The sequence below is a fragment of the Danio rerio genome, chromosome 21 (genome assembly GCF_052040795.2).
Source record: "Danio rerio strain M-AB ecotype USA chromosome 21, GRCz13ab, whole genome shotgun sequence".
Lineage (NCBI taxonomy): Eukaryota > Metazoa > Chordata > Actinopteri > Cypriniformes > Danionidae > Danio > Danio rerio.
Genome location: NC_141041.1, coordinates 46,718,453 through 46,790,541, shown reverse-complemented (window position 1 = coordinate 46,790,541; position 72,089 = coordinate 46,718,453). Strand labels below are relative to the sequence as shown.

Here is a 72,089-nt window from a genome sequence, read left to right as displayed (position 1 = left end):
GATCACATGTGTTGCCCGCAGGCCTGTTCTAAAAAAACCTCACCATAGCGCCACTTACCAGTAAGCTTCATCTAATATAGAAGTAATCATTTAAAAATGTAAATATTTGCAGAGATATATAAAAATAAAGTGTTGCACATTGATACATTAAAAACAGGGTATTTCCTACCTGTGAAATCATTGTTGATAACTTTTGTGAGAATCATTAACATGATCAGTGTCTTCACATGAATGAATATCAGTAATTATTACCAAAAAAATAAAGTATAATTAAAAGTAAATTGAGCAAATTTGTTATTTGAGAAGTGTTTATCAAACTGGTAGCCCTCCGCATTAATTGGTACACAAGAAGTATCTCTCAGTTTCATAAAGGTTGGTGACCCCTGTGTTAGACCATATCAGAGTACCATATAAACAATATAGGGAGCCAGTGGTGTAAAGTAACACAAAACAATAACTTAAATTGCAGTAATTGAGAACTTTTTCTCAGGGATTGTAATTTATTAAGTAGTTTTAAAAATGTGAACTTTTACTTTCCCTTTGAGTACATTTTTAGTGCAGTATCGGTACTTTTACTCCATTACTTCCTTTCAACCGGCAGTCACTACTTAATTTTTTCCTGTCTATTGGGATTAGAAAAATCAGTCCTCTGATTCCAGTCCAATCAAATCACACATAGAAGGTAAATCGCATCATAATGAACTACCTCTTAACTACCTTATGAATGCAGCAAACTGTTTGGAAGCATTAAAAGTGTCCAGTGGTGGAAAAAGTGAGTACTAAAAAATTATACTAAAGTAAAAGTACCAATACTTGTCCAAAATGTAGTGCGAGTAGAGTAAAAGTATCTGTTGTAAATATCACTCAAAGTATAAGTAAAAAGTAGCCCTTTCAAAAGTACTCAAGAGTAGTGAGTTTTACGCTGTTAAAAGCTGATGCGTTTACATGTAATTTGTGCATGTGTGAGTAAACGTAACAGTCTGTAGTGCATCTAGATATTGCCCAGCAGACAAGCTATGTTTTCATCCACATATTTTATGCGACAGTTGATGGAAACGCCATGATGCGCATAAATTTTGAAAATGCGCATTAAAAACGTATGCGCCTAACTGGGTAGGGTAAACTTTTTATTCGATAAGAAAAGATGCGCATAAACTGCGATGGAAACACTTTTATCGCACAAACTCCAGCATGCGCATTGAAAAAGGTCATGTGATTTTGTTAAAAGAGATCATGTGATGTTTAAAATGTGCGTGAATGGATAAAACGTCAGGCTGAGCACATTATAAAACATCTGAAATGTTATTTTGGTCATTATAAAACGCCTTACCATTTCAGTATTAATGTTATTATATTATTAATGACCTCCAGAATCAAGAGCGCCTGTGCTCCACGTCTGACACCTTCAAACGCCACTGTGCGCTCACTGCTTGTCAGGATTGTCTTCTGAGGCGCATTAATTTAGAAAAGATTGATGCAGCTTCTCCTACTGCAGCAAATGCAGTTTTTACTGTTGATATTTGGGCGACAGTTAATCAGGTAGTGACGATTTTGTTCGCTTTTACTCGTTGGATGGAAACCAATCTTCATTCGCACAACTTTTATGCGATAATCCAGTTTTGTGCATGAAGTTTATTCGCATTTTTGGATAGAAACATAGAATAAGACGCCAATAAGACGTCATAAGATGTAAATATTAGGTTAGATTTAGGTTGTCAAGTGACCACAATTTTGTCTAGTCAGCATCTAAAGACAACGTTATGGTCACACTTTACAATAAGGTTCATTAGTTAATGTTAATTAATGCATTTACTAACATGAACAAACAATGAACAATACATTTACTACAGTATTTGTTCATGTAAGTTAACGTTAGTTAATGAAAATACAGTTGTTCATTGTTAGTTCATGTTAACTCGTTGCATTAACTAATGTTAACAAACATGGACTTGAATGTTAATAATGCATTAGTAAATGTTAAATTATGATTAATACATGCTGTACAAGTGTTGTTCATGATTAGTTCATGTTAGTAAATGCATTAACTAATGAACCTTATTGTAAAGTGTTTCCGTTATTTTAATGTCCAATAATGACATTTATATTTGCGTGATTTTAGGTTGTTCGAAAAAGTGACCAAAATCCAACGCTGAGCAAACATCTTAAACCAATGTCACATTGACGTCAAATACTGACATTTATTAATCAGGTATGGCAACCAAAATCCAACATCTGATCATAGTGACATCATAGTGGTAACGTCCCCACAACGTCAAGCTTAAACATCATTAGACGTTGATATTTGGTTGATTTTAGGTTGGATGTTGAACATTGACATAGGCCTGACATTGTGTTCTGACGTCAATCCGATTTTCGTTTCTACTATGTTGGGGTACAACTTCAATCTTACAAACACAATGCTGTGTGTGTAAACCATTACCTATTTAAAATATTTAACCTATTTAACAGTCATTATTTAAGGCAGTCACAATATGGTCAACCATTTGGTAGAGCATACAGATGGCCTAATCGGCATGACATTATGTGGAGAAGTTGTTTGACAGAACATATATGGGCCATTCTTCAACTATACGGACACGTTTAGCCTTGTGAAGTTGAGTAAATAAACGTGTTCAAAATGAACGTAACACAGCCTCATAAGTTTAAACAATTTGTCTAGTTTTAAGATCTGTAAGAGGACAAACTTAGATAAGAAGAGAAACATGTTTTTCCATCGTGAACTGAACAAATGTCAATGCCACCACATCTCCATATACAGCTTTTAATTTCAAAATTAAATTAATGATGGCAGTCAAACATTGTCTAAGATCATTTTTGTATCTAGTTTAACCACTCTTTCCACAATATATATATAATAATAATACATTTTTCAATGAAATATATTTGTTGTATGCTGAACCTGTCACACTCTAAAATTCTATTTTAGCCATATAATGTAGCCACAGCCATATCACCCTGCAGCCCAAGACCGGTTACTCACTGAAGCTAAGCAGGGCTGAGCCTGGTCAGTACCTGGATGGGAGACCACTAGGGAACACTAGGTTGCTGTTGGAAGTGGTGTTAGTGAGGCCAGCAGGGGGCGCTCAACCTGTGGTCTGTGTGAGTCCTAATGCCCCAGTAAAAGTGAAGGGGACACTATACTGTCAGTGGGAGCCGTCTTTCGGATGAGACGTTAAACTGAGGTCCTGACTCTCTGTGGTCATTAAAAATCCCATGGCACTTCTCGTGAAAGAGCAGGGGTGTAACCCCGGTGTCCTGGCCAAAGTCCCTCTATCGGCCCTTACGATCATGGCCTCCCAATCATCCCCTTCCACCGAATTGGCTCGATCACTGCATGTCTCTCCACTCCACCAATAGCTGATGTGTGGTGCACGCACTGGCGCCGTTGTCCTGTGGCAGCCGTCGCATCATCCAAGTGGATGCTGCACACTGGTGGTGGTGTGGAGAGACCCCCCTCATGATTGTAAAGCGCTTTGGGTGTATGGCCATACACAATAAATGCGCTATATAAATACACATTACATTACATTTACATTACATTTTAATTTGGTTAAGAGCATATTAGAAAATCAACTGAATTTGTATTTTAAATAGAGCATGAGCTTATATGATATGTAACATGAAACTAATCAGATGGCGCTCTGTGGCACGGCTGAAATGTGAACTGCTTCGTGAATCGTGGCTGGGAGGCGCCGGTGTGTATATAACCTGTTTAGAATTCTAAAATCCGTGACGTTGCGTGGTGCTGCGCGGCGCGTCGCCGAGAGGCGCTTCTGGTGTGCTTCCTGCTTCATAGAGTGAACCAAAGCGCATTGGTGCCATTATAATGTATTAAATATATATTTTTTAAAAATCGCAATATCTCGATTTGATTCTAAATTAAATCGTCTAAAAATGTAAATTCGAATTTATCAAAAAAATCGGAAAAATCACCCACCCCTACTTTTACTCTTCCTTGAGTACATTTTTAGTGCAATATCAGTACTTTTACTCCCACTACTTTCCTTCAACCTGCAGTCACTACTTTATTTTTCTTGTCTATTAGGATTAGAGAAATCAGTCCTGTGATTCCTGTCCAATCAAATCAAACACAGAAGGTAAATCGCCACATAATGAGCTACCTGAAGACATGGGCGATTTATAACTGCAGCAAACTGTTTGGAAGCATTAAAAGTGTCCAAGAACACGTCCAAAATTGCCTCACGCATTGACCCAGAGACTGTTTAGATGCATGTCACTGATGAGAAGATAATGGATGTTTACTATATGATGACCGAAATGACCTTAAACACCAAGCAGATGCAAGACGTCAACATGACGTTAGAATGATGTTGTACCCCAGTGTCGTGGAGACATTGCATTTTGTTTGGAAATGATAATCATGTTGACGTCAGAACTCAAGGTCAGGCCAACGTCCAACATAAAACCCACCAAATATCGTTAATGATGTTACAGCTTAATGTTGTGGACGTGACTACTATGATGTCTATCAGACGTTGGATTTTGGTTGCCAGACCTGATGAATAAATGCCCGTATTTGACATCAATATGACGTTGGTTTAAGATTTTGGCTCGATGTTGGATTTTGGTTACTTTCCAACACAACCTAAAGTCAACTAAATATCAACGTCATTTGATGTCGCTATTGGACATCGAAATAACGTTATCTTTAGACGCTGGCTAGACATTGAATTGTGGTCACCTGACATCACAACCTAAATCTAACCTAATATTAATGTCTTATGAAAGTGTGTGACTGCTGGGCAATAACTAAATGCACTACAGAATGTTACGTTTACACACATCCACAAATTACATGTAAATGCATCAGCATCAGTAACTCACTACTCTTGAGTACTTTAGAAAAGGCTACTTTTACTCATACTTTGAGTCAGTGGCGCAAAAAGGGGGTATGCAGTATATGCGGCGCATAAGGGCGCCACACATGGGGGGCGCCATTGTGCCAAAACTATTTTTGAAATTATCCATGTTAAAAGTTTCAAATAATATATATGTTAAAAATGTTTATTTAGCATTTTATACGCGTATAATATTGTATTTTATTAAATTAAAAAATCTTTTAACCTCCCACCCCCATTTTTTATACCATATACATGTTTTTATGAATTTATTATGTATCATATTGATTCATCAGGCCTTTTGGTAACTTCTTAGCTCAAAACTTTTTTAATTTTAGCTACAAATAAAGTTATAACATTTCAATTAAATAGAACATTTGTTTGTTTCTGTTTTTTTTTACACTAAACATTTGACAGTCTTTTTTATTTAAATTTTAGCAGTTTCAGTCAATTGTTCTTGCAAATACAGACCTTACACTTCTCACAGTCTGCATGTGAGAAGTAATTGCAATGTTCTTTTGCCCTTTAGGACTCCCATGTCTATCATTTTATTTTGACAAATGTAGTACAAAAAGTCCAAAAGCAAGGCTAGTCAAGGTGATATAATCATTTAGTGAGGGAAAATTAAACTGAGAAGAAATTTGGGGTGGTATGAGATGCATTTCTTTGCAACTTAACATGCTTAATGTAATTATACCTTTTACTACTTCATACTATTTCAGTTGTGTTCAGAACTGAGAAACTGTATTTTTTTAAGCATATTGATATCTTTATGAAAAAATATCTTTAATTTACTGATGGAAACTTTTTCCACATTTTATCACTTGCCTGTTAAAAATATAGTTGGATTGAAGGGGGGCGCGCAAAAGTTGAAGCCGCATATCCATCAGTAAATGTGCAGTTGCGCCCCTGCTTTGAGTAATATTTACAACAGATACTTTTACTCACACTACATTTTTAGGCAATGGTACTTTTACTTAAGTATGATTTTTTAGTACTCTTTCCACCACTGGTGATGAGAACTTTTTAAATATTTTTAAAATGTTGGTGGTGATGGAAATGACAATGGTGGAAATGACATTTCAACAGTTTATTGTAAAAAAAATTAAAAATAGCTTCAGCGATTAGCTTTGAATTGATGCTAGCCTTTCATGTATACAAAACACTCTCATTTCCCTTCATTTTGTTTGGTTTTTAAAAACATCTTGAAAGGTACAGCATGTTTGGAAATGACGTAGAATAAATGTATGTCCTGATCAAGCAATATTTACCTTGATTTTTCTCAAGTGTTGTTCATAAAAAATTTATTCCCTCCATCTTGAACATCAACATCAAATCAAATCACTTTTATTGTCACATCATCAGCAGCACGTGTGCTACGATGAGTGAAAAGCTTAGGTGCTGGCTCCAGACAGTGCAAAATACAGACAGTGCAAAATACAACAACATACTCCACAAAAAAACAGGACAATGTAAAATTGGCAATGTTGACAGCTTTATGTACAATGAATAGGTTTTAACATAGTTAGGCAGTATTGTTTTAAGTATGAATATGTATGTTTTAAATATGAAAATGGTGTCATGTTCTCAGATGGCACTATTCATTTTTATAGAAACCACCAAAACAATCTTTCACACTTTAAAGCGACATGACCGTGTTGTGGTGGAAATGACACTGATACTGTGCGACAGCTATAATTTGTATAAAAAATATATTAATAATTAATAGTTTCACATTAATAACTATAAAATATGTAAATGATTTCACTATAGTGCTTAATTAGGATACATTAATAGAAAAATAATATTTTAAAATGTTGTTAAAAGTTAAAAACTGGGTGTGCGACAAGGTGAGAACAGTGATTTTGACACCTAAAAGGAGGTTGAATAATATAAAAAATATATAATAGAAAGCTAGTACTTTTTTAAAAGTACGTTTTATTGTTAGTTTGACAAAGAAAAAATGAATTTGAACAAAATTATATATATTTGGATATATTATCAAATGACTTAAAAGTGGCCGTAGTTGAAGAATTACCCAAAAAGTTTGAAGAGGCTTTAATACCGACAGTTTAAACAAGCACAAAGCACACAAGTAGGCTACATGAACTGCGCAGAGTCTGTCAATACTAACCTGTGTTCTGCAGAGACAGTCTTTTCTTGTGGATGTTGAGGGATTTCTCCTGTGATGTGTCATGAGCGCTGGCGGATTCAGTCGTGTGTGTTTGCCGCACAGCTAGAAACAGTATAAACACTCCTAGAGTCAGTTGCGCACGCATGTCTCGCGACGGTGATGAACGCTGTTGAATGTAGCGCTGTCTCGGACTGCCAGACCACTGGAGCATAACCGCAGTTCAAACGAAGCACATGCGGTTGAGGGAGAAGCAGGCGCGGAGTGAGGATCGGAAGGGATTGATGCTGAACGTAATTCCTCCAACTCGTGTCAGTTTGGATGAAGGAGGTGAGCAGGTGCTGACCAATCACAGCCTGCGGCGAGACGGCAAGCAGCGCGCGTGCGTTCAAAACTCCAGACCGCGCGTACTGTATACATATGGGAAATATATATGGGGAAGAAATGTTTAGCAATATGCAAATTAGAGCTGCTTTAACGTTATATATGTGTTCATTTATATCGAATTGAGTGAATTGAATAAACTAAATTGTCCGTGTATGAGTGTGTATGTTTACTGTTTTGCAGCTGCAAGGGCATCCGTTGTGTAAAACAGACGCTGGATAAGTTGGCGGTTCATTCCCCTGCGGCGACCCCAGATTAATAAAGGGACTGAGCCGAAGGAAAATAAATGAATGAAAGAAAGATGTACATAATTGAAATTCCAATGGTTGAAAAAATAATTTCCTTCAGCTTAGTCTTTTTATTAATCAGGGGTCGCCACAGCGGAATGAACCGCCAACTTATCCAGCATATGTTTTACGCAGCAGTTGCCCTTCCAGCTGCAACCCATCACCGGGAACCACCCATACAGTCTTGCATTCACACATATACACTACGGGTAATTTAACTTATTCATTTCATCTATAGCACATGTCTTTTGGGCTGTGGGGGAAACCGGAGCACCCGGAGGAAACCCACGCCAGCACGGTGAGAACATGCAAACTCCACAAAGAAATTCAAACTGGCCCAGCCGGGGCTTGAACCAGCAATCTTTTTCTGTGGCGATCGTGCTAGCCACTGTGCCACCATGACACCCTTATTTAAAATAATTTACTATCTTTTTTAATTTACTATTATTTTTTTTCGATCATGAATAGATACTCTCCTTTTGTATGTTTTCTTTTTTTGTTTGGCTTTTTTCCATATTTGGATTTTTAAAATTCACTCATGTTGGGTTGTGTATTATAGGGTCAAATGTGCAACTGTGAATGAACCCAACCGTTGTGCAAAAAAAAATAAAAAAAGTAATTTATTTATAATAACTAACCAGTGGTTTGGTCCATATTTACCCCAACACTGTAATAAATGCTGGGTTCAGACAACATGACAATAGGCTTTTGTGTAAACCAAATTACTTGTCTTTAATAGTCTTGTCTTTGACACATCTAATAACCTAAATGCTACACAATTTTATAGCTTTTAAAGCCTTCTGTCTTCAGTTTATCATTAATTTCATCAAGGTTATAGGCCATATATTATTTTAGTATTTAGTTCATGAAAGCATACTCTTTAATTTGTATGTTTGCGTTTTGTTTGTTTTTATTTTTTTTAAATTTGGATTTTTAGGTCACTAAAAAAATGTTGGATTGTATTTTAGGGTTAAATATGGATAAACCCAACAGATGCGCTAAAAGAGTCATTAAATTTGAGTTATTAACCAAGGGTCGGGTTTGTCCATATTTATCCCAACACTGTAATAAATGCTGGGTTTCACACAATCGATTTGTGTTAAGACAACATAAAGGAATTAAGTTAACTTATTAGTTTTTGCAAATTTAAGCGTTTTGAGCATAAAAAAATTAAGTTGTCCCCCCAAAACAAACTGAATAATTGTGTTGTTTCAGCTGAGTTTAAATAAGTAGTTTGACCAAACGGCAACATCTGCAGATTTGTTTGAGTGAATGTTATTGAAACCTTAAAGCAGATGTCTTGACTAAATAGGCTTTTATGTATACTGAAAAAAGTGTTGCATGCAGAACTGTTGCAAACAATTTCTTTGTGTTGAATTTAAACAAACAAATTAAGTTTAATAATGTCCAGCTTAATTTGTTTGTTAAAATTCAACACACATAAATTGTTTACAACCACTTAACGTAAAAAAATTGAGTAAATCCAAGGAATCATCTTTGAATAATTTTTTTCAGTGACCAAATCTCTTTTTTAATGTATTTTTCCATATAAAAGAAATGTCTTGTGTTTGACCAATTTTATTGACCTAAATTCTACACAATTTTCTAGCTTTTAAATCTTTATTCAATTTAGCATTAATTTCATCAAGGTTATAGGCCATAGGTTATATGGTTTGACCATATTTACCCCAACACAAGTAAATGCTGGGTTCCACACAATCGATTTGAGTTGCGACAACATGAAGGAATTAAGTTAACTTCATTCGTTCATTTTCTTTTTGGCTCAGTCCCTTTATTAATCAGGGGTCGCCACAGTGAACCGCCATATAGTTAACTTAGTTTTTGCAAATTTAAGTGGATTGGTCAAAACAATTTGTCCCTCCCAAAAAACTCAAGAATTGTGTTGTTTCAGCTCAATGTAAATATGTAGTTTTAACAAAGAACAAATTTTTATTTAAATAAAAATTCATTTAACATCAGATGTTTGATATTTTAACATGAATTCCCATATTTTTCAGCATTAATGGTGCCATTACAGAAGTGCAAGTTACCTTTGCAAAGGGCACTGACACAACCCCTTACCGTGGCAGACCCTGGACGTGCTGCTGATAACAGTCTGGATGATCCTTTTCTTATTTGGTCCAAAGCACAAGATGCCCATTTCTCCCTAATAAATACCTCTTATACTGATTCATCAGTTCACGTTTCCACTGTGTGATGGTGCACCCCAGATGCCTCTGAGCCCATAGAAGTCAACAGCGCTTCTGGACACTGTTAACATAGGGCTTCCTTTTCGAACATAAGAGTTGTAACTGACATTTGTGGATGTATCTACGTATTGTGGTACTAGACAAAGATTTGCCAAAGTAGTCCTGAGCCCATGTGGTCATATTGCTCTCAGATGAATGAGGATTCTTGATGAAGTGCTGCCTAAGAGATCGGAGACGACGGTTATTCGGCTTAGGCTAGCTCCCTTGTCCTAATCCCTCCAGATTCCTTGAATCTTCTAATGATGTTATGCACCAGTGAAGGTGAAATATCCAAATGTGTTCCTGTCTTTCTTTGAGGAACATTGTTTTTAAATATTTTACTAATTTTCTCAAGTATTTGTTGTCAGATGACTTGTTTTAATTCATCAATAACATGAATTAATGTGTACAGATGTTCAACTCAAGTATTTAATGGAGTTTTTGCTTGTGGAACATAAGTGTTATACTATTATAAAACGAATAGCATTTCAGTCTTGGCTTACCCTGCTGAAAAATCCAGCTTAAACCAGCCTAGGCTAAAACCAGTTAAATCCAGCTAAAACCAACTTGACCAGCCTAGCCAGGCTGGGAGCCCAGCCAAAACCAGCTATGTCCAGCTTAAAACAGGTTGGTCAAGCTGGTTTTACCTGGATGTAGCTGGTCATTTTCCAGCCTGACCAGCTAAGAACAGGCTGGAAATGGCTGGAAACCAGCCTGGAAGTGGCCAAAACCCCTCTAAAACCAGCCTGGTCGACCAGCTAAAACCAGCCAACTAGGCTGGTTTAAGCTGGATTTTTTAGCTGGGTATGTTTGGTCAAAACAATGTTCTAGCTATGCTAAGAATCCATGATATAATAACAGCTATGACATAAACAGATATGACACCTGTTCATTATATTGCTGTCAGCACATCATCTCATAACAGATTTAACAATATTCAAACCATTCAAGATGTGTGATACTGTAAATCCAGGAATACCTAATAGTTCTTTCAATCAAACAAAATAGTCAAACAGTGTAGAAATAAAACAGGTTTATGTATCCCAAACCTTTTGTCTTGACTTACTCTGGAGGGTGTTATAACATCCCATATGTCCTGTAATTTGCACCCCGGTCTTGTGATCGTACAGCCTCAAGCTATCAGGTGGCAAGTACACATGTTAAATCTATTAAATGGACCTAGTGGGATTTTCACATCCACTCTCAATTAGTCTGATATATGCAGCGTTCCAAGATAACCTCCTGAGATCAGGACGATGATTAGATTTAGATTTACTTATATTTATAATACAATTCTAGAGCTTAAGAAGCCTATTTTTAATGGTTTATGTGTATTTATTGTAATTGTTTGGCTTATCATACTTAAAGGGATAGTTTACGCAGCGATATTACCCAGGTGTGACTATTCTCAGGTGCTGCTTAATGTCAGTGCACCTGCTACAGCCATGGTCTGGCCAGCCTGATCTCACGAGAAAATGTAAGTATTTTACGTTTTGCCAGTTTAGTGGCTAATTCGTACGAATTCGTACGAGTTCAGTCGTACGAAATGGTACGATTTTAAAAAGGAGGCGTGGCACCTAACCCCACCCCTAACCCCAACCATCATTGGGGGATGAGCAAATCGTATTAAATTGTATGAATTATATCATACGAGTTCATACGAATTAGTCATTAGCCATTTCCTTTATCACGGTACATGATATAATACTAGAATACGCAAGCTTTGAATAGGAATATTATTAAAACTCGTTTTGGATATTTTGAGTCATATGCTAATGGTCTAATGTGGTTCAATGACTTATGCTAAGCTAAAAGTGCTCCCGCCTGGAGATCGCTTGAATGGATTCAAAAATGGTAAACTGTTTAACTCTAGAGGAGTTGTAAAATGAGCCTATTTCCAAAACAAAGTGAAGTGTTTTGTTAAAGCAGGGGTGTCCAAACTCCAATGTACTGCTGAGTTTAGCTCTAATTTCTAGTATATCTAGTTGGAGCTTGATTAGCTGGTTCAGGTGTGTACTCTCCAGGACACCGGCCCTCCAAGATTGAGTTTGTTAAAGGCATTAAGACAAGTTGTGAGCTTCAATTTTAATTACTTGACTACATTTGCTTTTGTTAAAGGTGCAGTATGTAGGTTTGACACCATGTGGTCGAACTAGGTGTTGCAAAACACACGCAAGCACAGGTTGCTAGATTGACGAGATCAACAGAAGTGGGCCAGACTGTCAAGTCTTTTTTAAAAGTCCTAAGAAAAAAAAGTAACAACGGGAAAATACACCTGGAATCACAGTAATACTGCTTGAAAATCGTGTGTATAATCCATATACTTAGAATTTCTAGAACACTTTAACAATAAGTGATCACACACTGTTAAAAACAACCCAGGCTCATTCTGAAATCGTACCGCTACATACATTTCTGGAGAGCACCAAATATGTCCCAGGGAGTAAATTTTTTTGCCGGTTTAGTTTTGGCGAATCCACCAGAGGCAGCTGTGTACACTTTTGGAGATCTTAAATTTCTCTTGCTAGTGCCATTCACACCTGCTGTTCTTGCGCAAATCCACTAGAGGCCACTATTTTGCCAATGCAAAATCGGCGCGTTTAAGGTCTGTTTTCTTTAAAAAATCAGCGATCGCCACTGGCTAAATGATATCTGATATAAAGTGGGTCTCAGATTGTACAAAAAGCACTGCATTAAATTACATTTTCCCTGCCATGTCTTTATAATATGAGCATTTATTTTATACCAGTATATTCAATGGAGCTTCTGCGCTAGCCTGCTGATTTTGACGAGTGAATGGCTTTTTGTCTCGTTTTATGCTTGAGCAACTAAATAAATGCCAAAGTCTGTTTAACTGAATGTATTTAAATGACATTACAACATCGATGCTGTAAAAGGAACCGAATACAATTGAAAAACAAAAAAAACTCACAATAACAGGTCACTGGAAGTTTATCAGTATGGGAAACACACTAGCTCGGCATATACCCCATAGTGTTTTCAAAAGCACCGCCTGACCCGCACATCCACTTCCCTAAACCCAACCAGCATTTTTAAAACGCAATCCACAAAAAGAAAAGCCCTCGCCTGATTTTTTTTACCACATTTTTTATATTTTACCACATTCTCACCCTGTTATTTACTTGTTTATTTATTTTTTGTTTTACCTGCTTTCTGGAACCATTCTTCACCAGACTTGAACCCTATCGTCTTGGTCAACTCCTCTCTGTGTCTCAAGTCCACCGACGTAAATGGCGAGCTAACTGGACAAACTGGTAACAGCAGGAAAGCCGTTCATACGAAGGCGAACGGTCAGCTGCTAGCGCTAAAAGGAACAGCATCATACCACTTCGTAGCGTTCGTTTTAAAGACCAAATGCAGCCATAGGTACTTCTGTCTACATAATTCGCGATCTCCTAAAACGTATATAGGGCTACATTTTCAGAATGAGCCTAAGTTGGTTAAAAAAAATACTGGTTGCCTTAATTTTTAAGTTGAATAAAACTAATCTTATGAGTCCTTTGAACTTACATTATATTAAACTGAATTAAACCAACTTATTAACTTAGGTTGGGACATGATTAACTTAGCTAAACAAGTTACAATTAACTAAAAACACATGTTGTCATGACTAATTGATCATATACTTTATTTTTACAGTGCAGTAGTGAAGTCTGAGAGTCCGACTTCAGTTTTATACCCTGAATCCAACTTATTTATCCCATCAAAGGCAACGCCGAGGGAATCTCCACACTGTTTTTGCTTGAGGCGTATAACGGATGATCTGTTTACCAAGATCTATTTATTCATTCTGCGGAGGAACACGAGGTGAGAGGCAGTTGAATGCTTTGGGGCCTCTTGCCAAAGCAAACATATCCCCTTGGCATCCTTACATTAGTGTCAATGGCCTACATCCATAATATGTTAGTACAGCAGCTTTGGAAATGAGACTCCAGCTGAGGAGGAATGGCAAGCTTATTACGGGCTAATTTTGGCATAGAAATGTACTCCTTTCGGGCCCGAAAATATTCTGATTGTAACCGCATATGATTTACTTCCTGTCAGTCATTTTAATGGCTTTATTTAGCACTGTGGTGGACGATTGCATCATCATCGCAGGGTGACACGAACACAATGAATAGCCTATAATTATATAATAAATATACAAGCAAGATTGCATAAAAAAACGACAAGGGAATGGCATGGAGGAAAAAAAAAACGCTGCAGTTGGTTGACATGAAATCTATTTTACTCCTGCAATTATGATTCAGAGTGCAAGAGGAATCTTGGAGAACGAGGCAGGAGTCTATAGGGAATGAATGGGATTGTAGAAAGCGAGCATTTAATAACCGAGAGGTTGGCAAATGGTGGCAACATTATTTTGGTGTACTGTATATTAGAGAACTTTAACATTTAACAAATCCCATTAGGTGTTGATATGGGTTTCCTCCGGGTACGCCGGTTTCCCCCACAGTCCTAAAACATGTGCTATAGATTAATTGAATACAATTAAATTGGCCAAAGCGTGTGATTGTGTGTGTGTGTGAGAGAATGAGTGTGTATGGGTGTTTCCCAGTACTGGGTTGCAGCGGGAAGGACATCTGCACTGCAAAAAATGCTTTTCTTACTTTCTTACTAGACCAGCAAAACATATTGTATTGTTTTGAGAAATAATATGCCAATATTAAGTGAGTTTTTCCTTAAAACAAGCAAAATAATCTGCCAATGGGGTAAGCAAAATAATCTTATGTCGAAAGAAAAAAACAAGAGTAATTTGCGTACGCCATTGACAGATTATTTTGCTAGGGACCTAAATGTGTATATAGCAGTCAACATTTCTAGTGGAACAAAACCCTTAATCAAAATTGTTCAAAAACTATTGAACAGCATCCATTTTTGTCCTAGGACAATTTTGAAAAACTTTTTTGATCCTCTTCAAATGTTGCATAACTTTATATTTTAAACTTTGTGTTTATCATGCTTACCTATTATTTAAAAACAGCATCAAACATAAATTATTGTATGTAAGTGGCTGAAAAATGAAAACAGCCTCTGCTCAGTCGCTGTGTGTTTAGTTAAGGTAATATTACTGCATTCACAAATTACCGTTTATATGTGACAGGTTATGGGAAACAACTTTAAAGTTGTTCCTCCAATCAATTTGTGTGATGGACGTTCTCCATGCTGGAAAAACAAAAACAAAGCACATTTCATCGGTCGCACCATTACTGTAACATCATGTGATAAGTCAGTTCTGTTTTTGACTACAGATTATGACTCCGTTTTTTTGTTTTGTTTTGTTTCTTGCGGTCAGATCCCCACTTTGCACTCGTGTTTAAGCAATTATAAATGTGTAAATGTTTACTGTATTCTCTATGGGGTGTACTTTTGTGTTTATCAGCTGGGTACATGCTATTCTTCTGACATAAAGCTTCAAATACACAACCAAGACAAGGGTACTTTGGTCCAAGAACTCAATGACTCGCTTAAAGAGAGCCGAAGTGCTTTAAATGAATTTCTTTTCTCAGGATAACCTTGGATGTACAACATACACTGTAAAAAATATCTGTTAATTAATCGTTTGCATATCTTGCGATTCAATACATGTTTATTTACTGTTTATTTATGCCTGTGAATTGCATTATGAGATGTCGATCTCCACTCTACTGACTTTTGAGGCTGAAATTCAATTCTACAGTTTCACAAAGTGACTTTTATTGACATTTCAGTAGTTTAAAATAATATAATGTGTATAAGAAATAATATATAGAGAGAAATAAGTCTGTAAAATAACAGAAAATGTACTGGCAGTTTATTACCAGGTTTTTGTAGCGTAATATGCACTCACTTGCCACTTTATTAGGTACACCTTAATAGTACCAGGACCCCTTTTTGCTTTCAGAACTCTCTTAATCCTTCATGGCATAGATTCAACAAGGTACTGGAAATATTCCTCAGAGATTTTGCTCCATATTGACATGATAACTTCACACAGCAGATTTGTCGACTGCACATTTATGAATCTCCCATTCCACCACATCCCAAAGGTGCTCTATTGGATTGAGAACTGGTGACTGTGGAGGCCATTTGAGTACAGTGAACTCATTGTCATGTTTAAGAAACCAGTCTGAGATTATTTGCGCTTTATGACATGATGCGTTATCCTGCCATCAGAAGATGGGTACACTGTGGTCATAAAGAGATGGACTTGGTCAGCAACAATACTCAGGTAGGCTGTGGCATTGAAACGATGCTCAATTGGTACTAATGGGCCCAAAGTGTGCCAAGAAAATATCCCCCACACTATTACACCACCACCACCAGCATGAACCGTTGATACAAGGCAGGATGGATCCATGCTTTCATGCTGTTGACGCCAAATTCTGACCCAATCATCTGAATGTCGCAGCAGAAATCGAGACTCTTCAGACCAGGCAAAGTTTCTCCAATCTTCTGTTGTCCAATTTTGTTTTTTCTGCTCACTGGATATGTTCTCTTTTTCGGACCATTCTCTGTAAACCAGGGGTCTCAAACTCGCGGCCCACAGTGCAAAATTTTGTGGCCCGCGCCGACCGCTGTATACTGACAGAATCAGCGAAGCGGGGAGAGAGAGCGCTCCCCGCTCCGCTGATTCTATCCGTACACAGCGGTCACTGGCATTTCCCGCCCGCCGTGTAAACAAAGGGGCGGGGATGCCGGTGACGTCACCACGCACCCCACCCCTTTGTTAGACACTGTGATGGGCGGGAAGTGTTTAGGAGGGAACTCGCGCCGGCCAGAACCAAGGTAAGCTGTTCCCGCCCCTGCCTGCCACTTAGCTACCTATCTGCAGCCTGCCACCTACCAGGCTACAGCCTGCATCTTATATATATATTATGGGTAGATACAGACTGGTACAGACTGATGTGACTGGAGTGGGGTGGGGGTGTTTTATTTATACATATATACGCCTTTTTTTTAGGTGAGGGAATGGAAGTTTTGAGTGAGTCTATACAGGTCTAGACTTAATGATGATCATCTTCAAGCCATACTGAGGGTCTCAACTGCTTCCGCTCTAAAGCTAAATGTGGTTCAGATTTGTGAGAAGAAGCGCTGTCAAGTCTCTGGCAGCAAGAAGTAGGCAAAAGATGCCATGTTCAGAAGAACTGTTCATAATCTTCACTCAATGTTCTATTAATGTTCAGGACACTTCATGTTCAGAAGAAATAATTAAAACTGTTAATAATGACATTTGAAGACTTTTTTTTTGTGAAATCCCTTATGCGGCCCAGCCTCACCCAGACTTTGCCTCCTGCGGCCCCCAGGTAAATTGAGTTTGAGACCCCTGCTGTAAACCCTAGAGATTGTGCGTGAAAATCCCAGTAGATCAGCAGTTTCTGAAATTCTCAGACCAGCCTGGCTGGCACCAACAACCATGTCACGTTTAAAGTCACCTAAATCCCCATTCTTCCCCATTCTGATGCTCGGTTTGAACTGCAGCAGATCATCTTGACCATGGCTGTTTCTCAAAATGCGTTATTCAGCGGTCTTGCGTCCTCATGTTCTCGTGCAACGTCATCAACAGCTGCCTAAGTTCAGTTCCAATACTCAAGACTGCAAGTACGGAGGACGCGTGAAACTTCCCGGATGTGATCTTGATATCGAGGACGCAACAATGCAGACTTGAGCACTGAACTCGCTCTGGAAGTCCCAGAAGTCATTGCGACTGAAGGTGGGAAGCGCTGCATTTTATTTAGATTTATTATTAAAGTTCAGAGATATTACTTATTTACCTCAGGAGTTTCCCTAAATAAAACGGTGAAAGTAAACATTACCAAGGACATCTTAATAAAGGAATAAACACATTAAGGGTTGTTTGTTTGCTGAAATTCATATTCAAATTTGTTTTATTTATATTGTGCAGAATATATTTATAATGTTTTATGCAAAGTATTTATTTTGAAGAGGGGGGAAACAATAAATCGTTGTATGAGTGCTGTCATGTTTAAATAGTTTCCATTTAAAACGCGTGAAGGTCACATGACCATCAGGAAGGACGCAGCATCCCATTTCTCAAAGGACGCATTCTCTGCCCTCGTGGTCTCCTGAGTTCGTTCTTCCGAGGACACCTGGCAAGACCGCTCTCCACAAGAACGCAAGTCCGTTCTCTGCGTTCTTAGAATTGAGAAACAGCCCATGTCTACATGCCTAAATGCATTGAGTTGCTGCCATGTGATTGGCTAATTAGAAATTTGCGCAAACGATCAGTTGGACAGTTGTACCTAATAAAGTGGCCAGAGTGTGTACAACACCAACCCAAACAACATATCACTTTAAACAATTAAAAATGTTCATAAAAGTCACTTTTTCCAATTTGTTTTAAGATTAAAAGCTTTTGGAAGTAGGATCAAGGTCTCATAATGCTACTCAAAAGCATAAATAAATGTGGAAAATAAAAACATGACTCGCAAAATATGGAAATAAACAGCTATTTCACGGATATTTTATTTATGCAGTCATGATATTTTATTTATGCAGTCATGTTTTTTTTTTTTTTTGCATGCATTGCTGATTCTTTAATGCATTAGGACAGGAATGACTTCGGGAGACAACATTTATGCCATGATGTTGATTACCACAAAAATATTTTAACTTGTTCCACATTTTATCAGCAAAAGCCAAATGATGCATTACAGTGAGGCATTTAGAATAAAAGTGAACTGGGTCATCGAACATTTAAACCAGAACATTTAACTTACTTTCAAGATTAAAACGTGGGAATTAAGAGGTTTAATCTGAGTGTTCCGAGCACACGTCTTTGATTTATAGTATAGGATCTAAATATGCTGAGTGCATGTGAACTTTCCCTTTAATGTAAACACATTTATGTAAGATTGTACTTATGAGTAATGTAGTTATAATTCGACACTCTTGGGCTCATTAAATCCTGTGCAAATCTGGCAGTGCTAGGATTGGATCTGGAAGTTATTTTAGTGGATTCAGGCACGTTCATGCACTGACTGTTTAGATGAAAGCAATACCAGCTCAACAACTATTTACACTAAAAATTGGCTGAGAATATACAATTGTAGTGAAAGTGTTTCCCCTTTAAACGTAATAACTGGCTGGGCCATGCTTAGAAGCAACAACTCCAATCAAGCGTTTCAATAATTTGCAATAATTGCAAAAATTACACCACCACCACCACATTTTACTGTTGGTATACAGTTAAAGTCAGAATTATTCGCCCCCTGTTTATTTTTGTTTTCCAATTTCTGTTTAACAGAGAGATTTTTTTCAACTCTTTTCTAAACATAATAGTTTTAATAACTCTAATACCTGATTTATTTTATCTTCGCCATGATGACAGATATTTTTCAAGACACTTCTATACAGCTTAAAGTGACATTTAAAGGCTTAACTACCCAGGTAGCAAAGAATTCTGGCCCATGTTTGGCCTAAAGCTGGCACATCAGGCATTCGTCCAGCACAGGCATACAGCTTGTGGGCCAAACATGGCCCAGCTTTGGCAGAGTTGGCACCGTCTTTAATGCGGCACACAAGACTTGGGCCTGATGTCAAATGGGTCACACTTTACAATAAGGTTCATTAGTTAATGTTAAGTACAGCATTTACTAACATGAACAAACACTGAACAATACATTTACTGCAGTATATATTCATGTTAGTTAACGTTAGTTAATGAAAATACAGAAGTTCATTGTTAACTCATGGTGCATTAACTAATGTTAACAAGCATGGACTTTAATGTTAATAATGCATTAGTAAATGTTCAATTATGATTAATACATGCTGTACAAGTGTTGTTCATTAACATTAGTTAATGTTAGTAAATGCATTACTAATGAACCTTATTGTAAAGCGTTTCCATCAAATGTAGTATTTGGCCCAGATGTTAAAAAATGTGGGCCACGTCAGTTTGTCCTAACTTGACCCACTTTTAAAATAAATTTCAAGAGTACACACTTAGCTGATGATTGATTATAAAAGCTTATTTGGCATGCTGTCCTGGGAGAGAGCCCTGAGATCCTCGAGCCCAGGGTTCCCTCCCGTTGCAAGGCGGGAGGGGAGTTTGAGCTCAGGTAGATCTCGAGAACTCCCCTGCTGTAGTAACCAATGAACATTAAGTGATTGCTCTTGGAGATAACTACATACTAGGAGCATGTCTATGGTGCTGATTTGGATTAGTCAATTAACTTAATTTGCATGTTTTTGGACGGTGGGGGGAAACCGGGGAAAACCCACGTGAGCACGGGGAGAAAGTGCAAACTCCAAACAGAAATGTTTTCTGGTTTCGTAAAGCCTGGAACCAGAGACATTCTTGCTGTGAGGCAACAGTGCTACGCACCGGGCCACCGTGTCACCCATCTAGGAAGAAGGAGGAGTAGGGGTGGAAGGGGGACTCTTCAAAACGAAGATAGCAGTGGAATGAAACCCAGGGTCTTTATAGTACTTTAGGAGTCATCTGATTGGAGCATAGTGAATTGGATAATCCTCTCGAAATTAGTTTATACATAAACTTCACTTAAATTATTTTTGAGTTAAGAAAAAATTTTACCAATCAGGTTGCTTCAAGAAAAAGCATGGCCATAAAGTGAAATGCTTCAATGGTTTATCAAATTCTTTGCAGTTGTGACATACCAACATACCTGGCCCAGTTCAGGCCCAGTTATGGGTTATTAACTTGGCTGAGATTTGGTCCAGATATGGTCCATGTTTGGCCCTTGTATGGAAGCCAGACTTGGTCCAGTCTTGTACCGTAATTCACTGCAGCATGTGGGCCAAGCAAAAGCTGATTGTGTGGGCCAGATCTGGGCCAGAGAAATTTTGCTATGGGGGTAGTTCAATTACCCACAGAGGAAAATATCTCTGGTTGACTTATAGTTGATCATTTAGTATCAGAAGTGGATGAAAGGCAAAGGCCTCTTGATTATGTTTATTTTATCAAAATAAAATATGATCATCCCTTAATTTTTAATTATTTAATGAGGACAAAAGTCTTGCATGCCCCCATACTGAATGTAACCCCAAACCATAGTTTTTTCTTCACCAAACTTGACTGAGTTCTGTGAGAATCTTGGGTCCATGCGGGTTTCAAATGGTCTTCTGCAGTATTTGTGATGATTGGGATGCAGTTCAACAGATGATTCATCTGGAAAATCTACCTTCTGCCACTTTTCCAAATGATCAACTAGAATTGAAATCATTTTTTGTTGCTATTACAACTGGGATCTTTGGATTCATTTTCAATGCCTCCTCCATCTTACCCCTGACATGTTCAATAATGTTCATGTCTGGTGACTGGGCTGGCCAATATATATATATATATATATATATATATATATATATATATATATATATATATATATATATATATATATATATATATAAAAAACTTTAAAATAATGAAACGTTGAATTTTTACTCCAGTTTCTAGTCATGTCAGAGTAGATAGAGTTGTTTTCTCCACATCAACTGAGGATCAAACGAGGGATGAACATAATTTGTTTTAAGGAATATATTTCTGGCAGTGCTGCAATTTGTCAAGCAATGCATAATAGATGGCCACTTTCTGTCCAGATGTTTTTAGCTCTGTAAAAAAAAGTTCTGTTAAATAATTATTCGCAAAGAAAAAATTTCCAGCGGATTTACAGATTAAAACGGGAAGGTGAATACTTACTGAATTTCCTGTCTAGGAATACAGTTGAAGTCAGAATAAATAGCCTCCCTGAATTATTAGCACACCATTTTATTTTTTTCCCCAATTTCTGTTTAATGGAGGGAAGATTGTTTCAGCACATTTCTAAGCATAATAGTTTTAAAAACCTATATCTAATAATTGATTTATTTTATATTGTCATGATGACAGTAAATAATATTTTACCTGACATTTTTTAAGACACTTCTATACAGCTTAAAGTGACATTTAAGGGCTTAACTAAGTTAACTAGGCAGGTTAGGATAATTAGACAAGTTATTCTATAATGATGGTTTGTTCTGTAGACTATCGAAAAAAAAAAATTAGCTTAAAGGGGCTAATAATTTTGTCCCAAAAATGTTTAAAAAAAATCAATAACTGCTTTTATTCTAGCCGAAATAAAACAAATAAGACTTTCTCCAGATGAAAAAATATTATCAGACATACTGTGAAAATTTCCTTGCTCTGTTAAACATCATGTGGGAATTATTAATTAAAAAATAAATAAATAATCAAAAGGGGGCTAATAATTCTGACTTCAACTGTATAGCTGCCTCAATTCCAGTAGGAGAATCAAAAGGAGGTTACAAATCTTCATCCATTCTCCTATGTTATGTGATTTATTTTTGGGTGGGAAGTCGTGTTTATGTGCTTGGTTTGTGCTGTCGAGTGTCTGATCTCTTGCCCACACACCATTTTGGGGAGATTTACACAACTTGTTGGGAGTTAACCTCGGTCAACCCCACTGTTGATCACAAAATGACCCCTGTCCCACAAACACATTCTTACAAATATCTGTACCCATGAACTCTTGTACTCTACTATGTTATGACCAGAGCAGCTGGGGCAAACATGCAGCACGTAGATCATGAACACGGGGCTCTGAAGACCAAACTACTGTAAAAAATGCAGGGTTTTCGATTTGTGTTGGGCCAACATGAAGAAATTAAGTTAACTTATTGGTTTTTACAAATGTCAGTGGATTGAACATTAAACAATTAAGTTGTCACCAAACCTGTAGATTCAGCTCATTTTAAATAAGCATAAAACAGCAAGCATAATTTTTTTTTGTGAACTACTGTATTTCAGCATGGAGGAGAATACACTGAGTGGTTGTTTTTTACCGTAAATTTGAATGATTTTTAGTAAACAGATGCTTTAGTGTTAGTACTTCAAAACATTCATTTTCTTTTCGGCTTTATTAATCTGGGGTCGCCACAGCAGAATAAACTGCCAACTTAACAGCATATCGCAGCGGATGTCCTTCCAGCTGTAACCCATCTTTGGGAAACATCCACACACACTTATTCACACTCATACACTACGGCCAATTTAGCCTACTCAATTCATCTGTACCGCATGTCTTTGGACTGTGGGGGAAACCGGAGCACCCGGAGAAATCTCCACACAAATGCAGGGAGAACATGCAAACTCCACACAGAAACGGCAACTGACTCAGCCGAGGCTCGAACCAGCGACCTTCTTGCTGTTAAGCGACAGCACTACCTACTGTGCCACTGTGTCGCCACTTCAAAACACTGGTGTGTAATACTTTAAATGAATCAAATACAGTAGTTTAGCGTAAAATTTTTAAAATTCTTTTACACTTTCTATCGTATTTTTAACGGTAAAGTTCTGGCAACCACAGCTGCCCTTTTGTACCGTATATTTTTGTGATTTCTTTTACAGTTGCTTTAGTGTTAGTGCTTCAAAACACTAAATAAATGAAATACAGTATTTTAACATAAAATTTTGAAAATTCTTTAATGCTGTGTTCACACCAGACGTAGGAGAAGTGTCAAATGCGAGTGACTTACATGTTAAGTCAATGCAAAGATGCAAATAGAGATCCTGTGGCGCGAATAGTGCAAACAGCGCGAATGGCACGGCGCGAATGACGCAATATGCATGAATGGCGCATTGCGAATTAAGCGTTTTGCACATTTGACATGCATTTCGCGCACAAATTCAAATCTTTGAACATCAGTGGACATTCATGCCGCGTTAACCAATCAGGAGCTTGATCTGTAGGGGCATGCTTATGAAGTAGTGTAACGGAGGCCAGCTAGTAAGTACTGTGCAGGTAAACCTCACTCCTCTGACCTCTAAAGGTGCTCTAGCGACAGACGCTAGAGGCTATAGTCTTTAGCCACCTTGGTAGAGCAACCAGCTTCCATGCGGAAGATTGCTGGTTCGATACCAGCTCGGAGCGGGTTATTAGCGTAAAACCGGCAGGGTTGTTGGTGTCCCGGGGGAAATCCTTCTGTCTTAAACTGTTTCATCAAGCTGGGCTTAACGCAATCGAATCAAGGCTGTTTTTCAGCCTTAATAAAGCACATAAACACAGCTATTTTCTCGATAAAATCCATGTTAGCCATTTAGCAACAAAGCTAGAGTAAACGGGCAGATAGATGCGAGTAAACTCAAATGTTCACGCATCTATTGACGTGCAAATAGCGTGATTTATCTGCGCGTTCCGCGTCTGCTGTGAACACAGCATTACACTTATACACATTACACTATATATATATATGCATTTTACAGTTGCTTTTGTGTTAGTACTTCAAAACACTGGTGTATAATTCTTTACATGAATGAAAAACAGTAGTTTAGCGTAAAAAGTAAAAACTATTTTACTTTTATACTTTCTTCTGTATTTTTAACGGTAAAGTTGTGGCATTGACAGCTGCCATTTTTACTGTAATTTTTTGTGTTTTTTTTTACAGTTGCTTTAGTGTTAGTAATTCAAAACACTAAATGAATGAAATACAGTATTTTAGCAAAAAATTTTGAAAATTCTTTTACACTTCCTATCAAATTTTTACTACAACTACAACTGCAATTTTTTTACTGTAAATTTTACAGATGTTTTTTTTTTTTTTTTTTTTACAGTTTCTTTAGTCTTAGTATTTAAAAACACTGGTGTATAATACTTTAAATGAAAAAAATACAGTAGTTTAGCGTAAAGTTTAGAAAATTCTACTTAATACTTTCTATCCTTATTTTTAACAATAAATTTCTGGCAACCAACAGCTGCAGTTTTTTACAGTAAATTTCTGGCTTTTTTTTTTTTTTTTACAGTTGCTTTATTGTTAGTGCTTCAAAACACTAAATAAATGAAATACAGTATTTTAGCTAAAATTATGAAAATTCTTTTATCAAAACTTTTACAGTAAAGTTCTGGCAACTACAACTGCTGTTTTTTTTTACTGTAAATTTTACAGATTTATTTACCAAACCCTTCATAACATTTACCAAATCTTTGATAAAACTTCTTATTTTTTTATTTTATGTTTTACATTTTTAGTCACTACACTTCTAAAATCATTTCACATAAATTTACATTCATTTATTTTCTTTTTTTCTTTTTTTCTGGGAGGAAATAGAGACCAAAAAAATCTGTAGATTCTATCTGGCCCTTGTCATGAGCAAGTACTTGGAAAACAAATACTGCGTGGTGTTCATCTTTAAATGACATTGCCAACATATTAGAGCATGCATAAACATAGTATCCATAATATAGAGTATTTATTAGAAAAGGGAATGTTTTCAAAAAAGTAATGTAAACATACTCCAATACTGAATGTGATATGGCTTAGCTGGATGTGACTATCACCATTTTATAACAATTCTCTGTAAAAGAAAAGAAAAAAAAACATACTGTGATCAATTGCAGTCATAGATGACACAAAGTTATGCTCTGGTTGCGCTGTACAAATGCCATTTCGCTGTCGTGGTTACAGCTTGTATATTGTACAAACATTATGGTAAGGTCTGCTGACTGATGTGTTGAACAACATAAACATAATGGAGTATGTTCCAGGAAGAAGCAGGTCAAGGCCGTGAGTGGGCATTTGTGTGTTTAGTATATGTTTTTTCAGTGTACACACACATATTTGACATGTTTGTACAGAACGTTCATTAGCACATGGCTCTCTCAACTCTTCTTGTCTCTCACATTAAAGAAGACTCTAAGGTGAAACATAATGATAATGTGTATGTGTATTATTGCTTTGTAGTGTACTAGTGTAATAGTTTCAACAGTGTAGTAAATAAAAAGATCTGTAAGAAAAACTCGTAAAATTTTAATGAAAAGATACAAAATGTAATAGTAATTATAATTAACAACACAATATGTAATTATATTAATTAATAAACAAAATAATAATATTATAATATTTACAATGATTAACTAAAATATTCTATAGATTTTTGTACCCCTAACCCCTCGGCCCTAACAAGGGCTTCAAAATTTACACCTAAGAATTGGGACAGCACTACAGCACCTGCACACGTCATCATATGTCATCACGATCTCTTGCTTCATACGACGATGGCGACTGCTGTACTGATTTCAGTTGTGTTATTTTTTGGTATTTATCTTCAGGAGATCACTGAAGGCATATATTATGTTATCGTAAAGATCTAATGTGGCAATAAGATCGTAACTGTACTGTGCATTTACACAGTGGCTGTAACGCGAGGAGTGACACAGACAACTGAAGTAGGGGTCCACGTGCAGGTTTATTTGGAATCAGGCAAGCAATGGTCAACACAGGTGCAAACAGATGTATAGAGGCAGTCCAGAATCGTAGTCGTATAACAGGCGAGAGGTCTTAAGGCAGGCGGCAGACTAAGACAAAACACGGCTAAGGTCAAAACACTGGAAAACAAGACTAAAGAAACGCATAGAATTGTCACCTATATATAAACAAGACTCAGCCCTGTGAATCAGTGTGTGTGCTGCTTAAATAGTGTGTGTAATCAGTCTTTGACAATCCTCAGGTGGTGGAGTGTAATCAGTTTAAGGCCGTACTCACACTAGGTACAGTTGCCTCGAACCGGGACAAAGCACGCTTGTCCCCCCTCCTGTCTCCCCCGACGGCCCGCACTCACACCACAATCGGGCCTGGGCACGCTTACGTCATCGCTGCTGCGCTGTTCAATGAGAAGCGCTCTCTCACTCAGCAGCACAGTGGAGATTTCTCTAGTTATATTGTGTCAGTCGTTTGATATGCAGTGACATGCGGTCAAATATTTCGCCAAACAGTCCAGTCCTTAGGGATGCGGTGACACGCAGTCAGATATTTCACCGAACAGATCCGCCACTTTTGGCGCTCACAAACAATCATAAAGCCCTCGTGCTGCAGGAATGAGGAGGTCTGCTGAAGCCGCGCAGCTGTCATGCAGTGAGGAGTTTGCGTATTTAATAAACTACGGCAGTTTGCGTTCACTGAATATTAAGAATGATTAATAAATCCATATGAAACAGCCCCTTAAAAGTCACGTCTTGCTTTCAGTTTCGGGCTTTGGCGCATTTTGCACACACTACAAGCGTACAAGCCAAGTGAACCGCGCTTAGGCCCACCACTTCCAACCAGGCCATGGCCGGCCAAGTGAACCGTGCTTGAACCCGATTCAGCGCACTCACACTTCTCAAACGATCCAAGAAACGGGCCTGGGCGCGGTACGGATGCCATAGTGTGAGTAGGCCCTAAATGAGGAAGCAGGTGTGTGTGTGCGTGTGGCATGACTGAATATGTTGTCCATTTACAAGCAGATTTGTAGTTCCATGAGAGTGAATGTTTTTCAGCGGCCTCTGGTGGTTAGAGGTTGCTGGTGATCGTGACAGTGGCCATATTCATCTATGTAAACACACGAAAACACTAACATCACAGCAGACACTGTAAAAGCTCATTCCCAGCCACAATACTTCTCTGACAATCTATTTGAGTGTCATCGAGTGTCAGAATGTTGTGGGACTGCTGTACAGGAGTTATGATTATGGATTATAGATTGCAAAAGTTTGCGTTTTTTTCTTAAGCATGAGGGTGAAACACGAACACGGTTATGAATATAATAAAATAGATGTTTGTTTGTCATAAAAATTCGTAATGATGACAAAATACACTAAGTTATGGATCTCCTTACTTCTGGGTTCAGCAATACTGCCGTTGTGGCTGGTGTATTCTGGGATATTTTCTTACCCCTTGGTTTCAAGTGTGGTCCTGAAAAATCTTCATTTGAAGGGCTATCTACCCCTTCCCCTTAGCCCTACGCCTACAAGCTTAAGAGAATTGGGACAGCCCTTCCCGTTGACGTGAATGCGCAAAACGAGGGGTAGGGGTAAGGGCTAAGGAGTAGAATTGGGATTTGGCCTTTGTGATGCTGGAAGACTAATTGAGCTCAACTTGTTTGGAAGTCATTAGTCACTTTCAAACCCAGCAGCTTTCTGCTGGTGAATTCACATTAACAGCTTCAACATGTAAAACCTCATTTCATGGAAAACTCCCAAGTCCCAACAGTGGCAAGGCTACATAGGGCTCACACTGAAATGGGCCCTCTAGGATCACAATGTTTTCAAATGATGGTCAGATCTCACATGTCCCTCAGTTGTTTTGCTTTACATCTAAGTGTGTCACGATCCTCCAAATCCTCGATTCGATGACATTTTCGATTCTAAAGGCATGATTTGATTCGATTTTCGATTATGAATAATTAATTAATGACCAATTAATTATTTGTAGCCTACCGTTTAAACTACCTGACCTGCATGGTCCTTGTTTTACCCATAAACAAATCATACAGTAAATGAATAAAGGCAAGTTACACACATAATTACCACCTGTCAATCACTTTTTCTGCGGGACTCGTGAATAGGTAGTGATATGTGTCGTTATAATGGCGTCGGTAAAAAAAGACGCACAACCAACAGGAACCAGCCAACAGTATGTGAGGTGTGCGCTAAAATGACTAAGTACAAGTGAGTGAAAGATTGAAGCAGTCCTCTGACTGCCTGGACCTGCTGTCTCGAGCGCATGGCTGTGTGTGCGTCTGTGTCTGTGTGGTCACGTGATGTGCATTTTCAGAGGTAGAGAGGAAGGAGGGCTGCTCAGAAATGCTACACGCCACTGTGGATGTCAAATCGTTGTCGTTCTAAAATGCCATTTAAAAACAAAGACAGTGTAAACAGGGCCTGAGTGTGTACTTTTCGCGAGCGGATTTGCAACGGGGGCGGGCGGAGGATCGCGATGCCGGTGTTGTCTATCGGACGAACCGTACATTATACGTAAATAGCAGAGCTTGCAAAACTGTGTTTTTTTTGTCGACAACACGAACGTTGTCAACATAACTCACTGGAAATCCAAAATGCTTACACACCGGCGACTTCATTGAAAGAGGAGAGGGTTTAAGCTCTGTCGACGGGTCTCCTGCTTCTGCAGTTTAACAAGCACTTCAACAAGCCTGTTTTTTTCCCGCTTGGCAAGCCAAGCTGACGTGACATGGGGGCGTGGCAGCATCGACGATTCTATTTTTTGATTCGATAATCGAAATTGAGCATAAATTTCGATCGATTTTGAAATCGTGACACCCCTATTTACATCTTATCTTTTCATCTATTTAGTGGGAATCAAACCAGCCTGATCTCACGAGAAAACATATTTTACATTTTGGCAGTTTACTGGCTAATTCGAGTTCAGTCGTAAGAAATTGTATGATTTTAAAAAGGAGGTGTGGCACCTAACCCCACCCCTAAACCCTACCGCCATTGGGGGATGAGCAAATCGTACTAAAATGTACAAATTAGATCATACGAATTTGTACGAATTAGCCACTAAATGAAAAAGTTACGAATTGCCGTGAGATTGTGTTTCTGGTGCAATGCAATCTGAGTTATAATAATGGACACTTTTTTAGTCTGATTACAAGAACATTACTGTTACCTGTATGATATGGATGGAATGTTCTATCAAGAATGTCTCGATAGACCCATCAAAAAGTAATTACAATACTATTAGAAAAATAACCCATTCTAGAAAACTATTTGGCATTTCACTCCAATGCTGCTCTGCTCCTACAAATAGCTGTAGTGGAAATTACCTTGCCTGTCCAGCGGGACATTTCGCTTGGGCTTCCTCAACATCTGGGAGGAAAAAAAAGTTTGTACAGAGCCGATGTAGTTTGCCACTGTAATGAATCTCCTCCGCCGTGGGGTGAGAAAATGCGAAGAGCAATTAAACTCAACAGATGCAGCAGGACGTTTTTTTGGAGGAATGGGGATTTCATTGTTGTGACTTGAGCTTTGGAAGGCCAACTCAAGAGCAAACAGCAGCTGTGTTTCGGGAGAAGCTGGGGGTGGATGGGCGGTTGGGTTTTCGCTCTCCCGTCCCCGCTCAGTAATTACTCTGGTGATTTATAATGTCCAGAAGACAAATGCAATGTCAGCTGAGACGTCCCCCCAACCGATGCCCTAAACATACAATTTCACACTACATTACCGACCCTCTCCAAGGGCAGCGGGATTTAATTGCCGCATATCCGAGGCCAAAAGTGCTGTGTCACTTGTTTCCTCACACAGTTCGAGTTTTCAACATTGGACAACTTCTTTCGACACTTTGAGAACTGATGGGGGAAGAAACCGGAGACCGCAATTCATCCGCACAGAAATCTACACACAATTCTTGGAATAGCACGAGAACTGTTACCAAAGCTGGACCTTCAAAATTCATTTTATATTTGTCAATCTGCATTTTTAAGACCGTAAAATCAGGAGTCATGCAAAAAAAAAAACTGTCAAACATCATAAAAAATATTTGGTTTTTCAGACATCCCAAGTCTCCCAGAAGTTCCAGGAGTCTCCCGCAAATGCATAAAGACTCCCGGATGCCCGCAAACGAATGATATCGCACGTCTCCCATCCGGTCCTTTAATACGTGCACACCCCTCTCCACTGCATCCCTCCCAGCTCTTCAGGTATGTCGCACGCAACTCACCCTCACCACTCTTGAGGTATGTTACGCACAGCTCACTCCCACCGCTCTTCAGGTCCATCGCATGCATGCGCCCCCACCGTTTTTCAGATACGCCGGGTGCACACGTCGCCACCGCTCTTCAGATACGTCGCGCGCACACGCCCCCACTGCTCTTCAGATACGTTGCGCACACACACCCCCACTGCTCTTCAGATACGTCTCGCGCACACGCCCCCACTGCTCTTCAGATACGTCGCGCGCACACACCCCCACTGCTCTTCAGATACGTCTTGCGTACACACCCCCACTGCTCTTCAGATACGTCGCGCGCACACGCCCCCACTGCTCTTCAGATACGTTGCGCACACACACCCCCACTGCTCTTCAGATACGTCTCGCGCACACACCCCCACTGCTCTTCAGATACGTCTTGCGTACACACCCCCACTGCTCTTCAGATACGCCGGGTGCACACGTCGCCACCGCTCTTCAGATACGTCGCGCGCACACGCCCCCACTGCTCTTCAGATACGCCGGGTGCACACGTCGCCACCGCTCTTCAGATACGTCGCGCGCACACACCCCCACTGATCTTCAGATACGTCTTGCGTACACACCCCCACTGCTCTTCAGATACGCCGGGTGCACACGTCGCCACCGCTCTTCAGATACGTCGCGCGCACACGCCCCCACTGCTCTTCAGATACGCTGGGTGCACACGTCGCCACCGCTCTTCAGATACGTCGTGCGCACACGCCCCCACTGCTCTTCAGATACGCCGGGTGCACACGTCGCCACCGCTCTTCAGATACGTCGTGCGCACACGCCCCCACTGCTCTTCAGATACGCCGGGTGCACACGTCGCCACCGCTCTTCAGATACGTCGTGCGCACACGCCCCCACTGCTCTTCAGATACGCCGGGTGCACACGTCGCCACCGCTCTTCAGATACGTCGTGCGCACACGCCCCCACTGCTCTTCAGATACAGCGCGCCCACACTGCTCTTCAGATACGTCATGCACCATCAGCCCCCCCCCGGCTCTTTAGGCACCCACTCTCCTGCGACCTCCCGCAAATCATCTCTGTCTACCACAACATTCTGACACTCGAATACTCTCTCAGAAAATCTAGTGAGTGAGAGTGAGTTTTTTTTACAGTGTCTGCCGTAACGTTAAAGTTGTTTTGTGTGTTTACATTGATGAATATGGCTACTGTGTAAAGGTACAGTCTAGTTACGATCTTACTGCCTAATTACAACGTTATGATAACATGATATTTTTGCCTTCAGTGATTTTGCATGAAGATAAACACCGAAAAAGAATGCAACTGGAATCACTACAGCAGTCTCAATTGTTGACCTCAAAGAGAAGATCTCGCGATCACATATGATGACGTGTGCAGGGTGTACTATTTTTTAGGGGTAGCTTCCCCTTCATACTTAAGGCTGATTTATACTTCTGTGTCAAACGGCGGCTTATGCTACGGCGCGGACGCATAGCCCTTCGCCGTGGCTGACGTGCACCTCTCAAAAACTACACGTCGCAACGACGCGTAGCACAAGCTCTGTGATTGGTCGGCTTGGTAGCGCTGACGAGTCTGGGCGGGACCGAGAGCCACGTGAATGGTGCGAGTCTGATGGAGCGATTGTTTACAAGTGTGGAGTCCCGTGAAGGAGCTCGGGATGGAAAGTTTTGTTTTGTGTTTACCTCATAGTTAAAGTTGTTGCACGTCCGCCAGTTCCTGCCTCAAAATAAGAGAGTTTGAGCCACTTTTACATCCAGGAAGTGTTCAGGAAAAGCAAAAAAGCAGCGAAGAAACTCGACACAGAGGAACATTTACACCTCACTGCCACTAGCGTTTCGGAAGTGTTAATGCAGACCAACAGAGACAGCGCGCAGAAGTTTAAATGCACAGCTACGCGCGTTGCATGCGCCGTGGGTTACGCCGGTCACTTGACGCAGAAGTATAAACCAGGCTTTAGTTTCAAGAGCCAAGGGGTAGGGGTACAGAAATAGAATTGGAATTGGGCCTTATTTACACCACTGTATGTGCCACATTGACACATTTTACATGTACAGTGTTTGAACATTTAGGTGTGCACATTAAGCTAAAAAATGAGTGCAGAACCACAGAAACAAATCCAATGAATGTGCACTGCTGGAAAGTGCAAAGTATATGATTAAATTATTGTTTCATACCGATTATTTTTCCAAAAAATAGAACATTGATTACTTGTACAGCCCTAGGATATGCTTTCAAAAATGCAGCTGCGTTTCCTACAGAAACAGAATAAATGAATTACTTTTCATTTGGATATGAGCAACCCCTTAAATTAGGGGTCATTGCATTTTTTCCTGGAAGGCTGGTGCTTCTCCAGAGTTTAGCTGTTACTTGCCTTAACACACCTGCCTGGAAGTTTCAAATACACTGCTGTTTCTCAATATGCGTTCTTCAGCGGTCTTGCGTCCTCGTGCAATGTCATCAACAGCTGCCTAAGTTCAGTTCCAATACTCAAGACCGCAAGTACGGAGGACGCGTGAAACTTCCCGGATGTGATCTTGATATCGAGGACGCAACGATGCAGACTTGAGCACCGAACTCGCTCTGGAAGTCCCAGAAGTCATTGCGACTGGACGTGGGAAACGCTGCATTTTATTTAGATTTATTATTAAAGTTCAGAGATTTAACTTATTTACCTCAGGAGTTTCCCTAAATGAAACGGTGAATATAAACATTACCACGGACATCTTAATAAAGGAATAAACACATTAAGGGTGTTTGTTTGCTGAAATTCATATAAAAAACTGTTTTATTTATATTGTGCAGAGTATATTTATAATGTTTTTATGCATAGTATATATTTTGAAAAGGGGAAAAACAATAAATCTTTGTATGAGTGCTGTAATGTTTAAATAATTTACCATTTAAAACACGTGAAGGTCATGTGACCATCAGGAAGAACGCAGCATTTCAATTCTCGAAGGACGCGTTCTCTGCCCTCGCGGTCTCCTGAGTTCGTTCTTCCGAGGACACCCGGCAAGACCGCTCTCCACAAGAACACAAGTCCGTTCTCTGCGTTCTTGGAATTGAGAAACAGCCCTATTAAGACCTTGATTAGCCTGTTCAGGTGTGTCCGATTGGGCTTTGATCTAAAATATTTAGGATCCTTAAGAGTGCGGGGACTTGTGAACATTTTCAAACAGAGTAAAACCACACCACCCACTGGCCTCACGCTTCATGAAAATGTGAAGGTTAACTCATGGGTTGGAAAGGCTGGTGAGCTCGCAGACAGTCCGGCAAACTCCCAATTTGGCTTTCAAATGAGAGTAGGATCAGGTTTCATCAGATGGGGAGGAACTACAGCGAAGCATCTTAATAGGCATGAGTGAACGCTGGGTTCAGGACACAGTCTGCAGAAACACTGCCAAGACTCGCGCTGGAAATATGAGCTTGCACCTGGACTGTTAGGGCAAAAATTTCGCTGTCAATCACAGCAAGTGAAGATCTGGAATCTAGATTTGAGATTTCTAACATAAGTGCCCAACCTATTGTTAACTAAATTTGTAAAACTTTTTGAAAACATTATTTTAAGTTATCCTAAATGTTAGCAAATGTGCTAACTATGTACAATGGCTTAGGATTACATGAAGTGTTCTGTTTACAGTAAAATCTCAAAATTAAAACATACACTACCTGACAAAAGTCTTGTCGTCGATCCCAGTTGTTAAAGCAACAAATAATAACTTGACTTCTAGTTGATCATTTGGAAAAGTGGCAGAAGGTAGATTTTCCAGATGAATCATCTGTTGAACTGCATCCCAACCATCACACATACTGCAGAAGACCTACTGGAACCTGCATGGACCCAAGATTCTCATAGAAATCAGTCAAGTTTGGGGAAGGAAAAATCATGGTTTGGGGTTACATTCAGTATGAGAGATCTGCAGAGTGGATAGCAACATCAACAGCCTGAGGTATCAAGACATTTGTGCTGCCCATTACATTACAAACCACAGGTGAGGGCAAATTCTTCAGCAGGATAGCGCTCCTGCTCATACTTCTGCCTCCACATCAAAGTTCCAGCCCAGTCTCCAGATATGAAAATTATTGAGCATGTCTGGGGTAAGATGGAGGAAGCATTAAAGATGAATCAAAATAGTCTTGATGAACTCTGGGAGTCCTGCAAGAACGCTTTCTTTGCCATCTTAGATGACTTTATTAAGTTATTTGAGTCATTGCAGAGATGTATGGATGCAGTCCGCTAAGCTCATGGGAGTCATACACAATATTCATTCTACACAATATTCTATACTGTACATTATTTCTGTTAAGTGACAAGACTTTTATCTAAGTCAGACTTTAGTGTCCTAATGAAATAATTAAAAATCAAGGCATGATCATCTTTTTGGTCAAATAAGCGTAATCTAGAGGCTTTTGCCTTTCATATAAGCCACTTCTGATACTAAATGATCAACAAGAAGTCAAGTTATTTGCTGATCCTAAAACTTGGATAGGCAACAAGACTTTTCTCAAGTCGTGTGGGCTTGAGCAGACCCACTTTATTTACCTCTTTTATTGCTGTCAAACCATTAGCAATAAACATAACTCTAGATGTGCTCCCTTTACACTAGATTTAATGAATACGTATCGTGTCTAAATCTGAACTTCAGCGGACATTCGCGCCATGTTAACCAATCAGGAGTTTGCTCTTATATGGGCTTGATTATGATGTAGCCCCTGTTGTTGATGTCCCAGAGGAAATCCTGTTGCCGACACCGGACAACAGCTCATCAAACCGGCCTTGTCTCAGTTTGAAGCACCGCTTTAATCCTCGATCATCCAGGTATAGTTTCTGGATGAATAGTTGATGAACTAGTTGATGAAACAGGTATATTAACGGCTGCCCAAGGATATTTGGTGGTGACACATGAATAATACTATTATTACCATCCTTTTACACTTTTTTGTATCTGTCCAAGAAAGCCAACCATTCGCGATCGATTAACCAGTGTAAAATCTTCTCTTGCTCTGCACGTTTCCTACTGCTGGTTCTGTGTGTGTGCAATCTGTCACTCACACAGACAATCATGCTTTTCTGCCAAAATGCGTCCGGCCGTAGTTTTTAAATCACCCAAAATGTCCGGGATTCAGGTTTTACTTTTGCTTTCTAAAGTTGCCGCTTTTGCAATACCTTTTCACAGCTGACTGCAAAATCATTTAATAAATGACTCCGATAAACTTTACTATATACTCGGAGAGAACAAAATGACATCTAAAAATGGCTGCAAAATATTTGTTAGAAATAGCTAATGAACTAATTTTTCTTATTTATATCATCTACACTTTTTATTCTAGTAATTATATAATTTTTTGCAATATTGTCTATTTTTTATTAATTTTTTTCAGATATTCATTTCCTATTTGGTGTATATTTTATTAATTTAATGATGTAATTATATTACATACTTTATATCTAAAATGCTTTGACGATACTGTAAACGTCAAGCCAATAAAGCAACTTTACAGAGAGAGAGAGAGATAGAGAGCACCCTTTAACTGTCAGTGGGTGCACATAACTCCTAAATAGCATAAAAGAGAAATAGTGGATTTCTTTTATTTCGACACTCTTTTTAATAACTTTAGCAAGGGCTGGGTGATTAACCGAAAAGTAATCGAAATCAGCATTCAGATCCAATTTTTTCAAGTATTTTTTTTCTATTAATGGCCCTACATGTAGTCATGTGACCTCGCTCTGTTAAGGCTGAATTACACTTGTTATATTATAGTTTAAATTTATTATATTATTATGATTTTTATACTTTTGAACGAGTACAGTCCGGCGCAGCCTTCACCTCTAAAAAAAAATAAATAATTAACTCACATGTAACAATGACGCATAGTGGAAGCTTTGTGATTGGTTGGTTTGGTATCAGTGTAGACGGTGGGCAGCGCAGGGAGCCGCCTTTTAAGCAATGCATGTTTTAAATTCAGTTGTACAGTGTTGACGTTCAATAAATAATCATAGATAGTAGATAGTGTGGTTATTTCAGATATTTTGAAATCAAGTAATGTAAGCATATTTACTGTACAAAACCTGTCAGTGAACTATGAGGGTAAAACCATAAATAAATAAATAAATAAAATAATCGCTTATTAGGGCGAGGCAGTGGCGCAGTAGGTAGTGCTGTCGCCTCACAGCAAGAAGGTCGCTGGTTCGAACCTCGACTCAGTTGGTGTTTCTGTGTGGAGTTTGCATGTTCTCCCTGCGTTCACGTGGGTTTCCTCCAGGTGCTCCGGTTTCCCCCACAGTCCAAAGACATGCAGCACAGGTGAATTGGGTAGACTAAATTGTCCGTAGTGTATGAGTGTGTGTGTGAATGTGTGTGGATGTTTCCCAGAGATGGGTTGCGGCTGGAAGGGCATCCGCTGCGTAAAAAACTTGCTGGATAAGTTGGCGGTTCATTCCGCTGTGGCGACCCTGGATTAGTAAAGGGACTAAGCCGACAAGAAAACGAATGAATGACTAATCGCTTATTAATCGAAATCCAGTCAAAATGTTCAATTAATCGAGATTTTGATTTTAGGCCAAATCGCCCAGCCCTACTTTTAGCCTATTGAAAAGAAGAGGTGTATAACTGTCATAATAATTAAAATATAGTTAAAAATCACATTATTTTTTGTTTGTCGCACTTAATGGACCATGTATGTGCCGTGGGTAAAAGGTGTGTTTTAATCCAGCTCCCACCACAAGTAGATTTCAAACCTGTGGTAAGCGCTGAAATCCATGTTAGCCATTTAGTAATGAAGCTAGAGTCATCGAGCAGACAGAAGCCCTGCCCATGACGTGATTCCGCATCTGTAGTGAAGCGAAAGAAGTGAGTAAACTCAAATTGTTCAAGTGCCTATTTACAGGGAATTGATTCGCATGTTCCGTATCTGGTGTGAACACAGCATTCGTGCCGCACGATATTTCGCAAAATTATTGTTATCATAAAAATAGTATATGCCAGGGGTTTTCAAACTCGGTCCTAGAGGTCCGGTGTCTCAAGATTTTAGCTCCAACTTCCCTCAACACACCTGCAAGGATGTTTCTAGAAAGCCTAGTAAAGCTGTGGTCACACTAGAGTTTGAGGTTGCGAAGTTCTGTCGTATGGCGCTGCGAAAGGGCGGGATTAAACAAGATAATTAGACATTCTAAAAAGTGAGCGGTCCGTGTTTTAAATTTCTGTCCAGAGAGGTCATGTTTTGATCCTCGATTGGTCTCACGCAGTCAAGTGATGCTATTTCACATGTCAGAGTTCACCAAGCTTGAACTTTGCAACGCAGCGAACTGCGAAACTTGACGCACGAACTTGGGTTTTCGGTCTGACGCATTTGCGTGCGTATGAATGGAAGCCTATGGGGGGAAAAGTGCAGCATGACTGCAGCTTTATAGCTTGATTAGTAGGGGTGTCAAAATTAATTGTTTCTTCAGTGCACGGCGATGCAGACGCGGACAATTTGGTATCGGTTCAGTAATAATCAAAACCGGTTATTATGCGACGTCATTTATCTCATATGCGCTCTGTCGCGAGGGAGGTGAACGGGGGTATTTACAACACTCCAGGAGCAAACTCAGGGCCAGCCCGTGGCATAGCCAGTATAGGCAAATGCTAAGGGTGCTGTACATCCAGGGGGGCGCCAGAAATGAGCGCGGTTCAGTTGGTTTTGTTTTCGATATTCCTGACACACATTTAGTTATAGACGGCATTAACTCAAAAAACTCTTACCCTAAAAAGATCTAAAGTCTGTTTCCTACAAAAAGACAAAGCTGATTATACTTCACAGCTGTCTTTTTTCTTTTTTCGCTCGACATTACGACCATTAAGCCTTCGCAATATGCGTTTAGCCGGGAGAGCTCGCGCTAAGCGGAGCGCTTAGTAAGGGACCGTCAGAAAAGTGCTTTTTTTTTTTGTTTAGTTTTTTTTGCTCCGCTCAGCGAGAGCTCTGAGTGTGTGTGTGTTTGTTTGTTTGGTCCTGTTTGGTTGTGGTGCTTGGTCTGTGTGTTTATACAGACAGCATGTCATAGCCTCCCCTTAAAATATAACACTGTGTATGGAAAGCATTGTCAATGCACTGTGATGCACCAAGATATCGAATTGAACCGAATTGATGGCATGATAATCGTAACCGAACCAAACCGTGAGACCAGTATAGGTTCACACCTCCATTGATTAGCTAGGCCAGGTGCGTCTGATTGGGGTTGAAGCTAAAATCTGCAGGACACTGGACCTTCAGAACCAAGACTGAAAACACTTGGTATACACAATATACAGCTGAAGTCAGAATTCCTGAATTATTAGCCCCTGGTATTTGCTATTCTGCTATCAATATTCAACAATAATACGGATCCGCCGTCTACCACAAGAAGCTTTATCGCACAAAGTAGTGCATGTCAGAAGACACGTGACTGAAGCTCTTTAGTGGTCCAAGTGAACATTTGATGGTACAGCACATTCTCAGCGCAGAGGTGCTGAAAGACTAAAACAAGCTGGAGCACTCGACCTTTGTCTCAAGCCGGGACACGACACCTCTCCAGAGACTCTTCTATTACCAAAAATCTCTTCTCTGGAAGTTCATGCCACGAGGTCGCTGGAGATTCGACAGCTTTTAGCCACCAAATGGTTTCAATCATGTAACACTTTGCGTCTGCATGGTACAGAACATGGTGAACTCTTGAGGTTACTCGCTCTAGTTAATGTCCAGATGGAATCCTAAAAACGTTGGTGAAGATCTCCTGTCAAAAAAGAAATGCCATCGCTAAAAGGAGAGCGGGAGTATGCAGCTCGTTTCCCACAACAAACTTTTAGCCTCTTCCAATAATTCAGAGGTTTTGCAAAACCCGAAATGATGCAAGCAACTTGGCTTTTCTTAAAAAGTTACATTTATTGTAGAGACGAAGCTGCGAGTCCCAGTAGAATCACGTTTCACAAATCCAGCTGTGTAAAAAGGATCATTTCAGTCTGGCTCGATCCCCATGTGTCGTCTTGTTATTTCGAGATGCATTTATTTTCATTTGGGAAAACGTGGTTTCAGTTGTTCTTTAGCACTGGAGAGATAATTTCATTAAACTAAACCAGACCTCAAGAGCACGGGCCAGACAACTTGCTTTTATGTAACATGCTAAACACACACATATTGTCCGAAACAATCCTGCACAAAACCCTTAAATTAGTGCAAACTCCCAAAATCGCAGTGCCTCGCAATTGTTCGTCCAATGTAGCTGGTCATGGAAGGACAGCTTTTGGTGATCTCAATGTGAAATGGCAAAAATCCTTGGACCTGCAAAAAAAAAAATTGCGAGTATTACACATACAGGAAAATCACAACCAACTACAACAATTTCTTTATTAAAGGGGCTATATGTGCCTATGTGTGCTCAAAGCTATGTAGACGGCAGCATACAAGATATTAAGAACCAATCCCAATTCTACCCCTTAGCTCTTCCCCCTCGTTTTGTGCGTTCAAGTCAAGGGGTAGAGGTGTCACAATTCTCTTTAGCTTGGGGAGAGAGAGAGATGTGCATGCGAAGGCTGATTGTGTGTGCGCACGCATGACGGTAGTCACTATGCGCAAGTTAAAGGGTCACGAAACACCAAAACACTTTTTTTGAGCTGTTGACACTCACATGTGTCCCACGCTGCTATAAACACTATTAGGACACATATAATACAACAACAAAGCAACAAACATTGCATGAAAAATGATACACGCTTAGAGCAGTTCCTTGAATCAAATATTTTGTTTGTCGCGAGGGGCATGAATCAAATTCCTGAATGAAAGCAAAACTCATGTTTAACTATTGGTCCTGAACAATCTTTTCATTCAATCATCTTTCTTACGTTTACAATCACTCTCATTAATTGGTGGTTATTGTTTTGCGCGCAGTGAGCAGCGAAGATAAATAAAGGCATAGTGGCCTACCTAAAACATATCTGTATTTTCAAAATAGCAAAGAGGCAATCAAGCTTATTTTCATTTCTTCAAAACCACGAGTAAGGCCTAATCCCAATTCTACCCCTTAAGCCTGGTTCATACTTCTGCGTCAAGTGACCGGCGTAACCCACGGCGCATGCAACGCCCGTAGCTGTGCATTTAAACTTCTGCGCGCTCTCTCTGTTGGTCTGCATTAACACTTCCGAAACGCTAGATGGCAGTGAGGTGTAAATGTTCCTGTGTCGAGTTTCTTCGCTGCTTTTTTGCTTTTCCTGAACACTTCCGGGATGTACAAGTGGCTCAAACTCACTCATTTTGAGGCAGCAACCGGCGGACGTGCAGCAACTTTAACTATGAGGTAAACACAAAACAAAACTTTCCATCCGGAGCTCCTTCACGGGACTCCACACTTGTAAACAATCGCCACATTGGGTTCGCGGCATTTGCGCGGCTCTCTGTCCCGCCCCGACTTGTCAGCGCTACCAAGCCGACCAATCACAGAGCTTGCGCTATGCGTTGTTGCGACGTATAGTTACATTTTTTGAGAGGTGCATGTCAGTGACGGCGACGGCGAAGGTCTATGCGTCAGCGCCGTAGCATACGCCGGTGTTTGACGCAGAAGTATAAATCAGCCTTTAGCCCTTCCCGTTAACCCTCACTACACACGTGCACGCCAAGGGGTAGGGGCGTCCCAATTTCCTTTAGCTTGAAGGCGTAGGGCTAAGGGAAAGGGCCCCTTCTAACAAAGAGATTTCAGGACCACGCTTGAAACTAAGGGGTAAGAAAATTTCCCAAAATACACCTTTCACCAGGGCAATATTGCTGAACCCGGAAGTAAGGAGATCCACAAATTTGTATTTTTTGTCATTACAAATTTTTACGACAAACACATGTTTTAATATATTCATAACCGCGTTCGTGCTTTATCGTCATGCTTAAAAAAAAAGCCAAAAAAAACCCCCCGCTAAATTTCGTGATCTATAATCCCTAATAATAACTCCTGTATAGCAGTCCCACAACATTCTGACACTCGATGACACTCAAAAACCCTGTAAGTAATGTCTAGGGGATGTCAATGGGCGTTTTGCAGTGTCTGCTGTAATGTTCATGTTGTTTCCGTGTGTTTACATTAATGAATATGGCCAATCTTACAGTCTTATTGCCACATTATATCGTTATGATAACATAATATTTGGCTTCAGTGATTTCCTGAAGATAAATACCAAAAAATAACACAACTGGAATCACTAAAGCAGTCGCCATCGTCTGATCTCACATGAAGCAAGAGATGGCAATGACATATGATGACGTGTGCAGGTGCTGTAGTGCTGTCCCAATTCTTAGGGGTAAATTTTGAAGCCCTTCCCCTCAACCCTCAGTTGTAAGGGCCTAGGGGTAGGGGTACAAAAATAGAATTGGGATTGGGCCTAAATCTGATAATGAGGCTGATCAAAAGAGATCTCGAGAAGCTGGAACAGCGTCCCTGGATCTGAATTGCATGTTGCAGAAGCACTGCGTGTCAAGTCAGCTACAAAACATGACGGAGGAGCTAACTGTGGGCTCTTCTAGAAGATTAGACAGAGTGAGTTATTTAATTACTATTTTTCATTTGGAAGTGAACTGAAATGGCACTAAGAGAGTTAATATGAGGTCTCTCTCTCTCTGTCTGACAAAATAAATTAAAGTGATGCATACAATAATAAAAGAAAATGAATAAAAGAAAAGGAACCCAATGCAGCCTCGTCTACAGTCACATAACAACACCTGTCCATCGACAATAAGAGTCTCCGGTAACCGGACCTATTATAGGGTCTCACCGTTATTTGTGGGTAATTTGCATCGCGCTACTTGCACAGTATTTACATTACCTCACACAATAAACATTACATATATTTCTATATGTTGCAAAAGTCATCAAAACAAATTACAACAACACAGTGTTGCTTCTTTTTTAACAACAGCACAGCAGATAACAGTAAATCTGATTATTATTATTACTATTTATTACTGATTGAATTATTTTCGTAATCATTTTTAATTTATTGTGTTCATCTTATTTAAAAAAAAAATATATTTTATATTTATTATTATTTTTTAACATAAAGATAAAAAAATAAACAAATTAGAAATTAATAATATAAATAATTTCTGGTGGAAAACCGGATGCGGCTCAGACTAGGCCCTCAGGTAAATCGAGTTTGAGACCCCTGGCCTACAGGCTTTTGTAGAGAATCCAAAATAGGAAGGAATCATAAGTTTCATTACAAGCTATTCGCAATACAATCTTCCAATAAAAAAAACAATTAATAAAAACGTGACCCATGTACAAACATTCCTACATATAGCCCCTTTAATGATGCACTTTATTTTTAAAATCAGTTTTACTAATAAATTAGATCCTTCCGCTTATTTTAGGTAATACTATTGATCAAATGCATGTTCTTATATTGTGATATTCCTCGTAATAATGTATTGCACCTCATTGAGATTTGGCTGCAGTGCTGTTGGTCATTTCCTCTGATTCAACATCAGGGGCTGAATTTGACGTGCCCTCTTCTTTCTTCTCTGCATCTAGGAATTCGTGAATGGCATTTTCAATGATTGGCCTAAAGATGTGCTGTAGTTTAGGCTCCACCACCTGAGAAATGATTCGGTCCACCCCTGACTCCAACATCCCCGACCTGTGAGAATAAGTGGACGTATTCAGTAAAAACGGAAACAATTTTGTTGAAAGATTTAGTTCACTTACAAATAAACATTATGCAAATTATTATTATAACCTCAAGTTGTCCCATGAATTTCTTTTTTTCTGATGAACACACTGAAATATAGTGTGTGTTGAGAAATATTTTGTTTTTCTTTCAATGAGGTCCAGTAACTGTTTCGTTTACCACATTCTTCAAGCAAATCTATTGTGTTCAACAGACAAAAGAAATTCATAAATGTTTAAAGGTGCAGTAGGTGATCTTCCACAATGCTAACAGCTTAGCATAAATCTCTGAATCACAAGCTGTGTCCCAAATCGCATACTTATGCACTATTCTACGCCATTTTGTAGTATAAATAGTGTAAGTAGATTGTTCACACTGAAAACTCTAAAAATAATAAGCGCACTTTAATTACCCGGATGATGCACTCATTCAGCCGCTAAAATGAAGTGTGTATTGATGGACACTTCACGCACTCAACATCCGCAGGTTTGCTTACGTAGCGGAATGGGCGGAGCTATCGGACGCACATGTTGAATAACTTTAATTATTTTGGATGGTGAAAGCAAAATTCTCCTAAGAGAGTGATTATAGCGCCTCCCGATGGTAAATGCGGCAATACTTACGGCAGGTATTATTTGATAATTCAGTTGTTTATTTCACTGATTAAGCAACCGTCAAACGTCATCAGGGAAATTGTTTAAATTTCCACTTAGTAAAAAAAACATTAGTGTGCCATTTGGGACAACACTACATACATATATTATCTTGTTGAGTGTGTAAGTGCATAAGTACATAGTGCATGAGTGCATAGTGTGCCATTTGGGACGCAGCTAATGTCCCTCCCCTGCCGTCTGGAGCCACACCTCCTTAAACACGAGCACCGCAAAAGAACCCTCTCTCAAGTGCTAAAAGCGACTAGTGCTTGTTCGGCAACGTGCAAGCCAAACTAACATGCTATTTCAGAGTGAATATTTGAGTTGCATGGTAAACAATATAGGGAGAGACAAGGCGGAATAGCGGCATTTACTTGTGTTTTGTTATTAAAGTTATTAAAATCTACATCATCGATGCTGTAAAAGGTCCCTTATGAAACTGAAAATAGTCTTATCAATCTTTCATCTGAACATTTTAGTGGCTGAACAACACTTCTGTGAAGATATAACCCGTTTGTAACAACAACATCTAACGTTACATCAGCCTTGCATGAAGCTAAAACAGTTTTAAAACAGAACATTACCTGTCAGAGAAATCCTTCAGACATTGTGCTTTCTCCAGCGTGCAAAGGTAACTCCAATATTGATTCAGGTTTTTAAAAAGTTTTAATTCTGCATGTTTTTACAGATCGTCCGCGTGCTCTCTCTCGTGAATGCGCGGCGGTCGGCGGAGCTGCCTACAAATGGCTGCACAGTTGTTCAAATCTGCATTTGGTGACAGACAGATGGGACTTCTTATCGGAATTACGAGAGATGTCGGTCCGACTGTTTAATTGGATGGACATTTTTTAGTTTTTTTGCCTTACCCAAAATATAAAAACACATATAAATACATTTAGATCATTTACTGTAATCATTACTATTGGACTGTGAAGAAACTTTCAACCAGCACAACAGAAAATACTTCTGAAGACAATCACCTACTGCAGCTTTAAGACGACATTCTAGGGTGAGCTCTATTAATACACTCTGATGCAATGCATTAGAGGCACATTTCTTAAACTTGATTTGTTTTTACGTCACGCTCTGCAACAAAATATTTGTAATTTTAACAGGCCCACTGATGTAAGACTCCAGAATTACAATGCATCCAGGAACAATTCATAGAGCTTCAGCTTTTATTTCTGAACATTTAAGTATTTGTTTGTTACAGCCTCATTCAGAGTCGCCAGATGTATGACAATTTCAACCTCTGTATGATCAATAATGAAAAAATCCTATAATGTACGATAATTTCAGACTTTTTTGGCATTTAAAATGAATTTCATTGTAATCTCAGGGCTTCTATACTTATTGATATAGCTGCATCTTTTGTGTACAGTCTGTGAGGAGAACGTGGAGGTACACACCTTTTCTATATCATCTTTTATTACTTTTTTTTTAGCCAATCAATGTGGAGAATGGCACACTCTCTTACGAGTTAACATCCTGCCATGTGTGGCCATGCTTAAGTCAGTCGTTTTCATGCATTCATTCATTCATTTTCTTGTCGGCTTAGTTCCTTTATTAATCTGGGATCGCCACAGCGGAATGAACCGCCAACTTATCTAGCACGTTTTTACACAGCGTATGCCCTTCCAGCCACAACCCATCTGTGGGAAACATCCACACACACACACACACACACACACCATGGACAATTTAGCCTATCCAATTCACCTGTACCGCATGTCTTTGGACTGTGGGGGAAACCGGAGCACCCGGAGGAAACCCACATGAACGCAAGAAGAACATGCAAACTCCACACAGAAACGCCAACCGAGCCAAGGCTCGACCCAGCGACCTTCTTGCTGTGAGGCGACAGCACTACCTACTGCGCCACTGCATCGCCCCAGTCGTTTTCAGGTTGAAGTTCAGTAATGAAGTCTAAAACATTTAGTGCTGAAAAGAAAGGTGAGAAGGACAGCGGAGTTTGCCCTTGATGTTCTCATTTTTCCCTGTTCAAATGGGTCATGTGAACATGTTTTTCTAGAGTTAATACCATAAAACAAAGCCACAAAATCGGCATATTACAGATACTCTGAATGGGCTCATGCACACCTCTGAAGGTGTTAAATATTCGGAAGGGTGCACATCTGGCAACACACGCAGGACAGAGACTCGGAGGTGGAGTTTGAAGCTTCCCACTAGGTACGCCTAGTTTTTTTTTTTTTTTTTTACATATTGTGGTAATTTGCATGTTGTGTCAAAACGCTATTTGTCTAGATAATAGCTGTGTACAATCTGTTTAAGTCGTGAATGATAATTTTCCTCCAAATACGATAATTTTGAGGTTCTGGTATGATACTTTGACATTTCCAATCTGGCAACACTGGCCTCATTCCCAAATGGATTCAATAGTGTATATGCCAAACGGCAACCTCCCGCTCTCCCTCAGGAAGCCAATACGGAAGTAACTAAAACTGCAATTCATTCGAAATTCTGATAGTCTTGGACGCTCCTGACTCCAAAACAGAGCAAATTTCAATTGAGCCCACTGTCAGAATGGCCAACTTTACAGCAGAAAAAAAGGTGTTTACAGTCTGGTACAAAAAAAGATTTTGGTTAATACAGCTAATATTACCCTTCATGACAACTGTGAGGGGGGTGAATTTTTTCTCATTCGTTTCCTTTATATTAAGTTATATTAAGTTTGCATAATTAAGGGAGTGGCCACTTGAGTGACAGCTAGGTCTCGTTGGTCACCGTCACCTCACCTCAGCTGAATCCTGCAGATTAGCCAATGAACTCGGCATATTTATCGTATTTCTGTGTTGTTTTATGTGGCTTTACACAGTTAACTGCCTTTTGGACTTGTTTCCTACAATTATTAGATGGCATGGCATGCTGAGTGCACTTAATTGTGCTCACAAACCATTCACGTGGCCTCCGTTTCCTATGTGAGTAAAGTTATATACTTATATACCATCTCTATACATGTATTTGTTATTTAAGATCATTTATCGCTTATATTTATATTTAGAGCTGTAATGCACTCCAGAATCTGTCAGATTGATTAGCTGTAGGCTCTAGAACAGTCATCTGAAGTGTTGTCATACAGTGTTATGCTGGATTTCATCAATAGTCTTGCATTTACTAACACAGACTATATCTGAAGTGTTTAGAGGTAATTCGCGTTTTCCTTCTGTTGAAAAACGTCATAAGAACAATGTTTAGTGGCTCAATGTATTACAGCAGTGTTTTTAAAAGTCTAAACACTTTATTGATATAGTGTACAACCAAGCACAAGTGGTCAGAACACAAACGAGTCACAGGTGATAAAGTATTAAGCGTTTTCCCAAAGTAAAGTGTGTCTGAACCAGGTCCTAGCAAAATGCCAGCAGGTGTCTGTAGCTCCGCTCACTCTCCGCCTCTATGCTCTTGTTTGGTATCCCGCCGTGGGTGTGATGACGCGCGAACAAAATGGCGATGGTTGGCCGTGCCTACTTGTGGCTTCTTTTGCGCTCTTTAGAAACCTATGGGTGACGTCACGGACACTACATCTATATATTTTACAGTCTATGGTATATGCGATACCAGCGTTTCTTCCCATACTGATAAACTTCCGGTTAATGTTAATTTTTTTTCCATTTTTATACAGTTCCTTTTACAGCATCAATGTTGTAATGTAATCAAAATACACTCAGTTAAATAAACTTTGGCGTTCATTTAGTTGCTCAACTGTAAAACGAGACAAAAAGCTGTCTACTCGCACGCGCCTGTCAGAATCGGCAGGCTAGTGCAGAAGCTCTATTGAGTGTACAAAACATAGCCTACAGTTCACACATATAATATAGCCGAAAAATTAATTAAAGCATAGAAAATCAATGAGGGTCCAAGGAGTTGATACATACTGAATTACGCTTTGTCTTAAGGCGTTCCTCACTTGGTTCTTGTTAATAGTTGGATTCCATTCTTGTGTAGAAAGATGAGTTGACACATAGGTGCCCACCCTCTGTTGCAGATTTTGATAACCTGGCTGGAGAGAGAAATCAATACATGTTTGTTTAATTAAGTAAGAAAATATTAGATTATTTTAACAAATGAACACAAACTGATTTAAAGGACTTGACTTTGAACATGCATGGTTGTTGGCACCAGACAACACAGCAAATTCATTAGTGTTAAATTTCGAGTGTTGCGGTAATTTAGAGTAAAGTGTTGGAATTCTAGAGTTAGATAAAAATAAAAAACCCTCCCAGTGTTAGAAGCTGATTTGCCTCCTTGTCATACAGAGTTACATGTATCTAATGCTAATACAGTGTTAACTACATCAGGGAATTTATGCAGTAATATCCCTGTAGGATTTTTCCAGACGCCATTTTCTTTTGCCACGAGGAGCAATGAGGCAACTGGTGAGTAAAAGTACTTAAAATGGTCAGCGCCAGTAGCCTAGTGGTAATTCGCGCTGACATATAGCACCAGCGAGCTCGTGGCGACCCGGGTTTGATTCCCGGCTCGTGGTCCTATGCCAATCCTTCCCCTCTCTCTGCTCCCAATGCTTTCCTGTCTGAATTCTCTACTGTCCCATCAAAATAAATGTGAAAAACCCCTAAAAAATAATGAAAAAAAAAAAAAAGTACTTAAAATGTTTGTATATTTGACATCCAAATTGGTATATATACACGTCAGTTTTAAAATTCTCACAAGAAAGCACCATTTTTCATCTTTATTTTGACCTGTACTAGCTGTTACATTAGAACTAAAGAAAATAAAGCTGCCTTAAAACGAATCCATTTGGTTAAAATTCAACAAAAAAATTGGTTTGTGACTGTTTTGAATTGTTTTCCTTAAACATTAACCGAATAGTTAATAAAGTGTTGCCGATATTAAACAAGATATTTTTTTATTTCTGTGCGGTGTTGAAAATTTGACCCAAGAGTGTTAACACACAACACTGATCGCTTGTGGAGTTAATATTTCACATTATAAGAGTTTGCTAATTAACACTCTCAGAGTGTGGATGATGTTAACTCTTTCAAAAGTGTTATTTTACATTTAGTCATTTAGCAGACGCTTTTATCCAAAGCGACTTACAAATGAGGACAAGGAAGCAATTTACACAACTATAAGAGCAACAATGAATCAGTGCTGTAGGCAAGTTTCAGGTGTGTAAAGTCTAAGAAGGAAAGCATTAGTAATGTAAGAATGTTTTTTTTTTTTTTAGCACAGTTAGTGGTATAGAGAGGCATTTGTAGATTAGGAAGTGAAGTGGAGACTAAATAGTTGAGTTTTTAGTCATTTCTTGAAGACAGCGAGTGACTCTGCCGATCTGATGCAGTTAGGGAGTTCATTCCACCAACTGGGCAGATTGAATGCAAGAGTTTGGGAAAGTGCTTTCTTCCCTCTTTGGGATGGAACCACGAGGCGACGTTCATTCACTGAACGCAAGTTTCTAGAGGGCACATTTTAACACTTTTATAGTGGTTCCCATATAAACTCTGAAGGAGTGTTAATTTTAACTCTAAGGTAGTTAAATCTACCATCTAAAATTTGCAGTGTAGCTGGTCTGAATAGTTCAGAAAACGCCAATCTAATGGAACTTTTGTCTTTGAGCACTAAACCGCAGAGAGCAGTGCACGTTGGACAGTTAATCAAGAATATTCCGCTGGATCGCTTCTCACTGTAGTTGTTAAAGGTGATACTTAATTCATCTTGTCTCTATCAAACGACTCTTCTGTCTTTTGAATCTATCAGGTAACGTGTCACAGCATCAGTACATTGCTTCAATCTTTCGCTTTCACACTTATACTTAGCGATTTTAGCGAAAACCTCAGATACTGCTGGTTGGTTGTTGTTGGTTGTGCACCTTTTTTACTAACCAAATTTGTCAACGCCACTGTAAAGACAGATCACTCTGTCTATTCATGCCAGAGTCCTGCGGAAAGAGTGATTGACAGGTGGTAATCTGTGTGTAACTTATCTTTATTTATTTATGATTTGGTTATGAGAAAAACAAAGACCATGCAAGTCAGGTAGTTGAAATGGTAGGCTACAAATAACTAATTCTTTATGAATTATGTAATTATTCATAAATAATTAATTCACCACCGCCTACGACGACAATGCCATCATCCATCCCGATGTTTTGGTTGTTGCTAGAGCGGATACGTTTGCGGCCGGAAGTTAACGCAAATTATTTCTATTATTTATTAAATTTCTCATTTGTTGTATTTTATTAACGTCTACCCCCACTCCAACCCTAAACCCAACCGTCACAGTAATGTAAAAACTGTAGTTGTACCAAGTATTAGTTATGTTATCTATTAAATTACCCAATAAAATGTATTTTTAACGCCTACCCCCACCCCAACCCTAAACCCAACCCTCACAGTACTGTAAAATATTAATTATTGTTATACAGTGTCATAAAAAAATGCTGCTTTATTAATGTGCATATTGCACTTCCCGCCGGCCACATATCCGATCTAGACTTTACCCGATGGTTTTACTTTAGAGCACAGGTGTCAAACTCAGTTCCAAAAGGCTCTGCACAGTTTAGTTCCAACCTATTAAACACACCTGATCAAACTAATTGAGTCCTTCAGGCTTGTTTAAAACCTACAGGTAAGTGTGTTGGAGCAGGGTTGGAACAAAACTGTGCAGGGCTTCGGCCCTCCAGGAATTGACTTTGACACCCCTGCTTTAGAGATTGCACGATATCAAATTGGTTGACATCGCCCAACCCTAGTTTACAGAGTATGATCTAAAATAAAAATAAAAATCTTATGGAGGTGGAAAAAAAAATCTAAATATCTACAAACATATGGTATTTGCAAAAAAACTTAAATTGAGTACCTTTAAATTTTGGCTGAATAATTACAGAAGCTGATGTGGGATCAGTTTATTGTACGGAGCGCGTCTGTCAGTCAACGCTTATACATGCATTCACTGGTTCAGAGGTTGCATATGAAAGGCGACGATCGACGCACTGTATTAATGTAAAGAAAGTGGGATAGAATGGTAAAATACGGGAGAATTTCGGCAAAAACGGGAGGGTTTACGTGAGTGAAGTGAACAGGAAGTGTTTGTGGAGAAACAGTTTTGAGAGAGAACGCAAAACATCTTTGCGAGATAACGTAAAAACGTATAAATATATATTTTCCTCCAATTTTTTCTTTCACCCATTATTTTTTTCTTCACCCTGCGATTTTTTTTTCACCTCCACTAACGTTTTGTCCTTTCCGGGGTTCCGTACACCTGCCTTTTAAGGGAGCGTTCAAGCGAAAAACGCTCGCCAGGTTTTGTTTTACTACAAGTGATGCTCCAATGATGTAGATTAAAAACTATATTTCACCTTGGTGTCAACGTCGGCCAGACAGTCTCGTCTGAACTCGTCGAAATGGCCTTTGTTTTTCAGATGCTCCACAATGAGCGCGATGAGCTGCGGGTCTCCCGGAGGAGCGCTCATCAGATTCCCGCTGCCGCTGCTGCCCTCCGCCATCAAATATAACACCGCTCTCTCTGCCTCACCAAGAAAATATGTTGGAATTAATGTGCACTTTTTATAATTCTGTATATTAACGCAATCAAAGCTCTTTGGTGACAGCAGATGTAAACAGAGCGCTCCCTCGTCTTCTTCTGTGTTGATGATGTGTGTAGATGTGCTCAAGTAGACACACTGTCACCTACCGGACATAATAACAACAGCACCCCAGTATTCATGATCCTGTTTCGTTTTGGTTTTTAAAGGACGGCATATAACATTTTACAATAAAATAACCAAGCCAAGGGTAAGTATAAACAAACTACAAATATATAAAATGTACATATGTAATAATTAAATGAATACATTATAAAGTTCACAACCTTTTAACCTGTTTAGGGCTTTCATTGTGTATAGAGAGTTTCTGATGTTGGTTATGGGTAATTATTAAGGGTAATAAAACTATGGGCACTTTTAAGTCCTTTGATCATAAATCCAAAAAATATATATAATTTTGTTTAAATTCATCTTTCTTTGTCAAACTAAAAATAAAACCTACTTTTAAAAAAATACTAGCTTTCTATTTTATTTTTTTCGTATTAATCAACCTCCTTTTAGGTGTCAAAATCACTGTTTTCACCTTGACGCACACCCAGAGTTTTAAACTTCAACAAAGAAAACAACATTTTAAAATATTATTTATCTATTAATGTATCCTAATAAAGCACTAGTGAAATAATTTACATATTTTATAGTTAATAATGTGAGACTATTATCAATATTATTTTCTTACATGAATTATAGCTGTCGCACAGTATCAGTGTCATTTCCAGCACAGCACTGTCATGTCACTTTAAAAAGATTGTGTGAAAGATTATTTAGGTGGTTTCTATGAAAATTAATAGTGCCATCTGAGAACACGTTCAAGATGGAGGAAATTTATATTTTTATCAACAACACTTGAGGAAAAATCAAGGTAAATATTGCTTGATCAGGAAATACATTTATTCTACGTCATTGACAAACATGTTGTACCTTCAAAGATGTTTTTAAAAACCAAACAAAATGAAGGTAAATGAGAGTTTTTTGTATACATGAAAGGCTAGCATCAATTCAAAGCTAATCGCTGAAGCTATTTTTAATTCTTTTCACAATGAACTGTTGAAATGTCATTTCCACCACTGTCATTTCCGTCACCACACACATTTCAAACAATATTTAAAAAGTTCTCATCACATATTAAAAATGTATTCACAATGTATAAGCTCATGCTCTATTTAATATACAAATTCAGTTTGTTTATTTTATAATAAGCTCTTAAATAAATTAATATTACATTTTAGAGTGTGACAGGTGTACAATTCAGCATACAACTCATTTATTTCATTGACAAATGTATATTTATGGGCGAGGTAGTGGCGCAGTAGGTAGTGCTGTCGCCTCACAGTAAGAAGGTCACTGGTTCGAGCCTCGGCTCAGTTGGTGTTTCTGTGTGGAGTTTGCATGTTCTCCCTGTGTTTGCGTGGGTTTCCTCCGGGTGCTCCGGTTTCCCCCACAGTCCAAAGACATGCGGTACAGGTGAATTGGGTAGGCTAAATTGTCTGTAGTGTATAAGTGTGTATGAGTGTGTGGATGTGTCCCAGAGATGGGTTGCGGCTGGAGGGGCATCTGCTGCATATAAACTTGCCGGATAAGTTGGCGGTTCATTCCGCTGTGGCGTATTTTGTGCTAGATACAAAAATGATCTTAGACAATGTTTGACTGCCAAAATTTATTTCATTTGGAAATTAAAAGCTGTATATGGAGATGTGGTGGAATTTATATTTGTTTAGTTCACGATGGAAAAACATGTTTCTCTTCTTATCTAAGTTTGTCCTCTTACAGATCTTAAAACTAGACAAATTGTTTAAACCTATGAGGCTGTTTTACGTTAATTTTGAACACGTTTTTTACTCAACTTCACAAGGCTAAAAGTGCCTGTAGTTAAAGAATGGCCCATATATAAATATATATATATATATATATATATATATATATATATATATATATATATATATATATATATATATATATATATATATATATATATATATATATATATATATATAAACACACAGTTGGAGTCCAAATTATTAGCCCACCTTTGATTTGTTTTTCTTCTTTAAATATTTTCTAGATGATGTTAAACAGAGCAAGGAAATTTTCACTTTATGTCTGATATCAAGTTTTATTTTTTTTTATTTCGGCAAGAATTAAAACAGCTTTTAATTATTTAAAAAGCCTTTTTAGTGTCAATATTATTAGGTCTTTTAAGCTATTTTTTAGACACAAAACAAACCATCGTTATACAAGAACTTGCCTATTTACCCTAACCTGCCTAGTTAATCTAATTAACCCAGTTAAGCCTTTAAATGTCACTTTAAGCTGTATAGAAGTGTCTTGAAAAATATCTAGTCAAATAGTATTTACTGTCATCATGGCAAAGATAAAATAAATCAGTTATTAGAAATGAGTTATTAAAACTATTATGTTTAGAAATGTGCTGAAAAAAAATCTTCTCTCCGTTAAACAGAAATTGGGGGAAAAAATAAACAGAGGGGCTAATAATTCTGACTTCTGATATTCTTTTCATGCATTAAATATAAAATAATTACACATGGAGACAAATATTTTTAAAAATAAGAATGATTTTCTTTAGACATTTTTCTAATAATAATTCATGATTTAATTATTAAAAGAAAAAAGTTTAAATAAATTGTTAGATGCTTTATTTAGATAAATAAAACCACATTAGTATATATATATATATATATATATATATATATATATATATATATATATATATATATATATATATATATATATATATAAACATGTCTTTAAAATCAAGATCCTCATTGATCCTAATGCATGTAAATAACTGAAAACCCCTGTGTCAATGACAGTGATGTTATTTCCATTAAATTTTTATATAAATAATAATGTGTGTTGTTGTTACATATTCATTTAAACAGAAGAGCCTGCTGATTCAGATCATTCATTATGAGCACAAATCAGATTAATATGGCAGATGTGATACCTCAACACAGATATTCTCACATAAGTATTGTTTAGTTTTACAGAGAGACTCACACTTGTCTATAATTATATTATAACACCTCATTTACAGATCCTCCAGCCTCCTCTATATTGTAGGACACTACCATGGCAGATGTCTGAAAGGGAACTCTCCATTGAAAGAGCATCCTAATATGATTACTTTTAAGTAAGACGGATTGATTGTGATAATACTAAGGAACAACGAGACGCTCTCACGCAGTATTTCAATCCAAATGATCTCATTGTGTAATTGGATGATTTTAAATCATGGAGTCTTTGATGTTTGCTTCAATTGCAGGATGAAATGGTTGCCAGGCAACAACACAGCGAAACCATGGTGACACTGATGAGGGGAAATGTAACAAATATGTCCCCTGTGGACCCTTATTAGTGGATGACCATGTGTCTGCATCGCTCGCAATCTAACAGTGTTAATAACAGTTATAGCAACAGATCTGTAACACTTGGAGCACAGGCACACAATCGCTTTTCATTTTGATATAAAATGAAATATGATTGAAATATACAAAATATATTTGGAGATAGAGACATTTAGAGACGTTCCTCTCAAAATATTTAGTTTAATCATTTATTTATTGTCATTATTTTACTTATTTTACTATTTAGTTCGTCGCCTGACCTGAAATATTATGCGCCACAAGATGGCGACATTTTATAAATCAGTTCTGTTAAGTTGTCTTATGATTTATAAAAGCAATTAGCCTTAATATTTCTACTCTGTTCTGTAAATGTAGATGAAAGGTGTTAATCAAATTTTGCCTTACTGTATTTGTGTTATAAGGCAATAAAAAAACCTATAGCCTATATAGGCTAATATATTAATGAAGTAGTTATTAATTTACGTACATTTTACCCTTCTGAAAAAGCCAGCTTAAACCAGCCTAGGCTGGTTGGCTGGTCTTAGCTGGTCAACCAGGCTGGTTTTAGAGGGGGTTTTGGCCATTTTCAGGCTGGTTTCCAGCCAATTCCAGCCTGGTCTCAGCTGGTCAGGCTGGGAGATGACCAGCTAAAAGCTTGACCAGCCTAGCCTAGCTGGGAGCCCAGCCAAAATCACCTGTCTAGCTTAAACCAGGCTGGTCAAGCTGGTTTTAGCTGGATTTAGCAGGTAATTTTACAGCCTGACCAGCTAAGACCAGGCTGGATATGGCTGGAAACCAGCCTGAAATGGCCAAAACCCCCCTAAAACCAGGCTGGTCGACCAGCTAAAACCAGCCAACCAGCCTAGACTGGTTTAAACTGGGTTTTTTAACAGGGACATGTCTTATTATACTTTCTGAGCTTGCACTCTTAAATATTATTTTAACACACCACACTTATGTTGGTTGGTGTTTTTCTCACAAAAAGAAAGAAAGAAAAGAGAAACCAAGGGAACTTTCCAGAATCAAAAGGCCCATGATCAACGTTAACCTTAGGAAATTAAAAATAACATAAATTTGTAGTAACATAACAGCAATAATTGAGCAAACACATAATTATCTTTTAAATTATAGTCTTTTGTGTGTGTTTGTGTGGTGGGGGGGAGGGGGGTCATTTTGAAATAAGGTAATTTTAGAAGCCACCAGAGTTAAACAGTTCAGTTTTAACATTTTTTGCTGATCTGCTGAGAGTACTTTGCGCTTAGCTAAGCATAAATCATTGACTCTGATTAGCATCTCACTCAAAAAATAAAAAAAGATCATCGATAATTTTCTTATTTAAATTAGGTAACAGTGTTGTGGGAGCAATTTTAGCTTAGATTAGCATAAAACATTGACTCAGATTAGACCACTAGCATCTCGCTCAAAAAATTCCAAAAAGATTTTAGATAATTTCCTTATTTAAACTAGATAACAATGCTGCAGGAGCACTTTTAGCTAAGTTTAGCATAATTCATTGAGTCAGATTAGACCTTTAGCATTTTACAAAAAATGTATTTTTTTTTTTTATTTAAACTACGTATCACTGCTGCAAGATCACTTTTAGCTTAGCTTAGCATAACTCATTGAGTCAGATTAGACCTTTAGCATTTTACAAAAAATGTATTTATTTTTTTGATTTAAACTACGTATCACTGCTGCAAGATCACTTTTAGCTTAGCTTAGCATAACAAATTATATAGGATTAGACCAGGGATCACCAAACTTGTTCCTGGAGGGCCGGTGTCCTGCAGATTTGATCTCCAACCCTAATCAAACACACCTGAACAAGCTAATCAAGGTCTTACTAGGTATACTTGAAACACAGGCAGGTGTGTTGAGGCAAGTTGGAGCTAAACCCTGCAGGGCACTGGACCTCCTGTTCCTGAATGAAAGTGAAAGTGCCAAACTGTTGTTAAAAGTCGACATATTAAAAATAAAAACTCCGAAATTACATAAACTCTGTAGGAATTATGAATAGAGTGGGTGACGCAATGACGTTAATCGAATTATGTGCTTTAAAATGTAAAACAGGATCATTAAAGAAACATTCAAACAGCAGCTCATGTAAACACCTAATCATAATATTGCCTTATTCAGATTAAGGAAAATAATTCGATTACTGATGTCCATATAAACGTAGTCAGTAGCCCCTTTCACACATACAGACCTTTCCGGAAAATTACCAGAAATTTTCTGGAAAGCTCTGTATGTGTGAACAGGTCCTTTTTGAAAATACTGGTAAATTCATACCGGCTATTTTTCGGAAAGAGAAGTTGTAACATTACCGTTAATATGCCGGAATGCTGCGCTGTGTGAACGCAGAAGGAAGATTGCCGGAAAGAGTGCGTGCACGACGTGCTGACGTGAGACACCTGCTTTAGCCAATCAGTACAGTCAGACGCATTCACATCCACGCAGTTTATGAAAATAAAAGCCTTTGAATATTTCTCCAGACACATTTAGCTGCTAGATGTTAGTCAGATAACATTTATATGCTCGTTCTTAATGCCAAATGTGTAAACAATTATCGATAAGATGCTTATGATAAGCCGTTGTTTGTTTACCTTTAAGCTCTGTTTCCAGTTGCTTGACGTGCCGCGTGTGACCGTGAAGCAGCTGGTGAGCGCCAGCGCACACACATTTCATGTACATCTCGACATGCAAAAGTGTTTCTCTATATGTTTTCATCGAAGATGTTTACAATACTGATCCATCCACAGAGTTTGTAATGTAGTCAAATGTTTACTAATACAAGCCCAGCCGTTTCGAGATCATTTCTGGTTGATGATGTCAGAATTTACCAGTATTTTGGAATGGATGTGTGAACGATCTTTTCTGGAAAATTTCAGTAACGTCCCCACTTTTTTGAATTTACCGGTAAAGTCGTTCTGGAAATTTTCCGGATATATCACTGTGTGAAAGGGGCTAATGACTGATGCTAAGCTAAGTTAAAAGCGCTTCGGCCAGACCAGCAGATTGGCTGAATTTATAAAAAATGATATATTCTGGTAAAGATTAAAATCAACCCGGGCTCATTGTGGAAACGTAGTCCCATCGACATTTCTGGAGGCCGCGGAATACGTCCCGGCGGGTACGTACGGCTGCAGTTTTTGTTTTCACGAATCCGCAAGAGGCTGCTGTTGCGTGCTTTTTCGCACCTCAGACGCCTCTCGCGAGTTCTTGCGAGAACCCGCCAGAGGCCGCTGTCCGACTGACCGGATGATTGAGTGCTCGACCGGCCAATCGGCCGACTCGCCCTCCTCCTTCGCTAAACCCAACCAATTTTACCGATCGACCCGCCCGCCCGCTCGCTTTCCTAAACCCGAGCAACAGTTCACAAAAGCCGTCCAAAAAAATAAAAGCCCTGATTTTTTTTTTCTACCGCGTTTTCGGATTTTGCCGCGTTCTCACCCTGTCACAAAACGTTGTTCACTTAATTTTTGGGATTCTGTTTTTGTCTTACCTGATTGCAGGAACTGCTCTTCCCCGGACTCGAAACCGGTCGCCGTGGTCGACCACTCTCCGCATCTCGAGCCTACCGACGTACACGCTGAGCTGAGTGGACAAACGGGTTGCAGCGGGGAAGCCCTCCACAAGGAGGTAAGGCAAGCGCGAAAGGGAACAGCGTCACACCGCCCCGCAGCGTTCGCTTGAAAAAAATAAACTCGGCCTTACGTACCCCCTGGGACGTATTCCGCTGTCTCCAGAAACGTCCGCGGGACTACGTTTTCAGAATGAGCCTGGGTTGATTAAAATTGTTTAACCCAAAATAAACCCATTTTCAAAAAAAAAAAAAAATGAAAAGTGGAGTATTCCTTTAATTTATTCTAAATTCCCCAGAATAATTGAAAGGATATCAAATTAAGACATTCAATGAAGCCTTAGAAAAGGCACACGTTTGTGGCAAATGGTGTCTGGAGGACATATTTAGCCTAAATGAAATGTGGCGGATTACATTTGCAGAAACAGCTCCTTACATTGGAGCGCCAGTCAAATTCTGAAGGTGATTAATCAGATTATGACCTTTGAAAACACTCTTTAAGCTTCTATGTCATAAATCAGACAGAAGAACCTGATCTCGAATGGCTAAATCAAGCGTAATAAAGCAATCTAGCACGAGTTCAAAGCAAACAGAGCAAAATGGCGTCTTATGCAACTCAAAACATACAGTATTAACAGGATTCCCACAAGATCATGAGAATTATTACACGCTTCTTTGTGTGGACAGCACTTCTGGCTTCTGCTCCTATTGTTAAATCCTGTGGAGAGATAAAAGCGAATATAAGATTATCAAGCTTGACAAATATAGAGCATTCCCTGTCTTTCTCGATTCAGTCCACACAAAGTCACAGGGCTTCTGTGTTGGATTTCCTTTGACATCTGAAAAGATATCGAACAAGCAGTAATGGAAGCTCATCAGCTGCTGAAGTCTCTGCAAACGAACCCAGTTGGCCACAAAAATCTAATTTGCCGCTTTGAATGAGCATACAGGTCTTTTCGGTTGCCAAGGAAACGTGCTCCTTGTTCACTCTCTCCCCAAGCAGTAAGACGGCAACAGATTTTTATATCACGTTCGTACTTGTTCTGACAGACTGAGATAATTACGATTCAAAATGTTCGCAGCTCTGTATTTGCACAGGAAACATGTCAAGTCACATGATGACGAACTAGTGGAAAGAGCAACTGCTTATACTAAGACACATGGAAAGTTGATGTGCTTGACAGTGTTATTACAGTGTTGTGCAAAAGTTTGTGCACCCAAATTTAAATTCCGTTATCATTTGCTCACCCTTTCCCTTTTTTAAACCTGTTTGCGTTTCTTTATTCTGCAGAACACAAAAGAAGATGTTTTGAAGACAGCTGAAATCCTGTAGCCATTGACTTACATGGGATTTGTTCTACCTACAATAGATGTCAATGGTTACAGGTATTCAGTTTCTTCAGATGATCTTCCTTAGTGTTTGAGAGAAAACTCAAAGGTTTCAAACCACTTGAAGGTGAGTAAATTTAGATTTTTAGGTGAACTATTCCATTAATAGTGTGTGCGGTTAGCTGGATGATCTAGGATTTTTAATTTTTATTTTTTTTCCTTTGTGATGGTTGTTCATGAGCAGGTATGGCTATGAAGAATGTCATTACTACCAGTGATATTTTTTTCAGTAGCGAGTAATCCATTGAGTTACTGTTTGCCCCGTTACAAAGCTGTTAGCGTTACTGAAAATAAAATGCGCATTACTATAATTGAGAACGCTGAAACAGTTTCGATGCGAGCAGTCTCTCTCTCTCTCTTGAGTAGGGTCTGTCTGCTGACTGCAAGACAGGGGGTTACATGAAGTGGCCTAGGTGGGCGTAACTTGTAGTACATAAGAGGTGAATCTTGAAGTTATGGAGGCATGTCAAAACTATGTACTCAGCAAGATGGTGCTGTACATCATTTGTTAACGTCTACACCTACTCCACACCTCAACCCAACCATCATAGTTATTAAAGTCCACACCTACCACAACACCAAACCCAACCATCACAGTTATTATTGTCTACACCTTCCTCAACTCTAAACCCAAATATCACAGTTAATAATGTCTACACCTACCCCAACCCTAAACCCAACCATCATAGTTATTAATGCCTAAACCTACCACAACCCTTAATTCAACCATCACAGTTATTAATGTCTACACCTACCCCAACCCTAAACCCAACCATCATAGTTATTAATGCCTAAACCTACCACAACCCTTAATTCAACCATCACAGTTATTAATGTCTACACCTACCCCAACCCTAAACCCGACCATCACAGTTATTAATGTTACACCTACCCCAAACCTTAACTCAACCATCACAGTTATTAATGTCTACACCTTCCTCAACTCTAAACCCAAATATCACAGTTAATAATGTCTACACCTTCCTTAACTCTAAACCCAACCATCACAGTTAATAATGTTGTCACGTTCCGGTAAAGGGAAAAAGGAGCGAGGACCCAAGCGCAGAGTGAAGAAGGATTAATTAATTAAAAAATAAAATAAAAGGCAAAAATAAACAACCCCGAGGGGGAAAACACTACTACAACAAACAATAAAACAAACAAACAAACAAACAAACTTGACTGGGCAGGCACGACAAGGCAGGGCTGGACACAGCAGGACAGGTAAACATCGACAACATATGATGACGAACTCGCACAGGACAGCAGACATAAGGGGTTTATAAACTGTAGGAAATTAACAAAAAAAAAACAGATGAACATAATTAACTAATAATGGGTTAACAAGGAGGGTGGGACTTCACAATAGACGGGAGAGCGCATGACACAGAGAGACAACACAAGCCATGCGCTCAAATGACACAGGACAAGAACATGCGGCCAATGAGAGAACTCATCAACCGCATGTTCATGACAAGACGAGCACAACACTTAAGCACACAACAAAAAGCACGTGACCACAATGTAAACATCGGGCCACGTGCTTTGACAAAAGACGCAAGACACAAGCACACGATAGATGAACACCTTACCGTGCGCTCACACATAAGCAACGCGCATGCTTCATCTCAGCGCCAACCAAAACTGAAACCAACTAGACGGAGGCGCCGAGAATAAAGGGGCGCGCTGCTGACAGAACAAACACAAACACTAGTACAAGAGCGCGCGTCTGACAGACGCAGTGCGTGCGCGGCCACATCAAGCGGCAGCGCGCACACTCTGCGTACACCCTTGACGGCGAGCGCGCACACAGAGACAGAAACAGGACCAGACATGGGTAGTGTCAGAGCTCTGCTACCAAAACAAGAACTTACAAAGACCCGAGTGGCAGAACCCTGACAAATGTCTACACCTTCCTCAACTCTAAACCCAACCATCACAGTTAATAATGTCTACACCTTCCTCAACTCTAAACCCAACCATCACAGTTAATAATGTCTACACCTTCCTCAACTCTAAACCCAACCATCACAGTTAATAATGTCTACACCTACCCCAATCCTAAACCCAACCATCATAGTTATTAATGCCTAAACCTACCACAACCCTTAATTCAACCATCACAGTTATTAATGTCTACACCTACCCCAACCCTAAACCCGACCATCACAGTTATTAATGTTACACCTACCCCAAACCTTAACTCAACCATCACAGTTATTAATGTCTACAACAACCCCAACCCTACACCCAACCATCAGTTATTAACATCTACACCTACCCCAACCCTACACCCAACCATCAATTATTAACATCTACACCTACCCCAACCCTAAACCCAACCGTCATAGTTATTAATGTCTACAACAACCCCAGCCCTTAACTCAACCATCACAGTTATTAATGTCTACAACTACCCCAACCCTAAACCTGACCATCATAGTTATCAATGTATACACCTACCCCAACCCTTAAATCAACCTTCACAGTTATTTATGTTACACCGACCTCAACTCTAAACCCAACCATCACAGTTATTAATGCCTACACCTACCCCAACCCTTAACCCAACCATCGCAGTTATTACCGTCTACATCTTCTCCAAACCTAAGTCCAACAATCACAGTTATTAATGACAACAACTATCCTAACCCTAAACCCGACCATCATAGTTATTAATGCCTAAACCTACCACAACCCTTAATTCAACCATCACAGTTATTAATGTCTACACCTACCCCAACCCTAAACCCGACCATCACAGTTATTAATGTTACACCTACCCCAAACCTTAACTCAACCATCACAGTTATTAATGTCTACAACAACCCCAACCCTACACCCAACCATCAGTTATTAACATCTACGCCTACCCCAACCCTACACCCAACCATCGCAGTTATTACCGTCTACATCTTCTCCAAACCTAAGTCCAACAATCACAGTTGTTAATGACTACAAATATCCTAACCCTAAACCCAACCATCATTTATTAACATCTACACCAGGGGTTCCTGGAGGGCCGAAACCCTGCACAGTTTAGTTCCAACCCTGCTCCAACACACTTACCTGTAGGTTTCAAACAAGCCTGAAGGACTCAATTAGTTTGATCAGGTGTGTTTAATTAGGGTTGGAACTAAACTGTGCGGAGCTGCGGCCCTTTTGGAACTGAGTTTGACACCTGTGATCTACACCTTCCACAACCCTAAACCCAACCATCATATTTATTAGTGTCTACACCTACCATAACCCTTAACTCAACCATCACAGTTATTAACGTCTATACCTACCTCAATCCAAACTGGTTTTTAAACATGAAAATGAGTTCACTGTACTCAAATGGCCTTCACAGTCACCAGAACTCAATCCAATAGAGCAACTTTAGGATGTGGTGGAACGGGAGATTCACATCATGGATGTGCAGCCGACAAATTTGCAGCAATTGTGTGATGCTATCATGTCAATATGGACCAAAATCTCTGAGGAATATTTCCTGTACCTTGTTAAATCTATGCTACAAAGGATTAAGACAGTTCTGAAGGCAAAACAGGGTCCAACCCGGTACTAGTAAAGCGCACCTAATAAAGGGACACGTGAGTATATTTCTAAGATTTAAAACATTAAAACAAATATTTCCCTATAGGTAGTAAAAGGTTTTTTTTATGTAATATTAATTTGATAAAATGTATTATAACATTTATACAGTGAGAGCTAAATGTAAAAAGAAAAAGATTTATGATAATGAAGATGTTATCATTTTTTTTCCTGCAGGCAAAACAACAGACCGTATAGAACCAATGTGTGAATGGTGCTATAAACAAACAATTAACACGTGGAATATTACCAAGCATTTGTTGCTTGCTCAGGCTGACTTGATCAACAGGTGAGTACATCCTTTACCTTATTTCATTTAGACTCCAGCCCTGATAAAGAAGCGCAGGCATCACAGAGGATATTTGTTGTGTTTGACCTAGTTTCCATTGTTCTCTTTCCCGCTACTCTTTAGTTTCTATGACAACTCATTTAATTAACCAAGGTGTTCTTTTCCACTAATCACCCATCCAGTATTGAAGATCTTCTGTTTGTTCAGTTTATGGATGGTTATCACTGGTGGTTTGTATGTTTGTGTTATCTTTTGCTCCTGATATTTCTTTTTGGATGGAGATTTTGTTTTGTAATGTTGTTAAAGAAGTATTTGGTCGACTTTTCTCCCCTCCATTGGGATTTAGTCTAGCATCTGCTCTTTACACTGACTTAGAAATATAGAAGTATGAAATAGAAGTATTAAAAATATAAGGCCAAAATCTCAAACTTACAATCGTGAAAGTTTGGATATCATATCTGCACTTGTGATTTAAACGGGGCCTATTTGCATAAATCCCTTTTGTAAGGGGTTTTAACACAGTTGTGTGGCAACAGTCTGTGAATATAACCAGCTTCTAATGGTAAAGATATATTAATTGTATTTACTATAATCACACTTGATAAAAAATCACACTTTGATTGCCATTCTCCTTTTGTGCATGTCATCATAGAGAGGGGAAGCCCCGCCCATTAGTGACCATCTCTCCCTCATTAGCATAGAGCGATAGTCTTGTATTTGAATCTTCCACTATACTGACACACATGCATCTGTAGCTCCGCCCTTATTTGAAAAGAACACAATCTCATTTGAATTTAAAGCGACAGTCAACAAAACAGCAAAACTAGGATCAAATCCTAAAAGGGACAGTTTTATAAAGTTATTAAACATTATCTGTGGTGTGTTTTGAGCTGAATCTTCACATACACTCTCTAGGGAGATCAGAGATTTATTTTACATGTTGTAAAAAGGTTAACAGTAGGTCCCCTTTAAGGTCAAATAAATATTATTAGAATTAGCTTGAGTTAAAAAGTAGATTAGTACAACCCAGGCTCATTCTGAAAACGTAGTCCCGTGGACGTTTCTGGAGACCGCGAAGTACGTCCCGGGAGGTATGTATTTTTGCAGTTATTTTTTCTCGCGAATCCACGACAGGCCGCTGTGTGCACCTTTTATATTTGTAATGACTCTCGCGAGTGCTGTTCGTGCTTGCGCTGTTCTCGCGTAAACCCACCAGAGGCCACTGTTGAATGACCGACTATCTGACTGACTGAAGGATTGCCTGGGTGACCGGCCAATCGACCGACTCACCCTCCTCCTTCCCTAAACCCAACTATTTTTAACAATTGACCTGCTTACCCGCTTACTTCCCTAAACCCAATCAACAATTTACAAAAGCTGTCGAGAAAAAGAAAAGCTCTCGTCTGATTTTTACCGCGTTTTCGGATTTTACCACATTCTCACCCTGTTATGAACTTGTTCACTATATTTTTTGGATTCTGTCTTTTTTCTTACCTGATTTCTGGAACCGCTCTTCCCCAGACTCGAATCTGGTCGTCGTCGTGGTCAGCTCCTCTCTGCGTCTCAAGTCCCCCAACGTACACGACGAGCTAACTGGACAAACTGGTTGCGGCGGGAAAGCCCTCCACATGGAGGTAAGCGGTCAGCTGGTAATCGCGAAAAGTAGCGGCGTCATACCGCCCCGTATCGTTCACTTAAAAATGAAATGCAGCTAAACATACCTCTGGCTAGATAATTCGCAGTCTCCAGAAACTTCCACAAGACTACATTTTCAGAATGAGCTGGGTTGGATTAGTAATATTAATTTTGCTAATCAACACCCCCTATTAAATGCTAGAATAGCATATTACAATACAATTACACTTGTAATTTTGTACTATTATAGCATTGGTAATCTATTTCAATAATAATTGCTAATACATGATCCCAACTAAGTTTTATAGGTCCTTCATACCATAGACTGTAAAATATATGGACGGAGCATCCGTGACGTCACCCATAGGTTTTTGAAGAGCGCAAAAGAAGCCACAAGTAGTCGCGGCCAACCATCAACATTTTGTTTGCGCGTCGTCACACCCACGGCGGGATACCAAACAAGGGCAAAGAGGCGGACAGTGAGCGGAGCTACAGCCACCGCTGGCATTTTGCTTGGACCTGGTTCAGACACACTTTACTTTGGGAGAACGCTTAATACTTTATCACCTGCGACTCGTTTGTGTTCTGACCACTTGTGCTTGGTTTTACACTATATCAATAAAGTATTTAGACTTTTAAAAACACTGCTGTAATACATTGAGCCACTAAACATTGTTCTTATGACGTTTTTCAACAGGAGGAAAACGCAAATTACTTCCAAACACTTCAGATATAGTCTGTGTTAGTAAATGCAAGACTATTGATGAAATCCAGCATAACACTGTATGACAACGCTTCAGATGACTGTTCTAGAGCCTACAGCTAATCAATCTGTCAGATTCTGGAGTGCATTACAGCTCTAAATATAAATATAAACGATAAATGATCTTAAATAAAACAAATACATTTATAGAGATGGTACATAAGTATGTAACTTTACTCTTATGGGAAATGGGGGCCACGTGAATGGTTTTTAAGCACAATTAAGAGCACTCAGCATGCCATGCCATCTGATAATTATAGGAAACAAGTCCAAAAGGCAGTTGACTGTGTAAAGCCACATAAAACAACACAGAAATACAATGAATATGCTGAGTTCAGTGGCTAACCTGCCGGAGTCAGCTGAGGTGACGTGACGGCGACCAGCAAGACCTAGCTGTCAATCAAGTGGCCACGCCCTTAATTATGCAAACTTAATATAACTTAATATAAAGGAAACGGATGAGTTATAAAAAAATTCACCCCCCTCACAGTTGTCATGAAGAGTAGTATTAGCTATATTAACAAAAAAAATTTTGTACCAGGCTGTAAACACCTTTTTTCTGCTGTAAAGTGGGCCATTTTAACAGTGGGCTTGCTTCATACATAATGTTGTAATCAACTCGATAAGGGAACGTCAACTCACTTAACAAAAAAAAATAAAAAAATGGCAATAATGCTATATTGCAGAGTTCTTCATTCTTACCTGATGGAACAGGCATGACAATGTCAGTATTTAGCAGCCTCAAATTATGAAAGAGTGGTTATAGAGTATACACAGTCCAGAGCTTAACCCTATTGAGAATCTTAGGAACACTGTAAAAAGTGCTACACTCACAAAGTTGGTTCTATCTACTTTAAATAATTGCAATCTAGTTAATTTTATTTGTTTTATACCAAAAAAATAAAATTTGCTTCCTCTTTACTTAAAATATATCAGTTTTTATATAACTGTATATTTTAAATAAAACTAATGCAATTTATTTGAGTAGATTTTTGTACGTGGTTATTGTGTAGAATAAATGTTATAAAAGTGAGTTGACACAGACAATTTATTAGAGCAGCTGTCGATGTGGGCAGGTGTTCATAAAACGTGATTTTAATAGTTTGGCGTGACTCATTTTTCATTGCCCGGGATTTAGCAGGCAGACGCAGCTTCTGCAATGGTCGACATTAACTGCTCCCAGCAGCGGATCTGATTAACACGGTAAGTTGCAAATTTAGCCGAATGATAATTGTAAAGTCATGCAAAACTGCTGTCTTCGCTAGGCAGGTGAGGTTTTAGCTTTGTAAATTGTACTGTAGCCTCAGGTATGTTAACAGTTAGACTGCTCTCACATGGAAAGCTAAGTTGGCTAACGCTAACCAACGCTAGTTTATACTAACGATTAAAAGTGATATTATTGAGAAAAATAGTGAAAGTAGTTTTAAAACACTTAGTAGGTAAAACTAACGTTGCAGAACCGATTAACAAGGTCACTGGTGGGCGGTCGGGGTGTGGGGGTTCAGTTTGTTAGCGCTAACTTAGCTAAAGTTAGCTCACCTAAGTTATAGCAGCACATTAAGGATGGATATTAAATTCAGAAACGTATGCAACAGTTAAGTAGTTTGTGTTTAACGTAAGAGAAAGTATAACTTAAAGTTTGTGTTTTAGAGATTTAGTCCATAAGTTTTTTAATGCTGCATAGTGAATAAATTACAGATTTACAATTTATTTTAACTTAAATTACATTTACTACTGATGTTTACAGAACCATTTAAATTGTATGCACCTCATTCTAAAATGCATGTTCTTGGTCTTTAGATACCAAAGTGATTTTGTTACCTGTGGATCTTCAAACTTCACATCCAGGTAAGAAAAACATTAGATACAATTACAGCTATAATTATTTGCAGGTAAGTAAAACATTGGTAAAATTGCAAACAATAGTGGGCTCCATAGAATTAACTTACATTTGATATCTGAAGATTTTTTTTATGTGTGCAACAGTAAAAACAGTATAAAAATATCCTAATGCAGTTTCTTATTATCTGTCAGTCTTTCAATAAAGCTAACTGATAACACTGAATCACTGAACTGTCATTTGCCAGTGACATTAAATTTGAAGAAAAAGTCAATTAAATGTAGCTTTAGCAAAAATTTAATGTAAACCTTAATGTAATGTGTAAAATGGCAATGTATTTATTTATTTATTTAATAAAATTTGTATTATGACGTGCAAAGTTTGGTGCAAAATGAAGATGACAATTAAATTATAGAATTTGTATTCTATAATTTTCTTATCCGTTTTCAAACAGTTTTAATATCTAAATTAAATACACATTCTTATGCTTTATAAGTTGCCAAAATAAACAAAAAAATGTAATACCTAAATTTTAACAATTCTGTGATTGACAGGAAACCACAATGACATGCACTGTTACACTGAGTAAAATCACAGTTTTCTTTAAAATTTGATAACTAAAAACACCTGGAATAATGTAATTACACAACCTCTATAACCTTTTTTTATTTTTTAAATAAAAGTTAGGTAATTTTAACTAAGGTAATTTTTAACTGATAAACTAAGGTGTTTCATCCATGCATCATTCTCACTGGACTTTTGTAACTTCACTTGTAGTTATTTTCTATTTAGTATTTAGCTATTTAATGTTGTTTGGTAGCAACCACCTGAACTCCTGTTTCTTTTTGTCTCTACCAATAGAGTTGTGAGGAATCAGAGGTGCATGCGGCTGCCCACGGGAAAAATTTGCCATCAGCCCAACACAGTTTGGATTATCATAGGACTGTCAGAGGTTTGCCAAACCTGTCAAATGCATGATGGCTCCTGTTTGGACTTACCGATGTCCTCGACTTCAAGTATCCATCAAAACTGTATACATTTAAGATGTATTAGAGACTCTTTGTGGGACTGGACATTATGCATCCAAAATCTTCATCAAAATATGCAAATCTCCTCACTGAGTTGCCTTGGATGATTTCTCAATAGGATCTGGTATTATTAATGTTTTTATTTATGTATTGTGTATGTGTAGCCACATTAATGGCCTATTTTGTAGTCACTATTAAAAGGAACATTGATTGATATTGAATACATGTTATGGTCTTTAATCCATCTTCCCATTCTTATTTAATTGTTATTGACAGGAAAGTCTGTTTATCTGTGTTTACTAGTGTATATTGTGCTTACAATATAGAAATGCCGATTTATTTTCTGAGGTTACAGCCAGAAGTCAATTAAATTCGTTTTAAATGACATATGCATGGTTAATTTTATTTAGATCATTAAGTTCATAATACTTAATTAAAATGAGTACAGTCAACATATAGCAATGTATAAGTAAGTTAAGTTTAACAAAAAAAGTAAGTTTATCTGATTTGAGTAATTTTAGAAATATTATTTGGCTCAACTTAATTTTATTGCATTTGTTTTAAGCAATGTTTTAGTGTTTAAAATACTTAAAAAAGGCTGGAAGTTGAATCAACCTAAAACATCCGATGCAACCACTTGCCTCACTTTTTATAAGTTAGATCTAAGTAACATTTTTTACAGTGAATGTGCTGAAGAAGACTCTCATTGTCAATACAAGATCCTGAAAATAATAATGAATTAATGCAACACTGGATGAGAATAAATGTTGTGACTTTGCAGAAGCATATTGAAATGAATATGGTGAATGCATGCCATAATCAGCGCTTAAGGTGGTTTAATGGTACATTAGAATGTGTGACTTTGTTTTGATTTATTCATTCATTCATTTTCGGTTTGGTCCCTTTATTAATCTGGGGTCGTCACAGCGGAATGAACCGCCAACTTTTCCAGCACATGTTTTACTCAGCGGATGCCCTTCCAGCTGCAACCCATCTTTAGGAAACATCCATACACACTCATACACTACGGACAATTTAGCCTACCCAATTCACTTATACCACATGTCTTTGGACCCGGAGGAAACCCACGGGGAGAACATGCAAACTCCATACAGAAACGCCAACTGACCCAGCTGAGGCTCCAATCAGCGACCTTCTTGCTGTGAGGCGACAGCACTACCTACTGCGCCACCGCATCGCCATGATCTGAACTTCCCATGACTAATATCCACCCATTGCCTCAAGGGCCGCATTAAAAACCAGAAACACTCCAGACATATAATGTAGATTGAATTCAAAGCTAGAGGCGACACTGAATTTCTCATTATCACTGCACCGTGACACAAACTGGCAAACGTTTCTCCTAGGGGTCGCCACTCAGACATACACACAAAACCATCACACACACTCATGCGGATAAGAGAGGTTGTGCACAAGAGCCTTTTCAGGCATGACCTCCAGATGCTGCCAGGTCATGTTTCATTGCGGAGAGTCGTTCGGCTGTCCAACGAGAGCTTCATCAAGCCGGATGAATATGAGAGCTCAACTGATGATTGATGTGGCTCTGGGGTTGTCGGCTATTAATAATTCCTTGCGAGAGAGTCCGAGGCCACTGCTCTGATTGGAATGGATTGGATTGGCCATCTGTGGTCGGCATGGTTACCAGAGAGGCACAGCAGCGGGAAATGTATGCTAGGTGTGACGATGCTTCTGTGGGTTGATGTTTTGTCAAGATAATCAAGCTCTATGAATAGAAGAGTTTACTCATGCCGGAAAGTCATTGTTTACTCGCCCTCGTGATGTTTTAAACCCATTGGACTTTCTTTGACTTAGATTTAAATATGGGTATGTTAACATATATTTAGAGACCATTTGTTCCTTTTTTCAGGAACGTTTCCATTTGTTGTGGATGACAATTGGAGTCAATATGGGTTTCTTAACTCTTCAAGTTTAAACACTGATGCCTTCCGATATACACAGTGCATCCGGAAAGTATTCATAGCGCTTCACTTTTTCGACACGTTTTTATGTTACAGCTTTATTCCAAAATAGATTAAATTAATTTATTTCCTCAAAATTCTACACACAAAAGCCCATAATGACAATGTGAAACTGAGTTTTTGAAATTGTTGCAAATTTATTACAAATAAAAAGCCCGTAAAATCACATGTACCTCAGTATACACAGACTTTGCTCAATACTTTGTTGATGCACCTTTGGCAGCGATTACCTCAAGTCTTTTTGAATATGATGCCACAAGCTCTGCACACCTGTCGTTGGGAATTTTTGCCGATTCCTCTTTGCAGTACCTCTCAAGCTCTATCAGGTTGGATGGGAAGCGACAGTGTACAGCCATTTTCACATCTCTCCTGAGATGTTCAATAGGATTTAGGTCTGGGTTCTGGCTAGGCCACTCAAGGACATTCACCGAGTTGTTGTGAAGCCACTCCATTAACATTTTGGCGGTGTCCTTTGGGTCATTGTTCTGCAGGAAGATGAACCGTCGCCCCAGTCTGAGGTCAAAGGCACTCTGAAGCAGGTTTTCATTCAGGATGTCTCTGTAGATTTAGGATGGATAGTGTCCCCACCTATATCCACAAAATATCGAAATGTCCCCACCAATAATTTAATTCACTTAAAAACATCGCGCTGTTAGTAAAAACCTAGACATGCCGAAAGGGTTAAATCAGGTTCTCTCATCGAGTCGCACCGCCCCCAAACACATATGAACATTGATTGGCTGTGCCTTTCCCTGCTGTCATGTGAGTGGCTGCTTTCAGATCATAGTTTCAGAAACAAACAGCGCCAAAACAACTGTGTGGGGGGAATTTCCCGATGTGTGAGGTATGACAGACACGCATAAGTGAGAATGGAGGTAGCAAAAAGTGGTGGACATAAAGAGCTTTTTCCAACGAAAAGTGTAAGTCACATAAACTCAAGTTCGCTACTGAATGACTTCATCATGATAATGCCGTTATGCTAGTGTTTTAACCGCTTTTACGGTCAGTGTAACATTAAAGCAGACTGATATAGTCTGTAAACAATATTCCCTGAAAACTAACTGCAGAATAAACACCTACATTTAAACGTATATGATCCTGCCAGTTCTCCTAATCTCTTAGTGAGTTTGTCTCCAATTTCTCAACATCTCCAATTTCCGTTGAAACAATTTGTCAGAAAAACTACAGCCTGTGCTCCATATTTTAATAATACTATGAGACATGTTTAATTTGTACGAAAAATGAACGAAAGTCTTTATTAAACTCTCCCTTTATCAGTTAATAAACATTTTTTTAACATGCCAC

At 38.8% G+C, this 72,089-nt stretch overlaps 2 protein-coding genes and 1 long non-coding RNA gene across 3 annotated transcripts in view; 1 reads left to right on the top strand and 2 right to left on the bottom strand.

The window, feature by feature from the left end:
• Positions 1–7,277, bottom strand: part of stc2b (stanniocalcin 2b) — a 19,450-nt gene extending 12,173 nt beyond the window's left edge. Inside the window, exon 1 of the mRNA XM_087301955.1 lies at positions 7,015–7,277. Coding sequence (XP_087158081.1) covers positions 7,015–7,225 — 211 coding nt within the window. The 5' untranslated portion in view covers positions 7,226–7,277. The remainder of the gene's footprint in view (positions 1–7,014) is intronic.
• A 32,011-nt stretch (positions 7,278–39,288) lies between these two features.
• On the bottom strand, positions 39,289–51,359 carry bod1 (biorientation of chromosomes in cell division 1). Its single transcript, NM_001076712.1, is given in 4 exon segments — positions 39,289–39,704; positions 42,837–43,039; positions 47,616–47,740; positions 51,059–51,359. Coding segments are annotated over 3 exon segments (474 nt in total). The 5' UTR covers positions 51,206–51,359; the 3' UTR covers positions 39,289–39,704; position 42,837.
• Positions 51,360–67,045: 15,686 nt separating this feature from the next.
• LOC147838967 (uncharacterized) lies at positions 67,046–69,005 on the top strand. The gene is made up of 3 exons (XR_015520785.1): positions 67,046–67,119; positions 67,717–67,764; positions 68,618–69,005. It is a non-coding gene; the product is annotated as an uncharacterized LOC147838967 (long non-coding RNA).
• The last annotated feature ends 3,084 nt before the right edge of the window (positions 69,006–72,089 follow it).